Genomic DNA, 72,089 nt, shown 5'->3' with positions numbered 1-72,089 from the left:
TGATATTGCATTTTATAAGCAATTCAAGTTAAAGTTTCAAGATTAAAATAATATATTAAATAAAAAACACCCTTTGGATATATATATATATATATATATATATATATATATATATATATATATATATATATATATATATATATATATATATATATATATATATATATATTTCCACATATATTGTTGCGGATCCGGGGTGGCGGGATTCTCACCCGACTCTTGGCGCCACCCTCACCACCGCCGTCTCCGGGGTTTATAATGCCAGCTGGCTCAGCACAGGCTTCAGGTCACGCGTCTTCAATCGTGACACCAACGTAATCCTGAACCTTACCAGTTGGGGAAATAGAACTCCGGTTACAGACTGGTTTTGTCAGATGCCGAGCGTTTTCTGCCAGTCTGTAACCATTTTGGTTTTTTCTGCCAATCGAATGGATCGTTCCTCGATGCGACATGCATTAATCCATAGCGGCAACTTCATAAGAATTAACCAGATTTATTGGGGAACATCAGGGATCACAACACAAGCAACTAGAACGGGCACTCATAGAGCGCATACCTTCGCCGCCACTACTTTTTTTGTTCTTGGTATGAGTGTGGGGAACTGGTTTCATATGAATGGTCTTATGACACAAACCACATATCTATAATGTCATGACCCCCCCCCGACTTTCGGGGGCTACGGACTAAACAACAATCAACTCGCGTCGTTTTGGCGAGTCTTCACTCGCAAGCTCGGTGAATACAACGTTTCAACAAGAGAAGGTAATCTCGTTTTCAAGGTCGTCACCCCCTGACCTTTGACCCCTAACCGGTAACAAGAGTATGGGCGTCATTGTGTCATTTTGCATATCACAAGATGAGGCATTGAATTCTGAACATTTTGGCGTTAGTTGCATGCAAATTGAATAAAAATTGACCGTGTTATCGTAAAAAGATGATTTTGACCTTTTCGTGACCTTCACCTTTGACCCGAACGATCCCAAAATCTAATCGAATGCTTCCTGGCAAATAACCAATCATCCCACCAAATTTCATGCAATTCGATTTAATACTTTTTGAGTTGTACGAATCACAAGATTACAAATAAATAAATAAATAAATAAATAATACACGCCGACCAAAACATAACCTTTCGCAGAATGCGAAGGTAATCATCCCACCAAATTTCATGCAATTCGGTTCAATACTTTTTGAGTAAAACGAATCACAAGATTACAAATACATAAATAAATAAATAAACAAGAGTATGGGCGTCATTGTGTCATATTGCATATCACAAGATGAGGCGTTGAATTCTGAACATTTTGGCGTTAGTCGCATGCAAATTGAATAAAAATTGACCGTGTTATCGTAAAAAGACGATTGTGAACTTTTTGTGACCTTGACCTTTGACCCGAACGATCCCAAAATCTAATCGAATGCTTCCTGGCTAATAACCAATCATCCCACGAAATTTCATGCAATTTGGTTTAATACTTTTTGAGTTATACGAATCACAAGATTACAAATAAATAAATAAATAAATAAATACACGCCGACCAAAATATAACCTTTCGCAGAATGCGAAGGTAACAAGAGAAGGTAATCTTGTTTGATGCTGGTTTCATGCAAATCGAATCAGAATTGACTGAGTTATGCCGAAAACCGCATATTTTTCAAGGGCGTGACCCCCCCCCCCTCCGACATTTTACCCCAACCGGTGACGTGTTATGACGTCATTGTGTCACAAGATTGGGCATTAAATTCTGAACATTTTGGTGCTGGGTTCATGTACAGCAGACAAGAATTGACCGCGTTATGACAAAAACCGCATATTTTTCAAGGTCGTCACCCCCTGACCTTTGACCCCTAACGGGTAACAAGAGTATGGGCGTCATTGTGTCATATTGCATATCACAAGATGAGGCGTTGAATTCTGAACATTTTGGCGTTAGTTGTATGCAAATTGAATACAAATTGACCGTGTTGTCGTAAAAAGACGATTTTGACCTTTTCGTGACCTTGACCTTGATCTTTGACCCGAACGATCCCAAAATCTAATCGAATGCTTCCTGGCTAATAACCAATCATCCCACCAAATTTCATGCAATTCGGTTTAATACCTTTTGAGTTATACGAATCACAAGATTACAAATAAACAAATAAATAAATAAACGAGAACGGGCACTCAGAGCGCATACCTTCGCCGCCACTACTTTTTTTGTTCTTGGTATGAGTGTGGGGAACTGGTTTCATATGAATGGTCTTATGACACAAACCACATATCTATAATGTCATGACCCCACCCCCCGACTTTCGGGTGCTACGGACTAAACAACAATCAACTCACGTCGTTTTGGCGAGTCTTCACTTGCAAGCTCGGTGAATACAACGTTTCAACAAGAGAAGGTAATCTCGTTTGATGCTGGTTTCATGCAAATCGAATTAGAATTGACCGAGTTATGCCAAAAACCGCATATTTTTCAAGGGCGTGACCCCCCCGACATTTTACCCCAACCGGTGACATGTTTTATGACGTCATTGTGTCACAAGATTGGGCATTAAATTCTGAACATTTTGGTGCTGGGTTCATGTAAAGCGGACAAGAATTGACCGCGTTATGACAAAAACCGCATATTTTTCAAGGTCGTGACCCCCCTGACCTTTGACCCCTAACCGGGAACAAGAGTATGGGCGTCATTGTGTCATATTGCATATCACAAGATGAGGCGTTGAATTCTGAACATTTTGGCGTAAGTTGCATGCAAATTGAATAAAAATTTACCGTGTTATCATAAAAAGACGATTTTGACCTTTTCGTGACCTTGACCTTGACCTTTGACCCGAACGATCCCAAAATCTAATCGAATGCTTCCTGGCTAATAACCAATCATCCCACCAAATTTCATGCAATTCGGTTTAATACTTTAGGCGAGGGAAATAATTTTGATTAGTCGTGGTATTCACACATATCGAAAGAGAGAAATAAAAGAGCACATATAACTCGGTGAACACCGTCACACCTTGATAGCAATCTTCATCTCAGGGTAAAGGAATAATTCTTGCATTGTTTTTCTTACAATGCCAACTCTTGTTGAAATAACCAGAGAGTGCAGACAAAGTGCTGAGACTTGAGGCCTTAATACCTGGAATCTGTGTCGACATTGTTACAGAAATGGGGTTCACCACGAGGGGCCCTTCTCGGACTCTTCCTGACCTCAGGCCCTGCACGCCGCCGCACACCAAATAAGTCCACAGCCCGTCAGGTTGTCAAACAATACAACTACGGATGCCGATTGACACCGCCAAACCTGGCAGGGTTCATGCTCTTTAACAAATGCGTTACCTTTAACTAGTGGTTTGGAAATGCCAAATGAGGTATGTTCCCTCAGTGCGCACTGGTCTATATATTTTTGTATGGCCGAGCAGAACCATGAGTATGCCCTGGCTAACTGTGGAGCCAATCATTGGGACAGAACTTCCTGCCAATCTAATGGTGTATAAAGGGTCTTGAGGGTCTTTGGGGGTCAAAAGGGTCTTTGTGGTCATAAAGGGTTTTAGGGTTCAGGTCAGGTCAGGTATGGGAGCATGTGCCAGAACAGCGCGTCGCTGTGTCCACTTTGCGCCGGTACTCCAGGGGCCTCAGTCTGGCCATCCCCCAGGCAGATGCCAAGGCCCATCCCCACCTCCTTAAGGTGATGGTCAACCTGCTGCAACCACGAGGCATGTGGTCGGCCCACTGGCCTCCTCCACTCATGAGACTCCCTCGCTGAAAGAATTTGGCGAGCAGGATCAGCGTCAGGAAAACGAGCCACAAGTCCAAACAGCCGCAACTGACGCTCACGGACTATGCAAGTAACAAATCTCATCCGAGTCTCTCTCAGGAACCGCTCGTTGGACACAAAATCCGACCAGCGATAGCCGAGGATTTTCCGAAGAGACCTGGTACCAAAGGAATTAAGTCTCCGTCTCAGATCCTTGGTCAGAGTCCAAGTCTCACATCCAAAGAGCAAGACTGGATGTACCAAGGACCTGAAGACTCGGACTTTCGTCCTCCCGCACAGGTACCGGCAGCGCCACACCCCATGATCCAGTGAATACATCACTCCCAAGGCCCGACCCATACATCTATTGACCTCTGACTCACAGCCAGCAGAGACATGAATATCACTGCCAAGGTAAGTGAACCTCTCCACGACCTCAACATCCTCACCACAAACAGACACAGACATGACAGCAGCATCCAAGATGTCACTGAAAGCCTGGATCTTAGTTTTGACCGAAGATACCCGTAATCCCAGCGGCTCCGACTCCTCATTCAGCACCTTGAGGGCCCCCAAAAGGATATCTAAAGTCTCCGCAAAGATGACTGCATCATCTGCAAAATCAAGGTCCGAGATCTTGACATTCCCAAACGATGCACCGCAGCTTGATCTCTCTGACATCCTCCCTAAAATCCAGTCCATATAATACAAGTGCTGAAAAATGTGGGGGCCAGTACACAGCCCTGACTAACTCCAGTAACAACTGGAAATAAGTCAGAGATGGTACCACCACACTTCACAGCACTCTCAGTACCAGAGTTGAGTTCAGACATCAAATCTATCAGTTTTGGTGACACCCCACAAAGACCAAGAATCCTCCAGAGGACATCCCGATTCACTGAATTGAACACTTTACAGAGATCAACATAGGCTGCAAGCAGCCCCTGCCGAAACGCTCGTCTGCGTTCGGTGAGGACACGAAGAGCAAGGATACGGTCATTCGTTGACCTCTTTGGTGTAAAGCCTGACTGCTCTGGACGCTGGTGCTCAAGCAGATGGTGGCGAACCCGGTCAAGAATTATCCGAGCAAAGACCTTGCCCGGCACTGAGAGCAGCGTCACCCCTCGGTAGTTGTTGCAGTCTTGGCGATCACTCTTCCCTTTCCAGAGAGGAACAACAAGGCCCCTCTTCCAATCAGTTGGGATGATGCCTGTGTTCCAGGCAGAGCACAAAACTGCATGCAACGACACGAGTGCAGCATTTCCACCAGCCTTGAGAAGTTCAGCATGGATGCCACAGATCCCTGGAGCTTTGTCCCGTTTCAACTGGTTCACCACAGCCCGTGTTTCCACAAGCGAAGGTGGACCACGGTTGATTGGAGGGTCAGCAACAGGTATTGTTACACCCTTGACTTCCAACTCGACAGCTGGGGGATCAGCCTGGTACAACCGCTCAAAGTAACCGGCGCAGCGGGCCTTCACTTCAGACTCCTCTGTCAAGAGCCTACCAGTCTCTGCTCTAACTGCAGTGCTCCGAGGGATGGACTTGGATGAACGCAATGCTCAAATTCCCCTGTAAGTGGGACGAGAATCAACTGTCCACAGGTGATGCTCTACCCCCTCACAGATTCCTCGCACATAGGCCTCCTTGTCCACCCTCTGTGGACGTACAGTTTTACGCCTCAGCTCCCTGAACAGCTCAGCTCTGCCATTCAGCCTGGCCCTGCGACTCTGGTAAATGGTATCCAGTGTCCCTTGAGACAAAATTCTTCTTCGCCCTGCGGTGCGTTCCAAGACATCCACCGGCAGCATCAAGGACGGTGATCTTGAAGGCACTCCACAACTCTTCAGGACCCCCCAAAGCACCCAGACCCCCCAAGTGTCCACTCAGCCTGTTCGCAAACTCCTCAGCTACTCTCTCATCCCTGAGCTTGCCAACATCCAGCCTAGGCTGGGATGGTACCATTCTCCAGGATTTAAGGTGCAGCTTTAGAGTTGCGACAAGCCTGTGGTAAGTATTGAGGAACTGTGCACTTCGGTTGACCCTGCAGTTCTGGATCATCCTCCAACGACTGTCAATGAGGACATGGTCAATCTTTGCCACACCGCCAGCGTTGGAATACCAAGTCCAGCGATGAGCTTGTGGGTGCTGAAACCATGAACCATCCACCCTAAGTCCATGACTTCTTGCAAAGTCAAGGAACGTAGTGCTATTCTGGTTCATAGTTCCTGACCCATGGGGACCAACACACACCTCATAACCATCCCTATCAGTTCCAGTCGATGCATTGAAATCCCCCAAGACTAGAAGTGTATCTCGTCTGGGGCACTGATCAACCACAGACTCGAGTGTGGCGTAGAATGCATCCTTCATGGTGAGATCACTCCCCTCAGTCGGAGCATAAACAGAGACCAGGGAAATGACACCTAAGGAGTGACGAATCCTTAATCTCATAATACGCTCGTTGACCGGTGTTACCTCAATTATCATTGGGGTCAGCTTATTGGACACAGGTACAGCAACTCCTTGGGTATGGTGACGATCAGAGCGACCAGACCAATAGTAGGTGTAACCACCCACCATTATCTCGCCGCAATCCGGTCTCCGAACCTCAGCAAGAGCTGCAATCCCGATGTCCAAACGCTTGAGCTCAGATGATAACAGACAGGTGATCATCCTCTCTTAGGGATAGGACATTCCAGGCACCCACCCAAAGGGACTGCTTCAGGTTAACCCAAGGAGACCGCCGTCTGGTGGACGGCACCTCAGTACCACTCCGACACACTCTCCCACAATCTGACCCAGGGAGGTTACCCCGTGGTTTTCCTCCTATCATCAAAGATTGGGGGTCCCGAAGGCTTTGCTCCAATCCCGTCATCTGGTGAGCTGCCCTGCGAAGGGAAGCTGCACAGGAGGTACTCCCATGGAGTGGGTTTTCAGATTTATTGGGTTTAGGGTTCTCAGGGGCCTTAAAGGGCCTTCGGGTTTCACTTCTCGTCTTTCACACGAAGTCAAAACAAAAGATGGGATGAGATGAAATGGGCAGGATGGAAAACCATTTACCAAATAAAACGAGGCACGTATCTGCAAGGCACATTAACCAATCATGAAGTACAAATGTGCAGGCACATAAAACAATCAAGAAAGGCACACAAGAGCAGATTCTCACCCTGAGCACTTATGTCCCCTTCTCCTCTAACTTATGTAACTTAACACAAGACAACACACCAGACGAATCCATCCGAGCAAACATAGTGTTGTGGTTGAGGAAATTCGCAAACCACCATTCAGGTCCCATAGGTGAGATATCTCTGTAAGTATATGTGTAGTTAGCCCAAACCCGTTGTTTAGAGGGAATAAATGTCATTCATTCGGGCTGCGACCTTTAAGATAGCCGTTTTTCTGTTCTATCTTTATTTTGAACCAACCACGTCTCAACCGCCATCACACAACAACCACCAGCCGCAACGCCGCTTCACAACAACAACAACGCCAACAGCCACGACCTTTACCGTCACAACTCGCTCTCGCAATCATCGCATCACCACCATGCCAAGCGTCACCGTGGCCAGGGACCACCACAATAAACCCTCCACCACCTTCACCTCTCCTCCTTCTGCCGCCATTCCCGCACCGCTTGTGGGCACCGATCCTGGACTCGTACAGGGCGCGCGCCGAGCAGCGGGTGCAAGCGGCCTTTCCGGGGAAGTCGGATCAGGAATGATTCACGCCCACTTCTGTTCCGTCCTATCAGCGAGCGCGGGGCGATTTGGGCCCGCCTCCAGGCGCGTCGGAGTATAATCGATATATGCAGATTCGAGGATCAGGAATGATTCACGCCCACTTTTCCTCCGTCCAATGGGCGAGCGTGGCTCCGCCCCCGAGCCGATCCTGATCCAAAAATCTGCATATGGTTTCTCCTGTCGCACTATAAAGCGCCGAGCGCGGAGCGAATTGGGTCGAGTTGAGAGTTTCTGTTTCGGGCTCGGGCGAGTTAGAGTGGTGTGGCAGCGGAAGCGGCAGCGAGAAGAGTTTCTGTTTCGGGCTCGGGCGCGTTGTGGCGGCGGCGAAGCGTGGCAGCAGCAGCAGTCAAGACGGGGTTCGGAGTCTGTCGGGGAGCTGCGGAGAGGGGAGGCCGGGAACGCGGTCGAGGTCGCAGTGGAGTCGCTCGTCGCGGGACCCAAGCAAGCCAGATATCCTCTTTCCCCAGAGCATCAACAATCCCCCCCTGTTTCCCCCCGCGCTGAGATAGTGCGAGAAGGGGGCCCCGTTCCCACCCCATTCCAGGCAGTGCCAGCGAGGCCCGCGGATGAGCGCGGAGTGTGCAAAAGCCACGTGTGCAAAATGGAGCCACGTGTGCAAAAGAGGAGGCACGCGTGAGTGAACGGCCGAATGCAAGGGAGACCGTGTGTGTGAGAGAGCGGTATGTGAGGGAGATGTCGGTTGGCATGCGGGAGCACGCAGCCGCGTCTCCCGGTGTGAATTTAATGGAATGGAGTGTGAGCGTCGTAACACGCAGGTGTGCGTGGGTGGAATGGAGAAGACGATGGCGACATGTGAGGGACAAAAGCCGAGTAGCGGCTGTAGCTGTTTCGGGAACCGTGCCGGGTTCACCCAACAGCGAGCGTGAGGTCCGTGCCGTGCAACGCACGAGGCCCCCACGTGCTCGTTTGCGGGAGTGAAGCCCGGTCCGGAAACGAGCGCGGTGAATGTTGCCGATCTCGCGACAGACAAAGTTTAGGCAGGATAACGGATTTGGATCGGATGGGTTCTCCACGCGGGCGTGTGTGTGAAGCTCCAACGGGCAGAGCACATGTGTTCGCGTGGGGAACCCCTCGAGACGTGGGGCTTGTGTTTTTTTTATGCACACGGTGACGTCATGGCTGCACGTGGGGTTGGAATCCCGCAGGAGGGGTATCCCTGCCGGATGGTACCGTCCAAGGAGGGACGAGGTACATGTGCAGCTGCATGACGTCACGGGCAGGTGCAAAGTGCGCGAGCTGTGAGTTACCGCGCTGGTGCTGCGCGAGGAAAAAAAAAAACAAAAAAACAGCAAGCCTCGCTTTCGGGTGAACAGGATTCCCGGGCAAGGGGTGGAAGACCCCCTTGGCCAGGGCACAGGATGACACTAGTTAGGGGGAAGAGTTAGCTTAGTTAGACCGGCTCCATGGGGCAGGGGTAAGTCCTCATGGGGCCCGTGGAATGGATGAGTTAGAGGGATTTTAGTTGAGATTTAGGGTGGGGAAATGGTAAATAAGGATTTGAGGACAGTGACAGACAGTGAATGTGTAGAGGGGACGTAGTTTAGCGACGTAGTGTTAAAAGGAACGTGCTGTATTTTAAGGGACGACGTGGGAGCACGAGGTCGTGAGGGGATTTAGTGAGCAGGATGGCAGGAATCAGCGATGTGTGTGTTGAAGAGTTGGTGAGTTGTGTTGTGCTTGGTGAGTGAGTGAGGCCAGCGGGTCTCTGTGTATGGAGCGAATGGGGACTGCATGGTGCGATGAGTGATTGGGGGGAGGAGTGACTCCCGCCCAAGGGACCCCGGGGTCAGTGTAGAGTGAGTTAGGGGGTTAGTTAAATTGAAAAATGGAGGTCGTTTTGCTGTTGGTGGGAGTGTAGGCTCGAAACCCGTTTGAAGGGGTGCAGGAGGCCTGTTGACGGGCTGGGAGCGTGGCTGCGAAAGGTGAGTATTGCTGAGTGGATACCCCGGGCACCAGGCTAGTCGGCCGTAGTAGGACAAGGGCCCATGGGGGGCCGGGATAGCATAGTGGGCACGGGTGCGCCCGCTTGGTGCGGGGGCCCGGGGCGCCGTTGGCCGCGTGGGCAGTGTTGTGGGCACAGGGTGACCCTTGGAAAGGGGCCCAGGAAGCCAGGCTGCCACGTGTGCGTTTCAGGGGAGGTGCCATGGGGGGCACTCCCCGGTGTTTAGGGAGCTGGTAGGCTCGGAGGCAGTGTAGTGCCCGGGGGTGCCATAGCGGGAGATTCGGCAGAGGGTCGTGCCTGCCAAAGGGAGCCACGCGTCCCAGCCATGAGACCGTGTGAGGGCACGGAAAGAAAATTGGGGGGCAAGGCCCGAAATTGTGAGGACACCAACACAGGCGACGGGAATCTGGGTTGTTAGAACCAATAGCTTAAGCGCGAGGCGCTTGTTGAAAGCCCCGGGGTAGTTTAACAGTTAAATGGATAGGGTAGATTAGGAAGTGTACCCCTCCGCACCATCCATCCCCTCGCTCTCGTTGTGGGCCGCTGGACCCACTTTGGTTATAGATCGCTGAAGTCTGGGGAGGCCATCCTGAGGCTTGAATTGGGCCTCGACACAGGACGCTAGCTCTCCCTTATTCCCCTCCGAGAAGGGAACGGAGATGTTGGGAGTAGGCTAGGTGACAGGATGGGTTAGCCGAACAAAGACGATAAAGGGGGTTAGGGGACGATTTATAGTGGGGAAGTAAAAAAGGAAATAAAACAACAAAAAAAAAAATAAGTGGGGGCTAAATTGGTTTTTCACAAATTAAGGGGGTGGGAATGGACGGTGACAGGCAAAGGCGATAGGTTGGGAGGGAGACCGTAGGGTAGGTCCGAGCCCGCCTTCCGAGTGGCCAGCACCACCGCACTCCCTCCACCAACCTCCACTGAACGGCAAAGGCTGGCCAACTTCATCGGCTGGCCGTGTTTTGCTTCAAGGCCTGTGCCGCCCACTTCATCGGCAGCTGTTGTTTTGCTGCAAGGCCTGTGCCGGCCAACTTCATCGGCTGGCCGTGTTTTGCTTCAAGGCCTGTGCCGCCCACTTCATCGGCAGCTGTTGTTTTGCTGCAAGGCCTGTGCCGGCCAACTTCAACGGCTGGCCGTGTTTTGCTTCAAGGCCTGTGCCGGCCACGTCATCTGCTGGCTGTGTTCCTTCAAGGCCTGTGCCGGCCAGATCGTCTGCCGGCTGTGTTTGCCTGCAACGGCCTTGTTCTGCAGGCTGTGGTTGCCTGCTCACCTTTGCCATGCCATGCCCACTGCCCCAGTTCACGAGGCCCGTTCAATTTTTGCTTTGCCCTCCCCCCCCTGTTCATTTCCATGTGCGCCAGGATCCGCAAGGCAACAGTTTGCAAGCTGCAAGAACTGCCCTGTTGGCAGCTACAACACGGGCCTGCAGTGACGGCCCGTGCACCGTGTTTGCGTGCATCCATTCATCCATCCATCCATCCATCCGTTGAGCTCATTGCGTGTGCCACTTGAGCTGGCACGGAGACTGCGTTTGTGCAGCCCATGCACCGTTGTGGTTCACTGGGTTCATTTTCAAAGGGAGAAGCCTTGGACTGCTTGTGAGCAGCCGGCCACGTTCCCCGTCACCTGCATTGTTTGAGCCAGAGACTGCATGCGAGCAGCCTGGCTCCCTGCTAACTGCTTTCTTTTTGCAGAGTTCATTGATCCTGGGCCATGGTTTAGTGTAAAATTAGTAAGTTAAGGTTAAGATGTACTGTAAATATGAGTGCGCCCCCGGCATGTATGTCTTAGCGCCGGCAATTTTATTTAAGTCGTCCGTGTGAGTGGGTTTGTTTAGGTAGTTACTCAGCCCTCAGGTTATTTATTTTGGGGACACGAATACCATGAATGTCACACTCAGGGATCCGTAGGTAAAACGTACTAGGGGAGAACGACACATGATGGCACACGAAAATTTGACGACTCGGGACGAGTCTGTAAAAATGGGAGGGGGTAGTGTTGTGGTTCGACTCTCTCGAGTTGAGAGTTTCTGTTTCGGGCTCGGGCGAGTTGGAGAGGTGTGGCAGCGGCAGAGAGAAGAGTTTCTGTTTCGGGCTCGGGTGCGTTGTGGCGGCGGCGAAGCGTGGCAGCAGCAGCAGTCAAGAAGGGGTTCGGAGTCTGTCGGGGAGCTGCGGAGAGGGGAGGCCGGGAACGCGGTCGAGGTCGCAGTGGAGTCGCTCGTCGCGGGACCCAAGCAAGCCAGATATCCTCTTTCCCCAGAGCATCAACAATCCCCCCCTGTTTCCCCCCGCGCTGAGATAGTGCGAGAAGGGGGCCCCGTTCCCACCCCATTCCAGGCAGTGCCAGCGAGGCCCGCGGAGGAGCGCGGAGTCGGGGCGCCGCCGCCATTTTGCGGCTCATCACCAGACGGGTAGGCTCGACGCGGTCTCCGCCCCAGGCCCGTCTGCCCCCTTGTAGTTGAGGGTGGCCCCTTTTTCATTTGCTTTGAGTATATGTGTTGTCGGTGCCGTCTGTAAAGTAAAACTGTGTAAATGTTGCCGTGTGCTCGCGTAGTCGGTAGTAGATCTGCATTGTTTCTTTTGTTACATTTGCTTTTGGTGCATAATTGTTGTTTCTTTTACATTTGCTTTTGGTGCATAATTGTTGTAATTGCAAATGTCTGCTTTCCGTTTGCCGCGGAATAAATGTGAATTATGTTGAACTGTTTTTCCCGTTTCGCTTCGTCTTTTCTTTAATTGAATCTCCATCTTACTTCACGTAAAGGGTTGGTCGTGGGCTAAATACGCCCAATAATTAATCGGAACCGTTGAGGTTGACGATAACACCGCTCGGTTATCCCGATAGTACGGAACGGGTCGTTTAAAGTGGCCCGTGTCCGAAGTCGACGTGCGGGGAGGTGCGATCGCCCGGTCTACCCTCCGTGTGGGTACTTAGGTAGGTCGAATTTGGCGAGCAGCCCTATCCCACGCGGGGGGCCGATTGGCACGATCGTGGTGAGGCCGAAAGGCCCACCCGTGACTAGTTCCCGGCGTTAGTCCGAGAGGGTCACGACGGAATTGTCCATCCGGTGGGCGACGTGCCGCGATTCGAGTTACGTGGCCGCTCGCACGCCGGCGGGCGCGAATTCGCAACAACAGATAGCAAGGGAAGAAGACAAAAAGGCAGAGCAAAACGTTTGATCAGCCTATTACTCACTCCGGCATGCATCATTGGATGTGTGCCAATCCCATTTTGGGAATAAAATGAGGAAGAAGGAGGGGTAAGTAAAACAGAAGGGTGTGAGTGAGACTGTGTGCTATATTAGCTTTTGAGGAAACATGTGAGGTGCAAATGTAAAACCTCACCCAGAAGGGTCAAGAGGCAAAACATTGACAGCACTTTGGAATCATGATGCTCTTTTTGAGAGGAGGGAGACATATTTAGGAATTATTTAAGGGAAAGCAAGAGACAGAAGTGCAGTTCAGTAGTGGAGCTACCTCCCCATGCCAGGGACATTGCTACTCATTCATTCTCGCCCTCTGTCTCGTACTGGACCCATCGCTGTGCCGTTCACCCAGCACTGTCTGGCACAGCTTGTCCTGGCTCCAGCACAAATGGAAATGGTGGTCACTCCTTCTCGGCACAAAATCGGCAGGCAGGTTGTCTCCAGGTCCGCAGCGCATTGCAACAAACACGAATGGTCTGGTGTTCTGCCTTTTAAGCCATTCAACAGGGACGGAAACTTCAGGCAGCAAAGTTTGTAGGGGGTGGAGTTTCCAGAAGCGCAGGTCTTGGCGTGCCCTTTGACTTGGCACAGTGCAATTTCATTGGTGCACTCACCACCCAATGCCCCCTTTTCTGTCAATCATTTCAGAGTTGGCCATTTCCTCTTCGTTGTTAACGCTTCCTCACGGTTTTTCCTGCCCAGCACTTTTAAAAAGTAAGGTGGGGAGTCCTTTGTCAAGAATGTGGTTGTGTGCAATGATGTGTGAGAGTTAATGAAGAAAGATAGGGAATTTGTAAAGAAAAACAGGTTTGTACCCGATGCAGACTCGATTTCATGTTTCATGGTAATTTGGGGGAACAGAAGAAACCAAATTGAACTGTGGTACGAGTGACATGGCAACCACCGAAAATGAGCCATGGCCATGAATAAGAGGAGGATAATTGAAGAGAAGGAAGAATACCTCTCAAAAACCCCACACAATGCATCTGCCCCATTTCCCTTTAGACACCAGTTGGGGGTTTATCTGTGCACACATATTCACAGTATAACCGACTCCAGGGAGCTCTACGTGTCATGGATGTAGCTATTCAAATTGCTTCGGACTTCAACAGACTGCGCAAGCCTGAGGTTAAACAGCCATTCCCACAATGCTGCTGCAAAGAGAGACAACAAACAGGCTCCACCACATCCAGCCAAACCTCATTTATTTCTGTTAGCACCTCCTGTGATGAGGACATAATGAAACAGAAGCGAACCACAGGAATTGAGTTGGGTTCACATCATAACCGGAAGTGGACGTGAGAAAAAGGTGACATCCACACAAAATCACATTTCTTCTAATTTACTTTTTCATTTTAACATTTTCATGGAAGATCTCCGGACAAAAGAAACATTCATCATTAAAAAACACCCAATCTCTGTTAAGGTATATATATATATATATATATATATATATATATATATATATATATATATATATATATATATATATATATATATATATATATATATATATATATATATATATATATATATATATATATATATATATACACATATACATATATATATATATATATATATATATATATATATATATATATATATATATATATATATATATATATATATATATATATATATATATATATATATATATATATATATATATATATATATATATATATATATATATATATATATATAGCCACTTCTACATTTCCTTGTACTTCATGATTTTACTTTCATTTTGTACTTCCCAAAGTGCAAAAATGGAATTGCTCAACTTGTGATGTGTAAAACAAAGGTCATGATTGAATGCCATGTTTTCTGAAAGATGTGAACCTTTGACACAGAGAACAAAGTCTTTCAAACTTTATATCTAAAAAAAGATATTTTCATCATTAACAACAATGTTCCAGAATTTGGAGATATCGAATGTTTTCGCTGCTCAAGTGTGACGAGACTCGATGGGCACAAACATCAGCAGAGTTTTAAAAAACAAAGGAAGAAAACTTCCACCCGTCCACAAACTCCACACACAGGACAGCATTTCCTTTCATTTCGGCTGGATAAAGCATCTTCACTGTTGGGGAAACAAAGTGTAATTCCAGTGAAAATATATAATAAACTCATCCAAAGACAAGATAACTGGGAATAACAATCAGGGATCGACTGAGCAGTCAGGCATTCCTGCACCGACAGAGAGGCCTGTGCTCAAAGAAATAAAAAAATGTTCACATTTTCAGAAATAGGAAAGGAAGGTGATTTTAGAATGTATATTTAAACATAGTATATTAAATGCAGAGGGTTGAAAGTCGATTTTAATCAATTCCCAAAAAAATATGCAGCAAAGTCACAGGGCTGTTAAATATTTTACCTGTTCAAAAACAACATTCACCACTGTTAAATCTACAGTTTCAAACTTTCCAGAAAATGGTTAACTATATGAACAAATGTTAGTGTGTGTCCGTCAGTCAGTCTGTCCGTTCGTCCGTCTCCTCCATAACTCCAAAACCATGAAACCTCGTGGACCCAAACTTTGCCTGCATTCAAAAGGAACTCCAAAGATGGTGCATGAGTGAAAATTGGGTGTTTGGGTTCATTTAAACACCCCTTGAGAAGATAATTAACATCCTTATTTAATGAACCTTTGTCAAGGTTGATCCTTCTCACCTCCCTGTCTCTTGCTGGGGTCTTAATTCACCATTTTTTTGGCCTGCTCAACAATGCGATGACTTGGAAGAGGCCGCAATGGTTTCTCAATAACAAAGTTTTGTTTATCACTTTCCTCATTCATATCATCGAATGTCTGATCATCATACTTATGAATTGCTGGGTACATTACAATGTTTTTAACGCCCGGAGACACCAGTGCCTCAGGTGGTGACTGTACTGGTGAAAATGGACAATATTATTTCACACAATTTTTCAAATTTTTTCTACGATCTTCTTTCATTTTATGACCTTCACTTCAACATGAATAGATACATATAAAACTACAAGGGCACCCAGTGGCGCGCATACCACCGCAACGTCATGCCTGATATACGAGAACACATCAGGCCCAAGACATTTTTGAAATATGCCAAACAGTACCACATCGTTTTTCGCACTTTCTCGAAAATGATGAAGAAACACTTTAAGAATTAAATAAAAAAGACCCGTGTCTTGCCAAAAGGTGACCACGTGTGACTTCTTTAAGGTCACACTGAGGTGAACAGAGCTGCTATCCATGAGGAGCGACTCCTTGAGGACTATCTGCCGACATGAGATTCCGATGATAATCGTTCTACAGAGTAACCATGAAAAATATGCGTTTGCCTCATAATGTCACCAAATAACGTCATAATGTCTCAAGCTTGACATATCTAGAAAGCACTCATCGAGGTGTTCAATTTGAGGTACGACACGATATGGTTCCTAAAACTTGAAAATTTGACCTTGGGGTCAAATATGTTTGACCTTTGGTGCTAACCATGAAGGTCAAGGCCAATCGCCACCAAAAATTAATCAGCTGAGCGCCAGACCATGAACTATATTCCCATGAAGTTTGAAGACGATCCGATCAAAATTACTCAAAAAAATAAGGGTTTCGTCGACTCCCATGATTTGCACCAAAGTGACCTTGACCTTTGACCTTGACCTTCAAAATTTTGTGCACTGAAAGGGACCTCTATAGGCCTCTGATATGCGAAGTTACAAAAATTTCCGATGATAACTGTGCTCTGCAGAATTTTTTATACGTGATTACAGACGAAAAAAAAAAAAAAAAATACAAGCTGACTGTGTAACACCCAGTCACACCTTGACGTTTTAGCCAGCGATGGCAATGTATTAAAATTTATATAAAACGCTGGCTTACGTTGAACCTTTGATGTTTTTTTTAAAGATTCGGACGTATTCATAGCGACTTGGTCTTATGTATAACGCATCAGTAACGGACACAGAACGTTTCGTTGTGTTATAGATAACTTATACCAACGAATGCTGAACCTGTTGTCGGCCTCCACAACCTATGCCCAACGATAGTCTAACTTAGGCATAGCACGTTGCACGCATTGCCGACGATGTCGTGACGTAGCCTATTAAAAGGCTGACGCACAACGATTTGAATCATAACTGCTGTAGAAATGGAAGTGTCAACATCGCGGTCACACCTTGGCGATCTTGCCAGCGTATGCCGACCAAAGAAAAATGTGTCTAAAACGTTGGGGCACGTCAAATACGGTTTGAGTAAGTTTGGTATACGCGAGTAGAACGCTAAAGTACGCTATCATACGTCGTAGTAAGTAGAGTACGTCAAGAAATTTTAAACATGTTCAAAATTTTACGACGTACTTGGCATATGACACACGTTCCGCATGCGATGGGGATAAGTTGTACACACGATATGCGGACGCTTACACACGTACACAAAGGCTACTTATAAGCTACTCATAAGTCGAAACACGTCGCGGTAATGTCTTTTTTACGCGAAACTTATTTCTAACTTATGTTTGACGTGCTTTGAACCAATTCTTTATGTGGTCCCAACACACATTGACGTATGTAGACGTATTCCAATGATGTCTTCCGGTCGACAAAAAAAATAAATGAACGTGTTTCTAACGTACAACTGCCATATAAAGACGTGTTCCCAGCGATTTTGGGAATTGGTATATAAAAACGGTGTTCATAAAAGGGGAACCCAACAGTGTTTTCGAGTCCTTTTCGAGTCGATGTCCATGTCAGCAGTAACAGTATCAGTATCAGTATTAGTTTGTTCATGTTGGCAGTCGTAGGTGAGTGTGAGGTTGGAGGGTGTGGGTTATGATGGATCCTCCTTGCGTCCGCGTGTCCACAGGGAGAAGACATCTTTGCACCATTGTTCGAAGTTCTTCGCGGCTAATTTTTTATGGGGCTTTTTCAACAATGAGCTATGGCTTGTTTTTACGATTTAGGTCTATTCATAACGGGTTGGACAAATGCACAATGAGCTAATAATGTGCACAGAGCGCTTCGATAACTTATAGATACGGTATACCAACGAATAATTATCGTGTAGCCGGTGTTCACAAACTTTGCCCAACGATAGCCTAACTTATCCATATCATGCGGCAGTTTATCTTTGCCGGTGACGTGGGGTTTGCTATTCATAGGCTGCCACTCAACGATTTAAATGGCTGCATCTCCACTATTGTCACTTTTGTAAAGTTTCAGCAAAAAAAATCTGAAAACCCACTCCGTGGGAGTACCTCCTGTGCAGCTTCCCTTCGCAGGGCAGCTCACCGGATGATGGGATTGGGGCAAAGCCTTCGGGACCCCCAATCTTTGATAGGAGGGAAACCACGGGGAAACATCCCTGGGTCAGATTGCGGGAGAGTGTGTCGGAGTGGTGCTGAGGTGTCGTCCACCAGACGGCGGTCTCCTTGGGTTAACCTGAGGCGGTCCCTTCGGGTGGGTGCCTGGAATGTCCTATCCCTAAGAGAGGATGATCACCTGTCTCTGTTATCATCTGAGCTCAAGCGTTTGGACATCGGGATTGCAGCTCTCTCTGAGGTTCGGAGACCGGATTGCGGCGAGATAATGGTGGGTGGTTACACCTACTATTGGTCTGGTCGCTCTGATGGTTACCATACCCAAGGAGTTGCTGTAGCTGTGTCCAATAAGCTGACCCCAATGATAATTGAGGTAACACCGGTCAACGAGCGTATTATGAGATTAAGGATTCGTCACTCCTTAGGTGTCATTTCCCTGGTCTCTATTTATGCTCCGACTGAGGCGAGTGATCTTACCGTGAAGGATGCATTCTACGCCACACTCGAGTCTGTGGTTGATCAGTGCCCCAGACGAGATACACTTCTAGTCTTGGGGGATTTCAATGCATCGACTGGAACTGATAGGGATGGTTATGAGGTGTGTGTTGGTCCCCATGGGTCAGGAACTATGAACCAGAATAGCACTAAGTTCCTTGACTTTGCAAGAAGTCATGGACTTAGGGTGGCTGGTTCATGGTTTCAGCGCCCGCAAGCTCATCGCTGGACTTGGTATTCCAACACTGGCGGTGTGGCAAAGGAGATTGACCATGTCCTCATTGACGGTCGTTGGAGGATGATCCAGAACTGCAGGGTCTACCGGAGTGCTCAGTTCCTCAATACTGACCACAGGCTTGTTGTAGCAACTCTAAAGCTGCACCTTAAATCCTGGAGAATGGTACCATCCCAGCCTAGGCTGGATGTTGCCAAGCTCAGGGATGAGAGAGTAGCTGAGGAGTTTGCGAACAGGCTGAGTGGACACTTGGGGGGTCTGGGTGCTTTGGGGGTCCTGAAGAGTTGTGGAGCACCTTCAAGACCACCGTCCTTGATGTTGCCGGTGGATGCCTTGGAGCTCACCGCAGGGCAAAGAAGAATTTTGTCTCTCAAGGGACACTGGATACCATTGACCAGAGTCGCAGGGCCAGGCTGAATGGCAGAGCTGAGCTGTTCAGGGAGCTGAGGCGTAAAACTGTACGTGCACTGAGGGTGGACAAGGAGGCCTATGTGCGAGGAATCTGTGAGGAGGTAGAGCATCACCTGTGGACAGGTGATTCTCGTCCCGCTTACAGGGGAATTCGCGCATTACGTTCATCCAAGCCCATCCCTCGGAGCACTGCAGTTCGAGCAGAGAGTGGTAGGCTCTTGACAGAGGAGTCTGAAGTGAAGGCTCGCTGGGCCGGTTACTTTGAGCGGTTGTACCAGGCTGATCCCCCAGCTGTCGAGTTGGACGTCAAGGGTGTTACAATCCCTGTTGCTGACCCTCGAATCAACTGTGGTCCACCATCGCTTGTGGAAACACGGGCTGCGGTGAACCAGTTGAAACGGGGCAAAGCTCCAGGGATCTGTGGCATCCATGCTGAACTTCTCAAGGCTGGTGGAAATGCTGCACTCGCGTCGTTGCATGCAGTTTTGTGCTCTGCCTGGAACACAGGCATCATCCCAACTGACTGGAAGAGGGGCCTTGTTGTCCCTCTCTGGAAAGGGAAGGGTGATCGCCAAGACTGCAACAACTACCGAGGGGTGACGCTGCTCTCAGTGCCGGGCAAGGTCTTTGCTCGGATAATTCTTGATAGGGTTCGCCACCATCTGCTTGAGCACCAGCGTCCAGAGCAGTCAGGCTTTACACCAAAGAGGTCAACGATTGACCGTATCCTTGCTCTTCGTGTCCTCACTGAACGCAGACGAGAGTTTCGGCAGGGGCTGCTTGCAGCCTATGTTGATCTCTGTAAAGCGTTCGATTCAGTGAATAGGGATGTCCTCTGGAGGATTCTTGGTCTTCGTGGGGTGCCACCGAAACTGATCGATCTGATGTCTGAACTCTACTCTGGTACTGAGAGTGCTGTGAAGTGTGGTGGTACCGCCTCTGACTTATTTCCAGTTGTTACTGGAGTTCGTCAGGGATGTGTACTTGCCCCCACACTTTTCAGCACTTGTATGGACTGGATTTTTGGGAGGATGTCGGAGAGATCAAGTTGCGGTGCATCGTTTGGCAATGTCAAGATCTCGGACCTTGATTTTGCAGATGATGCAGTCATCTTTGCGGAGACTTTAGACATCCTCTTGGGGGCCCTCGAGGTGCTGAATGAGGAGTCGGAGCCGTTGGGATTACGGATTTCTTGGGTCAAAACAAAGATCCAGGCTTTCGGTGACATCTTGGATGCTGCTGTCCTGTCTGTGTCTGTTTGTGGTGAGGATGTTGAGGTCGTGGATAGATTCACTTACCTTGGCAGTGATATTCATGTCTCCGCAGGTTGTGAGCCGGAGGTCAATAGACGTCTGGGTCGGGCCTGGGGAGTCATGGATTCACTGGATCATGGGGTGTGGCGCTGCCGGTACCTGTGCGGGAGGACGAAAGTCCGAGTCTTCAGGTCCTTGGTACTTCCAGTCTTGCTCTATGGGTGCGAGACTTGGACTTTGACCAAGGATCTGAGACGGAGACTTAATTCCTTTGGTACCAGGTCTCTTCGGAGAATCCTTGGCTATCGCTGGTCGGATTTTGTGTCCAACGAGCGGTTGCTGAGAGAGACTCGGATGAGATTTGTTACCTGCATAGTCCGTGAGCGTCAGCTGCGGCTGTATGGACATGTGGCTCGCTTTCCTGACGCTGATCCTGCTCACCAGATTCTCTCAGCGAGGGAGTCTCATGAGTGGAGGAGGCCAGTGGGCCGACCACGTGCCTCATGGTTGCAGCAGGTTGACCATCATCTCAAGGAGATGGGGATGGGCCTGGCATCTGCCTGGGGGATGGCCAGACGGAGGCCCCTGGAGTACCGGCGGAAAGTGGACGCAGCGACGCGCTGTTCTGGCACATGCTCCCATACCTGACCTGACCACTATTGAAAGTAGACGCTTTTGCTCAACAATTGGATTTTTTTTTTTTTTTTACACTCAACGACTTTTAAACGGTACCACTCAGCTATTTTCATTGTTTACAATGAACGATTTAAATTGCTGTCACTCGCCTTTGTTTTTTGACGCTGGCGCTCGGAAATTTTAATCGTATCTATTGAACGTGCTAAATCGCTCAAACTCCACTATTGAAAGTAGACGCTTGCGCTCAACAATTGGATTTTTTTACACTCAACGACTTTTAAACGGTACCACTCAACTATTTATTGTTTACAATGAACGATTTAAGTTGCTGTCACTCGCCTTTGTTTTTTGACGCTGGGGTTTGGAAATTTGAAGCGTTTCTTCTGAACGTGTTAAAACGCTCAAACTCGACTATTTTAAATAGACGCTGCCGATGGACAATTGGAATCATAGCCAAGCTAGACATCGAAGTGTGAACATCCTCGTCATGCCGAAGAAAAGTTTGAAGAATGCTGCAAATAAGTGTCCTGGCCATGGCCGTGGACGCTGACGCAAGGACGATCCATTATACCAACGTCTTTCAGCCTATGAGTAACTTAAAAGAAATGTCTGTCGACGTGTGGCAACGATCGCGTAACGTGCCAACAACACGTTAATAATAGGTTAGAAATAAGTTTCGGGTACGCTAAACATTACCTCGGCGTGTCTCAACTTATGATTAACTTACAAGTAGCATGTGTTGACGTCTGTCAACGATCGGAGACCGTGCATACAACTTGTGGCCAGCGTAGCGAACGTGTGAGTCATACGCCGGCATACGTCGTGAAATTTCAAGCATGCAAAAATTTGAGGACAACCGAAAAGTACAACGTTTAAAGCCAGCGTACAACGACGTATGGCAGTGTTTTTCAGCGTGCTCTCAATGCTATCAAAACTTACCCATAACGTATTCAACGTGTGCCAGCGTTTTAGAAAAAATTTCAAAAATCGGCACATGTTGGCTAAAACGTCAAGTTGTGACGGGGCCTCAACATATCTTGCAAAAACTTCGTTTTGGCAAGATAATAATTCTCGCATCCAGATCCGCATTCAGATGTTCACCGAATCAAATTAATTCGTCCTTGTCACACACCCAACCTGTCCACCAAGTTTCATCCGGATTCGTCAACAACATTTTGAGTTCCTGCACACAAACATACAAACAAACAAACAGACCTGAGACAGAATGGTGTGAAATATAACCTCATTCACACATATATTATAGGTGGTGGAGGTAAAAATTAAATGTTTCGTTTTTAAAGGTTTCTTCAAACATTTTGTTGCTTCAGCACCTTGGCAAGCGCTCTTCAAGCTTTGAGCTCTACAAGTTATGATGGTGACTCTGCGGTGCGGTTCTCCATCAGGACATCTCCAGAGTTAGGAAGGCAAAATAAATGAGATGATCACAATGAGTAAAAAAAATTTCACCTGCCCCTCACCTTCTCCCCAAGCCCAACAAGGAAATGCAAGTCGAGAACCCCTCTCCCTCTTTCCCCCTCAAGTAATCCTGCAAATGCAAGTCCAGAACGCCCTCCTCCCCTCATACTTACCTCCTCCCAAACCAACTCCCCACTTCCACTCCCCCCCATCCTCCTCACTCCCACCCTCCTCCGAGAGTGCATAGTGACATTGGTGGGGCATCGCTCCCCCCCACCCCTCATCGCGGAACAAACGGCCGACACTCAAAACTGTAACACCATCTCCGCTCAACAACCAGTGCATGAACACGGACGATTTCAGTGAACGATCAAACACCTGTTACTATTGCCCAGCAGTTACCACGAGATCACCCGAAAATATTTATAAATTAATAATTATCTCTCATCTGGAATTATCTGTTCATAAATAAAAAATATCTTTCAACACAAATTTATGCAAATCAAATAAACCAGCGTCTACTGTATTTATAGTGGAGAGAAAGTATGTATGTGTGTATCATCTCCTCCTCAGAGAGGATTTGACCAAGGACGCAATAACTTTCAGGGTCTCCCCACCCCTCCACCCCCCACTACCCCCCCATAATCCCACATCAACCATCACACCAACAATACCCACCACCCATACCCCCTCTCCACAATAGCACCACTCCCCCTCGACTGGGGATGGACATCGACATCTCATGGACATGACGGTGGGACATGATACAGACACAAATGGCATCCAGGGATAGTATGCAACAGGATGATCCTGTAACATACAAGACACCTGGTCAGCTTGCGATGATGGAACAAAGCATTCGTTGCCATTTTGTATACTGTGTCTGAGTGTGGCCATTTTGTCCATCCTGTCAAGCCAGAATGCGTATTGCTGCTGGAGTAATATAGAAGCCGGTTTATCAATTAATACAAAATCCCTCCATTATAAAGTGCCAATTAAGTGAAAAGCAAAATCTACCGAGCTGTAGTTAACATGCAACCGGTGTTTTCATATTTTTAACACCTCCATCTTCACTTCCACCTTCTTCCTCAGAATCACTCTCATAAGGCTCAAAACGAAACTGCTCCACCATCCCTGCAAATACGTTTCCAAATGAAAATCCCGCTGCCAAATGCAAGACCAGAAACTCCCTCCCTTCATACTTACCTCCTCCCAAACCCCCTCCCACTTCCCCTTTCTCTTCCTTCCTCTCTCCTCCATCCTCCTTGCTCCCACCCCCTTCCCAGAGTACATAGTGACATTGGTGAGGTGTCTCTCTCCCCCCCCCCCCAACACCTCCTCAGTTCCCTACCACTCTCCGCTCCCTCCTCCTCACTCCCCAACCCCTCCTCACTCCCTCCTCCCCACACCTCACTCCCCAAACCCTCCTCACTCCCCAACCCCTCCTCACTCCCCCTGCCCTTACACCCCAAATGAACACTTACAAATGTTCGGATGATGTAGTCTTTCCATGATGCGTGCTGCTTTCTGCAACTGCAAAAGAAAAAGAAACAAATGCATCCAAGATTTGGGGATCATGTAAATACATTAAACGGTATTTTTTGTCAACACGTCCTATCATGGGCATCAATGGCTATTTAAAAGGTGTGGTGGGGGGAGGGGGGCATTGTAGAAGTTATATTTGATGGAAAAGCAGGGTTGTGATGGGGGGGGGGAGTGGAATTTAGTTCATGGTTTGTCTGATGATGCCTGCAGTCGGATGTGGACCGTGTTCTGCCTTTTGAGGACGCTTCACAGTCTCATTACACATTCATCTCCAATGCAAGGATGGCAGAATAACTTTTCTCTCCTGAAAATTCCACTCTGGGTGAACAAAGAGGCTCTTTCAGAAGAAAACTTGAAGTGACACAGCACTCCAGTGAAAATTTCTATCCATATGAATACTCATTGACAAGTGATACATTTTCTGTGCATGCACACCGTGCAGTACGTGGTACTCCAACTCATGAAATCCAGCATGCGCACAAGCCAATCGTGGAATCTTTTATTAAACACTGCCATCCAGCACAGTATGGATTTTAGAGGTAACCTCGCAGGGGTCTGAAGCCACCATGTTTTATGGCCTGCTCAACCATGCCTTGATTTGGAACAGGCTGCAACGATTTCGTGATAAAGATATTTTTTTCCACTTTCCTCACTCATGTTATCAAATGCCTGTTTTTCAAAACTATGAATCGCTGGGTACATTGCCATGCTTATAAACGCCCGGAGATATCAGTGTTTGTTGCTTTATTTCATTTTCACACATGTAATCATCACGAGCTCTTTCGCTAAGCAGAGATACAAAATTTAAGCTCCAGAGTCAAACTTAAAAGAGTTCCAACTCCGAGAAAAGTGTTCATTTCTCCAATTTGGACATATTTGACATTTCTTGCGTCAACAGGAGGTGTATGTTTGATATGACGGTTCGGTGATTGAAAATCACGTGCCAAGTGAGCAGTTTCTTATCAACCATGTCATTGGAATTGCTAAATCACTTGGCAATCACCCTACAATATTCACACTGTCCCTGAATACCGTACATCGAACGACTTGAACAAAGTTCAGGGGTCACTCACCTGCATTGGCCACGTGTTGTTCTGCAGTGCAACAGGCAGTGGCTGGCTCACTGAAAATACGAAAATATATTTTCCACAACGTTTCCCCTTTTTGTACTATCTTCCATTATTATGAGCTGTCACTTCGGCAAAGACAAATACTGGTAAAATTAAATATTTCACTTTTAAAAGTTTCTTCAACCATTTCCTGGAATGCTTGGTAAAGCCACTTGGTGTGAGTTCTTCAAGTTTCAATGGCAATTCCACGGTTTTATTCCGGAGATAGGAAGGCAAAATACATCATATGATGACAATGAGAGAAAAAATTTAAGTTCTGAAATCATGAATCGACACACCATGGCAGGAAAGCCAATAGGTACACATGCTAGCTCTGTGTAGCCTGGATTTGAATCCCAACCCAGCTATAAACTGTCATCCCAGTGTTTCACAGGCAGGGTGATTCATCAATGTGTGTGTCATCTCTCTGATGTGTTACGTCACCAAACAGACACGAAACAATGTGATTGCAAGGCTCAAGTCCATTTATTCCGCAGCATGGAACGTTCACACATCTCCGACTCCGTGAAGATGGCGTCTTGTTCACGTTCCACATGCCCCTCCCCCTTGCCTCATCATCTTCCGAACAACCTCTGAACATCTGGCAATTCAACAACAACAACAACATATTTGGAAGGAATACACTACTGGTCAAAAGTTTGAGAACACCCCCATTTTTCCAGTTTTTACTGAAATTTAAGCAGTTCAAGTCCAGTGAATGACCTGAAATGGTACAAAGCAAAGCGGTAAACTGCCAGAGGTTAAAAAAAAGTTTAGGTGACCAAAAACAGAAAAATAATGCAAATTTCAGAGTTGTTCAAAAGGCCCTTTTCAGGGAACAAGTAATGGGTTCGCAACTGCAGCTGTTCTGCAGCAATGGAAGTAAATTAAGCCTTGAAAGTTGATGTAAACAATACCTACAGGTGTCCCAACTTTTGTTGATTAGTTACAAACCCTTTGACTGCATAAAAGCAGTGTTGGAACAGACTGTTTTGCAACACCCTGCGAAGCATTATTTGGACAATATTACACTGCAGGACGTAGTATATTGCTCTCATAATGGCGAGAAAAAGACAATTCACAATTGAAAAATTGGAAAAAGACAAGAGAAAAAGACAACTGGAAATCACTTAAAACATGCAGAAATGCAAAAAAAGAAATCAAAATTTTGTTGAAAAAAAGGTTGCAAAAATATTTTTTCTCTAACAATTTTTTTTTTTTTTTGGGGGGGGTGGAAATCACTTAAAACATGGAGAAATGCAAAAAAAAATTCAAATATTTTTTCAAATTGGCCGCCATCGCGTCCAAATTGGATTTTGATCCTTGGACCAGACCGAACCCCCCCACCAAGCTTCGTCGAAATCCGTCGAGGAGTTTTTTCCGTAATACTGTTCACAAACAAACAGAAAGGGGTGAAAACAGGAACCTCCATCCATCTTCGATGGCAGAGATTAACAAGACGGTAGGCTTAAAATCATGGAATGGCCAGCACAATCTCGAGACTTAAACCCCATCGAGCTGGTTTGGGACGAACTGGACAGAAGGGTGAAAAGCAAAGCAACGTACAAGTGCAACACATTTGTGGGAACTTCGACAACAGTGTTGGGAAGAACTTTCCGAACCATATTTGATTTCCATTGTTGAAAGAATGCCACGAGTATTGAGTATTGTTAAAATGCAAATCTGGCTTCTTTGTGGGGTGCCATCTCGTACATATTCGTACGAGTGTGCACACTAATCGGAAATAACAAGGCTGTTATATCTGCAAAATGTGGCTATTTTGATGTGAAAAATTTAGATTAAATTTTGTTCAACAAAACGATTGCATGATTTCTTTTTTATCTGCAATTGTTTAGTTGTTCTATGATTTCATTTCAGAGTACATTGAAACATTAAATTGCTTAAATTTCAGTAAAAACTGGAAAAATGAGAGTGTTCTAAAACTTTCAACTTGTAGTGTATAAAACATACGAAAGAACACAACAGGACAGACGATAAACTGGGCATCACATATATGTGCAGGTGAGGTGTGCTTACACATTGTAAGCAATATATTTACATCTGTATTTCAATTGTAATGCGAATATTTCTGGCTGCCGTTAATCTTCCTCGCTAGTCCAGGAATCAAAGTCCAGGAACCGAAACCCCTCTTCCCGTTGGCCCTTGGTTTCTGCGATTGCGGTTTGAACTATCACAGCATTTTCCAGGAACTACACAACTTCCCCCGCGATATTGTCAGGTTTACTGTATTTCTTTATCGATTCCTTGTTCCCCCTTTCTTCCCCACCTCAACCCGTCATCGTATACCTCAGTTGGTTCAATCATCTCCTGTTTATTTATTCAGTCGGGATTTGGGAAATAAACCTGTCGGTTTTAATGGAGTGAAGAGCCTCGTGTGCTTCTTGTAATTCCCTTGTGCACAAAGCCATCATTGTGCGAATGCAGTCCAATGGAATAAAAAGCCAATTCGGTCAGTCCTTCCATCCAGCATTAGTCTAAATTGGCACGGAAGCGACAGTATTTTATGTACTCAAGAAAAAAATTGATGGTGGGGGGGATGGGTGGTGGGCATCGATATATTATCACCACTCATCAAAAAAGTGGGGCGGGGAAATGTCCCCCGATTCCCCACCCATCATCGCCCCTTTGGCCGATAACTACACCCACAGTCGAGGAATTCACACAGGTGAAGTAAGACAGAGCAGTCTAACGGACACATTCTCCATGATCGGCGTCGATATAAACGGGACCATTTCTGAGATTTTATGCACTGTTACCTCCCCATCCACACAAACTGACCTCTCGTTGATACTCTTTTTTGATCACAAACTTCAATGCAGCCTGGAAGAGGAAGACAAGAAATTAGGTCACATGACAACACCTTGGGTATGAAGTGCATAAAGGCATAAAATAAGTAAAAGTACAATTTTTATAAAAAGTGATGAATAAAATGGTCTTTGTGGATCAGGGTGAGTTGGCTCATGCTGTGTTGGTTCAGTCATTTCAAGAATCTTTTACAATCAAGCAAAACAAGTTTTCCTTTAAATGAGTTGCACATTTGATGCATTTACATGTTGGTCAAAAATGAACTTATTGTAAATAATGATACATTTACATCTCACAGAGCTTTGCTCTGTCACAATGATGAAAATATTACATCTACCACTAACTTTCAAGGCCCACATGAGTTTTTCCTCACCACACCCTTTTATCCTGAGTATCCTCTTCACCACCTCCTTCGATCATGAGCCACGATTGCGTCTCCAATCTTTTTGAAAATATGCAGTTAAAGCAATGCTCATCACAAGACTGTGAAATTTTTGATCTCTCTATTCATTTAATCTCCCTTACCTCCCCCCATTTCCTCTTCTCTGTCTCTCTTCCTCCCTTTTTTTTCTCCTATCCTCAAATTTTGACCCCATGCATGTGGAGGAAAAAGCGGGGTTAAGCTATTGATCCATATCCATCCATCAGGCTGTTTGTCTTCCAACAGTTTATGATCGATGAACAACTTATTTAAATTGAATGTTATTTTTTGAACACTAATCGGAACACAAACGTCCCCTTCAGCAGTACTTTGTCTCTAATTTTGTCTAAATCGTAGGACACAAACAACAGGATCGAAAAACTAATGCAACATGTTCGATAAGGTGGTGTAATAGTGACTGCAAAATGGCAGTAAATTCTGGAATTCTTTATTTTATTGAAAATTTAATTATATACTTGAACCCAGTGAACACAAATTGCATTCTTTGTACTTTCAAAACCCTTCTATTTGCAGTACTTGGAAATGTTGTATTGGGCGGTGCAGCACCATATATAAAGAGTGTCTGGCATTTATTTTGTTCTCTCCATGGTGTGCTGTGATTCGCAATTGCAGTCACGTGGTTTCAAGGTCTCATGTTGCCGCCCCTCTCCCCACCTCCAATTTGAACAGTTCAGTTGACATCAAGTCTCCAATGACATAAATTTTGATATTTTGAAGAATAATTTCAAGGAAGATGGTTTGTTGTGTGGCCGAAGGCCGTCACACTCACGATGGGCAATGTACAATGACACATCACTTCCTGAGGGATTCTGAGAAATGAAAACACAAATGGGCCACCGGAGAGAAGAGAGATCCCCGAAAGATGGATGGAATGAACCTCATGATAAATAGTACTTGTGTGCTGTAAGATTGTCATTGATATTTTTGGGAAATGGATATTCATCGTATGCCTGGTGTTGACTTACTGGTGAGGGTGGTGGATTTGGGAGCCAAAGTTCCTGAGTTCAAATCCCACTCCGCTGTTCAATTAATACCAGGTGGGGCTGACACTGCATGTCATCCTTCCAAGGCTGGCAAAATGAGTGCCAGCATTCTGGTACAATGTGTCGGAGTGTTGAGCTGTCTTGGATTGTGTCCAGTAGCCAAGGAGACTGCTGAGGCAGCACCAACGCAATGCAAAGAGTATGGTCCCAATAGATGGATGGATAGTCATCGTGCAAACAGGTTTTCTGTCAGGTAGCCACGTGTGCATCATTTCAGTTGTGATTCCCAAGGGATATTGGGCCAGGCCTGCTCTCCTCACAGCTGAAGAATGCTGAGCTGATGCGAGTTTTCTTCCAAAAAACATCATCATGGCCGATTTCATGCTTCTCCATCATCCGTCCACAATCCTTCATTATATGTGGTTTCATGCCTGTTTTCAATGTGAGGTTAATGTGCCAATTTTCTTCAGGGGTGCTTCAAAAACTACTTCAAACATGGATAATTTGGCAATGTATACGTGTTGTGTTAATTGTGTCCATCAATGTTATTCATTGTTCTCTCTCACTGTTAATACTTTTCATTGCTGCCACGAAAAGCAATTTCCTTCAGAAACTGTCCTGAATTATTCTGTCCATTCTGATGGTGGTGAAAGACTGCTGAGGCTTTTGGTGAGCTTGGATTTGTTACCAAAGTTCAATCGCAGATGCGGTTACGTGACATTGGTTTTGGTCGGCGGACTGACGAAGGTCTGTTCGGTAACCTCCGGCATGGTTCCATTTTTTCCTCGCTCAACCTCACCGACAAGGTAAATCGACTTTGGGCACGGAGATCCGGCACATATCATAACCACATATCAAAGTTGGCCTGGAAAGTCAGTCACCGACGAGTACTCTTCATCATACATAGTCCTTCCTCGAGCAGCTAAACTCCATTCTTCCTTCAAGACTTTCAAAAGCAGCTTTATGGAACACTGCTCTCACTTACAGACTGGCTCGCTTTCCTCACATCTTGCTCAGTTAATACTATGAAAACAAAGGCCTTCCTGATTAAAGGAAGCTGAGGATGTGGGCCTATCTCATCGCCTTCATGAAGTGTGGACATGTTTGGGTATCTGCTTTCGTGAGTGGTATGTCGTATATACGTCTGGTGTGTGGTTTCAGGAGAAAAGCAATGCACTGAAAACAAGGAGAAAAAACATAAAATGTGAGAGCTCCCGTGGTTTTCGTAATTGTGCTGTCTGCAGTTGAACGGCGAGTCCATATTCACAAGATTTATGAGTTTGTACAACTGACTTGTGTAGTCATGTGACAAAGAAGTCTCCATACGATTGGGTTATTCAGTCATGAATATTAATGGTGTGGGTCACGTGGTTACATTGTCCAAGATAGTTGTCATGTGACATGTATGATGTTTTTGATTGGGAATGCAAATTTCACACAGAAGGTATTCCACGTTCATATATTTTGGAGGAGACATCCTGAATTACACAAACAGTCAAACATTTAATTATACTTATTGATGTATAAAATAAAATATATAACTGCAGGTCAGGTCAGGTATGGGAGCACGTGCCAGTACAGCACGTCGCCGCGTCTACTTTCCGCCAGTACTCCAGGGGCTTCCGTCTGGCCATCCCCGAGGCAGATGCCAGGCCCATCCCCATCTCCTTGAGATGATGGTCAACCTGCTGCAACCACGAGGCACATGGTCGGCCACCTGGCCTCCTCCACTCATGAGACTCCCTCGCTGAGAGAATCTGGTGAGCAGGATCAGCGTCAGGAAAACGAGCCACATGTCCATACAGCCGCAACTGACGCTCACGGACAATGCAGGTAACAAATCTCATCCGAGTCTCTCTCAGCAACCGCTCGTTAGACAGAAAATCCGACCAGCGATAGCCAAGGATTCTCCGAAGAGACCTGGTTCCAAAGGAATTAAATCTCCGTCTCAGATCCTTGGTCAGAGTCCAAGTCTCGCATCCATAGAGCAAGACTGGAAGTACCAAGGACCTGAAGACTCGGACTTTCGTCCTCCAGCACAGGTACCGGCAGCGCCACACCCCATGATCCAGTGAATCCATGACTCCCCAGGCCCGACCCAGATGTCTATTGACCTCTGACTCACAGCCAGCAAAGACATGAATCTCTCCACGACCTCAACATCCTCACCACAAACAGACACAGACAGGACAGCAGCATCCAAGATGTCACCGAAAGCCTGGATCTTAGTTTTGACCCAAGAAACCCGTAATCCCAGCGGCTCCGACTCCTCATTCAGCACCTCGAGGGCTCCTCAAAAGATATCTAACGTCTCCGCAAAGATGACTGCATCGTCTGCAAAATCAATGTCCGAGATCTTGACATCCCCAAACGATGCACCGCAGCTTGATATCTCCGACATCCTCCCTAAAGTCCAGTCCATACAAGTGCTGAAAAGTGTGGGGGCCAGTACACACCCCTGATGAACTCCAGTAACAACTGGAAATAAGTCAGAGATGGTACCACCACACTTCACAGCACTCTCCATACCAGAGTAAAGTTCAGACATCAGATCGATCAGTTTTGGTGGCACCCCACGAAGACCAAGAATCCTCCAGAGGGTGTCCCGATTCACTGAATCAAATGCTTTAAAAGAGATCAACATATGTTGCAAGCAGCCCCTGCCGAAACTCTCGTCTGCGTTCGGTGAGGACACGAAGAGCAAGGATACGGTCAATCGTAAAGACCTCTTTGGTGTAAAGCCTGACTGCTCTGGACGCTGGTGCTCAAGCAGTGGTGGCGAACCCAATCAAGAATTATCCGAGCAAAGAGCTTGCCCAGCACTGAGAGCAGCGTCACCCCTCGGTAGTTGTTGCAGTCTTGGCGATCACCCTTCCCTTTCTAGAGAGGAACAACAAGGCCCCTCTTCCAATCAGTCGGGATGATGCCTGTGTTCCAGGCAGAGCACAAAACTGCATGCAACGACACGAGTGCAGCATTTCCACCAGCCTTGAGAAGTTCAGCATGGATGCCACAGATCCCTGGAGCTTTGCCCCGTTTCAACTGGTTCACCGCAGCCCATGTTTCTACAAGCGAAGGTGGACCACAGTTGATTCGAGGGTCAGCAACAGGGATTGTAACACCCTTGACGTCCAACTCGACAGCTGGGGGATCAGCCTGGAACAACTGCTCAAAGTAACCGGCCCAGCGGGCCTTCACTTCAGACTCTTCTGTCAAGAGCCTACCACTCTCTGCTCTCAATGCAGTGCTCCGACGGATGGGCTTGGATGAACGCAATGCGAGAATTCCCCTGAAAGCGGGACGAGAATCACCTGTCCACAGGTGATGCTCTACAGCCTCACAGATTCCTCGCACATAGGCCTCCTTGTCCACCCTCTGTGAACGTACAGTTTTACGCCTCAGCTCCCTGAACAGCTCAGCTCTGCCATTCAGCCTGGCCCTGCGACTCTGGTCAATGGTATCCAGTGTCCCTTGAGACAAAATTCTTCTTTGCCCTGCGGTGAGTTCCAAGACATCCACCGGCAACATCAAAGACGGTGGTCTTGAAGGCACTCCACAACTCTTCAGGACCCCCCCAAAGCACCCAGACCCCCCCAAGTGTCCACTCAGCCTGTTCGCAAACTCCTCAGCTACTCTCTCATCGCTGAGCTTGGCAACATCCAGCCTCGGCTGGGATGGTACCATTCTCCAGGATTTAAGGTGCAGCTTTGGAGTTGCTACAACAAGCCTGTAGTCAGTATTGAGGAACTGAGCACTCCGTTAGACCCTGCAGTTCTGGATCATCCTCCAGCGACCGTCAATGAGGACATGGTCAATCTCCTTAGCCGCACCGCCAGCGTTGGAATACCAAGTCCAGCGATAAGCTTGTGGGCGCTGAAACCATGAACCAGCCACCCTCAGTCCATGACTTCTTGCAAAGTCAAGGAACTTCGTGCTCTTCTGGTTCATAGTTCCTGACCCATGGGGACCAACACATACCATACCTCATAACCATCCCTATCAGTTCCAGTCGATGCATTTAAATCCCCCAAGACTAGAAGTGTATCTCGTCTGGGGCACTGATCAACCACAGACTCTAGTGTGGCGTAGAATGCATCCTTCACGGTGAGATCACTCGCCTCAGTCGGAGCATAAACAGAGACCAGGGAAATTACACCTAAGGAGTGACGAATCCTTAATCTCATAATACGCTCGTTGACCGGTGTTACCTCAATTATCATTGGGGTCAGCTTATTGGACACAGCTGCAGCAACTCCTTGGGTATGGTAACCATCAGAGCAACCAGACCAATAGTAGGTGTAACCACCCACCATTATCTCGCCGCAATCCAGTCTCCGAACCTCAGAGAGCTGCAATCCCGATGTCCAAACACTTGAGCTCAGATGATAACAGAGACAGGTGATCATCCTCTCTTTGGGATAGGACATTCCAGGCACCCACCCGAAGGGACCGCCTCAGGTTAACCCAAGGAGACCGCCGTCTGGTAGACGACATCTCAGCACCACTCCGACACACTCTCCCGCAATCTGACCCAGGGATGTTACCTCGTGGTTTCCCTCCATTTATCAAAGATCGGGGGTCCCGAAGGCTTTGCCCAAATCCCGTCATCCGGTGAGATGATATGGCTGCTCTGCGAAGGGACGCTGTACAGGAGGTACTCCCACGGAGTGGGTTTTCAGATTTTTGCGTTTTTGTGTTTTGCGGAATGAAGGGTTTTACGGTGGCCAGAGTGCAAATCCTGCCACCAACCTCCGAATAAAAAAGCAACCCAACTGCTTGAGGACGTCCGTAGACACAGTTGGGCACGAGATATGGATGGCCATTGGCTCACAAGGAGCTCCTCCGCTCTTTGACAGGTTTTGTTTTTAATCCTGCTGGGTGTCCATATCCAAACACCCTCCTCACCAGAAAACCTGGTGGGGGAGACGGTTTAGTCGCCGACAACCCGACCATGGAACAGGTTAGTACAGGTTTACATGGTACCTGTAGCAGGTCACAGATCTCGCCTGACCTGACATCAGGTCATATAACTGCAGACAATTGAAAATTATCATTCAGTTGAAAATGCTGTCTGATCAGTTTTTGTAAATTATTTGTAAAGGTGGTTGGGGTGAAATTGAATCGTGTCGTCTCATCGGAATTTATATTTTTCATTTTCATGAAAGATGCTTCACGGGACAGGTATGACAAAAAGTAGAACAATGGAGGTGAATGCATGTCTGAGAAATGGTTGAGGACGTGTTCAACACTGGGGGTTTTCCAACTAAAATGGCCACGAGTTTACCAGTCGGCCATCTTTTCATCATAAAGTGAGGAGCACGTGCAAACCATCCTGTACAGACTGTGTTTGTGCCATGTTTGAACAAAATCAGGCCAAACATGTCCGAGATATGGCGGCGGATGGAAAGACGAGACCCAACCTGTAAGCTACCGTTTTGGACCAAGTCCAACGGGGGGTCGAAAAAAACAGCAAGAGAACATGGTGGTAAAATGTTTGTTGTTGTTTCTGGAATGAAGCATGTGATCATACCTTCAGGAAAGACGTTTGAATCGTGTTGGCAATCCTTTCCCAGAAATAGCATGAAAATCCTTGTTGCTTCTCAAGGACGGGACTCTGTGTGAGAGACACAACACCATCAACAATCAAAAATTACTTATTTCAATGAAATGATAAAGATTACAGAGGTCAGAGGGGGAAGTGAGGGGACCACTGTAAATCTGAAATGATTTCTCCTGGATCACCGATCCATTCAAAGTCCGAGTAAACCCACAATGATTTCTCACGTACACTCGTCTTCCCGTGTTGAAAAACGTAAATACAAATGGAAAGTACAAGTTGATTAAGTGAGAGAACATGCTGCCTTGGGTAACACATGGTTTTCCTATTTTCTTACCATAGGAACATGAACACACTTACATTTCCCTGCAAACATGGGTTCTAATAGGGAGATATCTTGTTTGGTAAGTGAGGTCACATGGAGTGATGGAACACACGCTCACACAACGGATGAATGCAAACTCGGAGTCAAAGTACATCACTCAATCTGGATTTACTGGTTTGTCTGTGACCGCCCAGTGTGGAGTACCGCAAGGAAACATCCATGACAAAGTGGGTCACCTGATCAACATCGGGTTATGTGGAGTTTCTTCAACGATTTCCATCGATAACATATGACACAGTAATCATCTCAGCTCAAACCGTGTGAGTGAAATGTGTTTTCGATCTCACGAGAGAGAATCATGTTCTGTCCAGGTGATGTTCTTGTGTGTTGTGTGATCAAAGTGAGTGAAGGAGGAGTTATCTATCTCATGAGATAAAACATTATTTCCACATCTTCATCCTGAGTGGCCTGCTCGCCTCCATTCCCCACTTCTACCTGATTGTTAGGGAGGTGTTTTGTGCTTTATCTCTACTTTTTGTTGAGTTTTACATTCTCTTATAAAACACCTTCTCTGTTTGGTTTTTCTCAACTGTTGCTCATACAGTAAATATGGTAAATGCTATGGAGTGTTACATTACATTATATATGAAGAGGAAGAACTTTTCTGAGCCTCTCCAAGATGTTCTCTGAATATGCTTATAACTTGTGTTTGAGACGTGGACACAAAAAACAGATTGCATCAGACAAAATTATTCTGACACATGCACGCACGTGCACACACACACACACACACACAATTGCTGCAAGGCAATAATGAATGAATGACCACACAAACAGATTAATTTTCAATAAGACAAAATGCTCATGTCCACAATCAAAAGTTTTTTGAGATATTCAAGGAAGAAAGAAACCTTGTCATGTATAGTAATGGCTCTTGATGGTTGAATCAACAATCTCAGATAAAACTCGAAGGAGCAGTGCCACCTGGGCACCCGATGTTGACCAGGGCTCCTGAGGCTACTCTGGTGCCGAATAGACCCTCCTCACAGGCCTACCACAGGAATGGGACAGCAGTGAATGCCGTTGACTTCTGGACAGCAATGGCAATGACAGCTCCAAACTGGGTGCTGGAAAGAGGATTTAAACATGCAATAAAGACAAATTATGACTTGAGCACAATTCTTAATGGCAAAAGTATGAAACTTTAATGATGTGCACGGAGGAAAATATGTCATTGGTTTTGAAAGTTCCACACGAGGTGAAAATTAAATTCATAATTTTATCCAAAGTTTGCAGAATCGTATCTCTGAATCAAGTTAAGATGGAGTCAAATAATAATGAAGTCAATAATGCTGAAGAGTGAAGACAATAACAGTGGGCATGATCAAGACTTCACACATAAACCAATGAAAAGTATGAATGTTATGTAAACAATTATGTATGAAAAGGAAACCTGCAATGGGGCTTCACTGCAACACTTTTGTTCGAGGTGAGTGTTCTGACCCCTTGGTTGCGAGCCTCCTTGCAGTTAAAAATGCACATGACAAACACAGCCGGAGTGGGTCGAAGAGGAATCTACAGGCTGGCCTGAAAGTCACCTTACCCCTCCTCAGTAAAGCATTCATTCTCATTGACTTCACAAATGCTTCACAAGATATCTCATAGGACTTGATGATGAATTACAATGACATTCATTATCCCGCACTTGTGAAGTGAAAGTGGGGTTTAGCGGTCGGTCCCATACGTACATGACTGCATTTTGTTATTCTCTTTTTTCTGGAAACGCTTGCCAGATTGACACAAATTTTTCACCATTGGTGCGATTTCTTATGATGTGGAATGTTTTGATTATAATTGCAATGTCATCGGTCAATTGTGTGGCAGCCATATTGGAATGAAGTAAAATACTTTTAAAATGCTGAAGCTTCAAAATTATGATCTCATAGCGATGAGGAATATCTTCTTCCTCTTTCGGCTTGCTCCCGTTAGGGGTCACCACAGCGGACCAACCGTCTCCATTTTGCTCTATCCGTTCCACCTTCTGAAACCCGTATTTGAGTTAACAACCAACAACACACCAAATACTTCTGGAGTATTATACTTGATCGTCCATCATACCTGAAAGGGAAGAACATTTCTGAGTTTGTCCCACACAGAGATGTCGTGAGGAAATTCCAGCAACTTCTGTTTGAGAGACACGGACACGGACACGGACACGGACAAATCGGAGTCGTTTACACTGAACAATTAACTTCATTTACTTGTTCACTCTGGACGGAATCGAACCCTCACAGAGTGTCAAACATCTGTGGACAAACTACATTTAAATACTTTAAAACGGCCATGTAAATGTTCCTCACCGATTCACTCTCACGTGTTGAAGTTCCGGCAGGTAACTGAGACAACACTCGAAAAAGCACGACAGCACAAAGCCAAGAAAGAGCCGCGTTCTCTCCATCTTGTAAAAATGCTTCAAGTGCGAGAAACGTGTGGGTAACACGATCACAAAGTTCCCACCACTCTCTGACGTCACGCCGAATTGTGACGTCATGGTCAAGGAAGCCGTTCATTTTAAGTTCAAATTAAATCCCAAAATGATGTTTAATTTCAAGTTCGTTCATTAACTAATCGATAATGAGGAACACTCGGCCCGTACACACTCTTTTTGGTTTATATTTCATTATCTCTCCGTTTCCATGATCACATTTCCCATTTAATAATCCTGTTTTACATGATAACATATTCCAATGATGAAGAAATCTCATAATTACGAAGTGAAAACAGATCGTGTGTGAAAAAGGGAGAAATGTTTCTTCAGAGGAAAACGGTTCCGGTTTGATCCGATGGTTTTAAAATCACGTTACCATGGTTACCTGACATTGGAGACAATTTTGGAAATCCTCAACCTCGATAGAAAATTATCATTCAGTTGAAAATACTGTCTGATCAGTTTTTGTGAACTATATGGAAAGGTGGTTGTGGTGAAATTGAATCGAGTCGCTAATCAGAATTTTAGTATTTAGTTTTCATGAAAGATGCTTCATGGCACAGCTATGACAAAATATAGAACAAGAAAGGTGAATACGTTTGAGAAATTATTGAGGACGTGTTCAATGCTGGGATTTTTCCAACGTGCACGTGTACATAATCATGTACATTCTGTGCTTGTGTCAAGTTTGAACAAATCGGTCCATACATGTCCGACATATGGCTGCGGATGGACGGACAGATGCACAGAAAGAATGAGACCCAATCCACCAGCCCCCATTTCCAATGGGGGAAAAAAAGGAAAGAAGAGAAGATCGTCATAAAATGTTTGTTGTTGTTTCTGGAACGAAGCATGTGATAATACCTTCAGGAAAGCCGTGGGAAACATGTTGACAACCCCTCCTCACAAAGACAATAAAAATCCTTGTTCCTTCTCAAGGACGGGATTCGGTGTGAAAGAAACAACAACACCAACAATCAAAAATTACTGATTTCACTGAAATGATCAAGATTACAGAGGTCAGAGGGGGAAGTGAGGGGACCAGTGTAAATCTGTAATGATTCCTCCTGGATCACCGGTCCATTCAAAGACCGAGTAAACCCACAATGATTTCTCACGTACACTCGTCGTCCCATGTTGAAAAACGTAAATACGAATGGAAAGTACAAGTTGTTTAAGTGAGAGAATGTACTGCCTTGGTTAACACATGGTTTTCGGATTTTCTTAGCCTCGGAACACAAACACACTTGTATTTTCCTGTAAACATGGGTTCTAGTAGGCCAATAGGGGGAACTATCTTGTGTGGTCAGTGGGATCACATGGAGACATGAAACACACGCTCACACAACGGATGAATGCAGACTCGGAGAGGCTGGGGAGAGAAGTGGGAGTAGTGTTGTGGTTTTGAGGAGTCCCAAAGAGATCCTCATCATGTTAAATCAGTTATTTGATTGTTATATTAGTTTAACCTCCTTAAGTCCGTGATGATCATTCTAAAGGGGCTATCACACCTTGACGTTTTAGCCAGCGTATGCCAAGGTATCAAAATGTATGTAAAACGCTGGCATACGCTGAACTATTGATGTTTTTTTTAAGTTTTGGGCATATAATAATGTGTTGGACATATGCATAACGTATTAGTAACGTACACAGAACGTTTCAGTCACATATAGATAACTTATACCAACGAATGCTGAGCGTGTTGTCGGCGTTCACAACCTATGCCCAACGATAGTCTAACTTATGCATAGCGCGGCAGCGTATCGCCGACGATCACGTGGCGTAGGCTATTCATAGGCAGCGGCTCGACGATTCAAATCATAACCGCACAAGACATCGAAGTGTGAAGCTGCTGTCACACCTTGACGTTTTAGCCAGCGTATGCAGACGTATGAAAAATTTGCCGAACCAAGCTGGCACACGTCGAATACGTTATGGGTAAGTTTTGCATATGTTTAGAGCACGCTGGCATATGTCATAGTACGCTGGCATACATTGTAGTACGCTGGCATACGTCGTCATACGCCGATTACGTCGAGAAATTTTCAGCATGTTGAAAATTTCTCGACAAACTCGGCGTATGACACACGTTCCGCATACGCTGGCCATAAGTTGTAGGCACGTTACGCGATCGTTGACACACGTCGACACATGTTACTCATAAGTCGAAACACGTCGAGGTCATGGTGAGCGTCAGTGTTCCAGACTCCCTGGTTTGTTTGTTTTTTTCTTCAGTATGACGGTGATGTTGACACTTCGATATCTGGTGCAGTTATGATTTAAATCATTGAGCGGCAGCCTATTAATTTTATTATATTATAACCGCACTCGAAATCGAAGTGTCAACATCACCATCATACCGAAGAAGAAGAGAAAAAAAAAAATAATAAAAAAAAAAAAACAGGGAGTCTGGAACACTCACACTAACCATTACCTTGACGTGTTTCCACTTATTAGTAACTTACAAGTAACGTGTGTCGACATGTGTCAACGATCGCATAACGTGCCGACAACACGTAACTCGTAGGTTAGAAATAGGTTTCGGGTGCACTAAACATTACCTCGACGTGTTTCCACTTATGAGTAACTTTCAAGCAACGTGTGTCGACGTGTGTCAACGATCGCGTAACGTGCCTGCAACTTATGGCCAGCGTTATACAGAACGCGAGTCATATGCTGGCATACGTCGAAAAATTTCAAGCATGGAAAATTTGTCTAACAGCTCGGCGTACTCCGATGTATACTCGGCGTATACAGAATGGACATTACAGGGACTTTCATGAAGGAAAGCAGGGAATTTGAAGGAGGTGGGTTTGGAGTGGATTGAGGGGGGTAGAAAAGATAGAGGATTTGGATGGGGGACGATCGGAAGTGGTGGTAAACAGCCGTTGTGAAGGCCTGGAGGGAAGAATGGGTTTGAACAGAGTGAGGTAGTTTATTACAAAGGCAGGGAAAAAGAGGAATGAAAGAGTGAAGGTGAGCAGTCATTCGTGATTTTGGTAATATTTCCAGAAGGGGGTTGTTGGCGGACCTTGAGCGCCCTGCGTAAATATGGCAGGGACAAATCGCAGACACAGTGGGGGGGGGGGGGGGCGAGACCGGAGAGGTGGTGGTCGAAGACAGAGAGACCACTGACCTGCCGGTGTTGAGAGAGTGAGAGGCCCAAAGACTCAGTTTCATCACAGGAGATGCCAATGATCTGAAATGCCTTGGTTTCCACAGCGTGAAGCCGAGAAAGGAGGGAGGCAGGAGCACCAGCCCAGAGGGGAGAGCAGTACTCCATCAGGCTGCGGACGAAAGCTTTGTATGTGGTCAGGAGCTCAGGTGGGCCGAGGAAGGACTTTGCACGATGGAGGATTCCCAGTCGACGACTGGCTTTGGAGGCCAGGTTGTAAATGTGGCTTTCCCAGGAAAGATCATGGCAGATAGTGAGACCCATAAGATTGAAAGAAAGGACTTCTTCCAGAGGATTGCTGAGGAAGTGGATGGAGGGGGTTCCAAACGGTCCTTTCGGAGAGACATAGTGAGAGTGTGAGATTTGTCCGGATTGAAAGATATGTTCCACGTGTTGGACCAGTTTTAGATTTTACCCAGATCTGCAGAAGCGAAGAAGCTGCTGCTTGCCGGTCTGAGGGTTGACAGATGGTACAACAGAGGGTGGAGTCATCAGCAAAGAGATAAAGAGGATTTTCTGGAGTCGGCTAGATCGTTGATGAAAACCAGAAAAAGAACAGGGCCCAGAAAGCTGCCTTGGGGAACTTCAGAATTGACATGGAGAGGAGATGAAAGGATTCTATTGAGTGCCACATGTTGGTTATGAGAGTTGAGAAAGTGTAACAATGTCGCCACTTCTGGAGTTGACCTTGGATGCCAGATGTAGAGAGTTTGAAGAGTAAGACTGCATGCCAGACTGTATCAAAAGCATGTTATCTGTCCAGAGAGCTGACCTGATGTCATGTCTGACATTGAGAGCCTCGATTCATTGTTTGATGAGTAGTCGTACCACATCCAAGGTTGAGTGACGTGGTCTGAAACCATATTCGTGATTTGAGATGAAGTTTTTTGAGAAATGTAAGAATTGTCTCTAACCTGCGATGACGGATTCCCGGACTTTGTTGATAATTGGAAGTAAACTGATGTCTGTAATAAAGTTGATCAGTTTTTTCACCTTCTTTCCTGCACCACCGAGGGTGAAGGAGGTTATGTTTTCACCCCTTTCTGTGTGTTTGTCTGTTTGTCTGCAGGACATCTCAAAAAAGTTGTGGATGGATTCGGATGTAATTTTGTGGACAGGTTGAGTAATTTTGTGGACACAAGGACAAACTGATTCGACTTTGGTGAAAATCCAAATCTGATCTGTATACGAGAATTATTTAATTTTTTAAGTTTTTCTTCACCATTGAGAGATAGTGCCAAAAACAATATGTCGCAAGATATTTCAAAAAGCCATTGGGCCCAATATGTTCTCGTATATCAGGCATTGAGTGGCAGAGGTTTGCGCTGCACTGAGTGCAGTGCCGGATTAACCATGAAGCAGACAAAGCACGTGCCTTTGGGCCACCCAAAAATTATTTTCACATTAAATATTTGTCTTTTTTTGTATAAAATATTTTGTTCTTGAATCGGTTCATCTTTTGTGTGGGGTCGATTTCCATGAGCCCGAGATCTCATTTAAAATTTTCAGGCCATTCTCTAAAATTTCAAAATGTGCCTTCGGGCCAGCCGAGGCTTAATCCGGCACTGACTGAGTGCCCCTTCTTGTGATGTAATGCAGTGATTTCTTCACTTCAGATGGTGTTTAAAATGTCCTTTCCTTCGCATGACAGTAAAGTGAGGATTTTTTTTTTTTTACTTTAAAGGTGTTTAAAGCGCGTTTCCCTTCTATTTGGCAGCATGAAATGAAAATACTTTTTTTCTTCAAATTGTATGATAGAATAAACATGGGGGTGATAATTCCATTGCCAACCCGGATACCGATGTTGAAAGGAATCAAGGTCATGTCATGGTCCACCACCATGTTAAATTTGACGTCAATCGGATAAGGAGTTGGCGAGTTCGAACCCAGAAACCAAAATGTTGACTGATGGACGGATGGACGGACGCACAGAAGTAAAGATAGACTTGCACATCCATTTGATCAATGGTCTGGTTGGATGCACGCAATAATACTCGACATAACCCGATGTTCATCGGGCGACACAACTTGTCATTATATATTTCCATGTGGTACTCCACCCTCGGCGGTCACAGACAATTCAGGAAATCCAATTTCACTGATACATGATGTTTTTTTTATACTTGTCATGCAGAAGCTTCAAAGTTTTTTGGAGCGGCTCTTTCAAGGATTGCTCAACCTCATTCCCTCCTTAAAGGTATGATGTTATGGTTTCCACTCAGTACATTTTTTGATAATATTGGGGTAAAAGTTTACGACACAACATATGTTGTGGTGGACGTCACTTCTGGATAACTCCGAAAGGACAGCTTGTCTTTAAGAGACCACGGACGCTATTTACAACTCGCTACCGCTATATATATGTATATATATATATATATATATATATATATATATATATATATATATATATATCTATATATATATATATATATATATGTATATGTATATGTATATGTATATGTATATGTATATGTATATGTATATGTATATATATATATATATATATAGATATATATATATCTCTATATCTCTATATCTCTCTCTATCTCTATCTCTATCTCTCTCCACACTTTGGTGTCCGTCAGCGAAGCGAAGGGTATATTTGCGAGTTATATCATAAAAATTGTTCGGTGTGATGTTGCATTCACCAATTTATACACCACTTGAAATGTAAATCTCGAAACTATACTTTATATCAAATGGAAAATTATTAATACTAAATTTTTCGGGAATTTGAGGGAGGCGACTTTACCCCTTAATTTTCCACACAATGTATTGACTGCAGGCGGTTGGATTTCAGTTGTGTGGAAAATAATACAGTAAAAAACGTCACTGAACTGCAGAAAGACCGGAGAGATGAGGTGTGAATTATGTCGCCACCAAGCGCCATCTTGGTACGCTCTCTCGGGGTCGCAGATATATTTTAACTCGTGTCATAAATTCTCGGTGGATATTGAACGTTAATTTTATGTTGAAAATCAAAGTCGATATGAACACTTTCTCACATAAAAATAACGCAACGTGGGCCGCAGTGAATCATTCACTGGACCGAGCAACATGGCGGCATGAACGCAGACATGGGGATCAGCGAAGGCGACACAAAGGTGTTTGCAACGTGAACAGCAATAACACTTCCAGTCTGAAATGCAGTTCCAGGAACCATGAACACAGAAATCGCTGTGTTGAAAGTGAAGATTCCAATTTTTCAGAAAAGGCTTCTCAGCCACAAATATGCATGAAAACTACTCAGAATAATTTTTGTTCAGAAAATAATTTTTGATGAGGTGTACATGTATTTTTTGCTGATTTTAGATATAAATCCTGTTGCAAATCTCAGGGTGCGATATGTGAGGGGGGGTCCAAACGATCTGCCACACTCTTCATCTTCGGTCGTTTTGGGTCGTGGCAACATGCTTTATTCCCCCACACAGATCACCACCCCCCCCTAAAAAAAATGTATTGTGTTAGGAGGGGGTAGAGGATTTCAAAAAATTTCCGAAATTTTGGTACGTAATATGTGGATGTCCATAGACATTGTTGCGAGATGTGGCGACGGACTGAGCTGAACTGAGAAGAAGGGGTGCTCCAATGTCAGGTAACCATGGTAACGTGATTTTAAAACCATCCAATCAAACCGGAACCGTTTTATCCTGAACAAACATTTTTTCGTTTTCACGTCATAATTTCGAGATTTCTTTGTCATCAGGGTAATAAAAGAGGACTAAACGTGCGAGATTACTTTATCCCTCGACATTGACATCAGAAGACTCTTCATGCGCACATTCCGTTTGCTCATCTCAACTCTGGTGAGGTGAAAAAAATTCAAGCTGGATCCAGACAGTCTTTTTGTTTCTGTTTAAAGCCTCTTCATTTTGTCGCATTTGCAAGTTCCACTTTCGTGGTGCCGAATATATCCGTCGGCCATAGTCAAGAATAAAAAAACGACAAATAAGAGCAAAACGAAGAACTGCAAGCATCAGGATGCTCGATAACTCACAAGAAAGAAAGAGGGTGCCAGTATGTTCATACTCAGCACGAACGTTACTCCACCCATCAGCCAGACGATAGCGGCGACGCCTGTGATGTGATCACATGGTTGCCACGCTCGCTGTTGACGATCACTGTCCGGCAGCGTGCCAGTTGCCTTCGCTCACGATGTGTTCAGCCTTCCTGCACATGTCAAGTCACATAATTAAGACTGGAAGAAGAAAAAAAAAAGACCCGTATCTTGCCAAAAGGTGACCACGTGTGACTTCTTTAAGGTCACACTGAGGTGAACAGAGCTGCTATCCACCAGGAGCGACTCCTTGAGGAACATCTGCCTACGAGAGATTCCGATGAGAATCGTTCTGCAGAGTAACCATGAAAAATAAGCGTTTGCCTCATAACGTCACCAAATGACGTCATAATGTCTCAAGCTTGACATATCTAGAAAGCATGACATATCTCGAGGTGTTCAATTTGAGGTACAAAACGATATGGTTCTTAAAACTTGAAAATTTGACCTTGGGGTCAAATATGTTTGACCTCAAGCACCAACCATGAAGGTCAAGGCCGATCGCCACCAAAAATTAATCAGCTGAGCGCCAGACCATGAACTATATTCCCATGAAGTTTGAAGACTATCCGATCAAAATTACTCAAAAAAATAAGAGTTTCGTCGACTCCCCTGATTTGCGACAAAGTGACCTTGACCTTCAAAATTTTATGCGCTGAAAGGGACCTCTATAGGCCTCTGATATGCGAAGTTACAAAAATTTCCAATGATAACTGTGCTCTGCAGAGTGATTTATACGTGATTGCAGACAAAAAATAAAATAAAAACATATGAAGGTCAAGGCCAATCGCCACCAAAAATTAATCAGCTGAGCACCAGACCATGAACTATATTCCCATGAAGTTTGAAGACGATCCGATCAAAATTACTCAAAAAATAAGGGTTTCGTCGACTCCCCTGATTTGCAACAAAGTGACCTTGACCTTTGACCTTCAAAATTTTATGCACTGAAAGGGACCTCTATAGACCTCTGATATGCGAAGTTACAAAAATTTCCAATGATAATTGTGCTCTGCAGAATTTTTTATACATGATTACAGACAAATAAAAAACAAAAAAAAACAAACAAAAAAAACATACAAGCTGACTAACATATCTTGCAAAAACTTCGTTTTGGCAAGATAATAAATAAAAAACGGCGTCAGATATTTTCGTAGGCCAAGGCCTGGGCCTCACGGGCCAAGTGGTTAATCCGGCCCTGACCACGTGTATATGCCGAAGGGAGAATGATGAGGCGATCAATTAGGCAGGTAAAGGCAGACGTTGGGAGAGGGGGTATTACGAAACGATTTACAGCTCACCGCGGATTAACATAACGTAAAGGACGGACACGACGGCCCTTTCAAACTCGAAAGGAAGCCGGGAGGACGCGCGATGACGTCAACGCGCACATGCAAAAGCATTACGTAACTCAACGTGCGTCACGTGACGAGCCGTGACGCAGCGGACGAAATATTTTTATACAATCTTAAAATGTCTATTTTGTCCCGGAATTCTTACAGAAACCTGTAAAGCGTGTTCTAAAACCCTCAAAAATGTAAACATTAATCTCCCAGACCCCAACAGTAAGCATTTCCTCAAGGAGACAATTCTCGGCTTTCTCCCGTGTCTGCCAGAATCCGCGGCATCCCCGGCACCACAACCACCCCACGCACTCGATGCATTTTCCTCATTAAACGTGAATTTTACGTCGAATTCGCTTTATTTCAGTGTCGATCAACATTCTGCAGCATGAAAGATGGAAACATTATTGAATTTGAAGTGAAGACAGAATTGAAACGGACGCGCGGACGAGACACGGCACCCAACCAAAGTCTCATAAAACATCCGATTTTTACCAGAAATTCGACAACCGAGTGTTCGGCATACTGAGCCATTACCAAATGCAAACAGAATTGCGATCCAAGTTAAAACGGACTCGTAACGTCGACCGAAGCAAAAATTTCAATTCTCCACAGGAATTCACGCAATTATTTAATTTTTTTTAAAATCAAACTCATAAAATGCGATTTCAAAGCCATCCACCAACAATCTTTACATAACCCGACGGCTTAGCAAGTCAGGCATGTGATGATAACCTTTATTGGGATGAAAAATGACTTTTAAACACCCTCTTTATCGAAAACGCGCCGCGGCCTACAACTAGGCAAGGCGCCGTCGGCCATGCGCGTCGTGCGCCCTTCGCTTGAAACACTCATATTTGCACAAATCGAACGCAAATATCACATTTGACCAATTCTAACACCAAATCCCAGCAAACCTACCTTATCAGGGCCCGCCGTTTACCCGCGCGTCGATGAATCTCATCACTTCGACATTCAGAGCCCTGGGCAGAATTCACATCGCGTCCACACTCGATCGCCGGCCATCGCGATGCTCTGTTTTAATTTTCAACAGTCGGAATCCCCTTGTCCGCACCGGTTCTCAGGCGACTGTCGGTCGCCGGCCGAGGCGCGCGCGCCCACACGAGCCTCGCACCATCAAACCTTTGCCCGACGACCGAGCCTCGGGAGACTCGGAAGCGGGCGTGGGACGCGGCGGGTCCAGCAGACCGCGCGCGCCGCAGCGAGGCAACGGCTCACGTTAGCAACAGTCCCTCACGCTCCCGGACCACCGCCGGGCCGATCCGGCCCAGGATGCCCGACGCCGACGCCCCGCGAGCGGGTACGGGCCCGCCGGCGCAAAGGCGGGGATCGATGGCGCGCGCCGACACGCGACCGCGCCCGGGACAGCGACGAGACTGACCGAAGCGTCTCGCCCGCCCCCCGCCGAGACGCTCCCCCCTCCGCAGTCGCACGTTCGACCCCCGACGGGACGCGTAGACGACGGGCGTTGCGGCCAAGCTCCCGCCGCGAACCCCCCCCCCCCGCACCCCCAAGAAGGAGGGGGGGGAGAAAGCGACGGAAACGCGACAGCAGAACGCGGGTCGCCGCGCGCCACACGGAACCCTCGACAACGGTGGAGGAAAGACGCCCGAGCGGGGGGTGGGGCGGGACGGCCCCGTACGGCACCCCGCACACAACGCCCCGGACGGCAGGAGCGAACGGCGCGGCCGAACGCACCGTCCACGCCGGCGGTAGAACCCGACGCCACGCCGCGTGGAGCCGGCGGACCGGGCGACGGGCCGGGAGCCCCGGGAAACGGAGGCTCGCCCGACCGCGAGCGCGTTCCCGTCGACCGCTTCGCACCCCGGCTCGACCGACCCAGCCCTCAGAGCCAATCCTTGTCCCGGAGTCACCGATCCGGCTTGCGAACTTCACTTTCCCACATTGTTCCATCGCACCAGAGGCTGTTCACCTTGGAGACCTGCTGCGGATATGGGTACGGCCCAGAGCGAGATTCAGTCATCGCACCCGGATTTTCAAGGGGCGGCGAGGGCCCGCCAGACGCCGCAGGAGCCACGACGCTCTGCAGGGCGCGGTCCCCTATCTCGGGTAAAACCCATTCCAGGGCGCCTGTCCCTTCACGAAGAAAAGAAAATTCTTCCAGGCACCCCCCGCCGTCTCCAGGCGCGCTTTGCGTTACTGCAACGTTGGGCCGCCACGACGAGCACAAAGTGCAAGCACGCGAACCATCCCCTGACCTTTCTCCGCACTCTGGGTTCGGGGATCTGAGCCCGATTCCCTTTCGCTCGCACCGGGGCGGATGGGAGCCCATCGCCCAACATCGTCCGCAAGGTCTTCGCCCGTCACTTCGGACCGACTCACCCATGTCCAAGCGCTGTTCACATAGAACCCTTCTTCATCTCGGCCTTCAAAGTCTCTCGTTTGAATATTTGCTCCTACCACCAAGATCTGCACCCAGGGCGGCTCCACCCGGGCCCACGCCCAAGGCTTCAGCGCCACCGCGGTGGTCCTCCTCCTACTCGTCGCGGCGTAGCGCACGGACCGTGCTCCGCATGACGGCGACGAGCGAAGGAACGGTACATCGCCTCCGACGGCCGGGTATAGGTCCGACGCTCGAGCGCCATACATTTTCAGGGCCAGTTGATTCGGCAGGTGAGTCGTTACACACTCCTGAGCGGATTCCAACTTCCATGGCCACCGCCCTGCTGTCTCGACCAACCAACACCTTTTGCCAGGGCTCCGATGAGCGTTCGCGTTCGGCGCCTTAACCCGGCGTTCAGTTCATCCCGCAGCGCCAGTTCTGCTTACCAAAAGTGGCCCACTGGGCAGCTCGCATTCTTCGCCCACGCGCCGCGCGCGCTCAGCTCCGAAGCTGCGAGCCGGGCGTCTTACCCATTCAAACTTTAAGAATAGGTTGAAGCCGTTTCGGCCCCAATGCCTCTCGTCTGTCGCTTTTCCGGATAAAACTGTGCATCCAGCGAGAGCTCCAGCTATCCTGAAGGAAACTTCGGAGGGAACCAGCTACGACATCGTTCAATTGGTCTTTCGCCCCTCCGCCTGGGTTGTAGAATCGATTTGCACATCAGAACCGCTGCGGCCCTCCACCAGGGTTTCCCCTGGCTTCGCCCTACCTGAGCGTAGCTCACCGTCTTTCGGGGACCAACAAATACGCTGTGGCTCCGTCCGCCTCCGCCGCCTCGCGCCGGACGGAGAGCTCAGGCCGGCAGTGCGCCTCGCCCCTGCAATGGTGGCGAGGATCCCGCCCGACGGTGTCGCACGCGAGCACGAGGGGTGCCCTCACCGCTTGCCGACGGTTCGGGCCGAAACGGCGCGAGACGAGACGAGAGGGTGCCCACGGAGAGAGGAAGCACGAGGCCACTTGACCCCAGGAGCACCAAGCTCACACCCGCACCCGCACTGCCCGACCCGGCCGCCGAGCGGATGGGGCGCCTTGACCCGACCGCGCGCGCACCGCACACTTTCATTGCGCCTCCGGGGTTTCGTTCGAGCCCTTCGACTCGCGCACGTGTTTCAAGACGGGTCTGGTGGGATTCCGACCCTCGCCGCAGACCCCGAGCGCCGGGGACTGCACCAACGCGCGAAGAAGATGCGCGGCCGGGAAAACCGGACGGGCCCCAGAGGACCCGAGCCCCCCCGAAGGGCCCCGACCGATGCACGAAGCCTTCGGCGCGCCGGCCACACGGACGCGGAAACAGCCCCTGCCGGAGGCGCGCAGCACCGCGGCGCCGCACCGCGGTCGACGATGCACTGAGAACAGTTTTTTATTTATTTATTTTTGTATACCTTGTCGAGGCGAGTGTGAGAGCTAACCACTGATCTCTACTACTGGATCGGTCACGTCCACAGCGATTGTATACGGAGGAGTGAAATCACCGGAAGTTCACTTTCCGCCATCTTGTCTCCCCCAAAACATCACTGCAGCGAATACGAAAACAGCAGACTGGCAGTTAGAAATCTCCAAATGCAAGCAATAAACTTTGCATGTAACTCATGCAAAATTTTATTCGTTGGTGTCATGAACTTGTGAAAATCACAAACCTCATGTGACCGTGAGAGAATGTCACTTTGCGTGGTTTAATCACCTTTCACATCTGAGCGCTGAAAGGGAACGTTGACATTTCACATTTTTATGTGTTAAGTGTATTTTGTGATGTCATACACACGGTGATTAAACGCAGGTGGTGACCTTTCGGCTCATCATACCTGCACCACATCAACACAAGAAAATTCCGGACTTTTTTTTCCAGCTTCCAGAGGAGTGGGCATGGCTTGGGTTAGAAAAAAAAAAATCAACCACACAACACCCCTTGACAAGACCCACCCTCATCAACACTCTGCAGACATGCACATAATCATCCATCAATGTTCAAACTTGCAAAAAGACCTGCAAACATCCCGCTACCCCTCTCTCTCTCTGTCGAGTGCAACCTGTGGCTGCTGGTTGCATCATTGGTTGGGATGCGGCTGTGCCGCTGTTGCAGTGTCCCCCTTTCCAGTACACTGGTACTCATTTTGCCGACCTCGGAAGGATGACAGGCTGAGTCAACCTCCTGGTGTATATTAATTCAGCGGCAAATGGGGCTTGAACTCAGGACCCTAGGATCCCAAGCCGCCACCCGAACCACGAAGCCAACACCAGGCATTTTCCTCTACCCCTCAATCTCCATAACTTCCAGGTTCCTATCCAATTCCAATTTAAACCCATCTACTGTTTCTGTCACCAATTCCTTTCAAGGGAGACCGTTCCATGCATTTACGACTCTTTGAGTGAAAGACCCCTACCTCACTACCTTCTTAACTCAACTCTTCTTTACTCTCAATCAATGCCCCTGGTGCGATCACTGTGTCTACTCTGCTGAATAATTCTTCTGCACTTATTTTGTCGATGCCCTTCAATACCTTAAACATCTCAATCATATCGCCTCGTAACTTCTTTCTTTCTATGGCATAAAGCCCTGTCTCCATCAACTGCTCCTCAGCTGAGTCGAGTGAAGCCCGGAATCAATCTGTTCGCCCTGCGTTGAACCCTTCGACATGGCAGCGATGTCCTTCCTGAGTTGTGGTGACCAAAACTGCACACAATATTCTAGATTGGCCCTCACTAAATTCCTGGGCTATGTTAACAACTCTTTTGATATATAATTGATCCCCCTCCAAATACAACTGAAAACTAGTATAAATTTGCTTCACATTTTGCTGCCTGACACTGTGCTGCCTGCTTACCTCTCATATCTCTTCCCACCCCGAGATCCTTATCCCATGTGACACACTCCAACATTACCCCTTGTATCCTGTAATCTCAATTTATGTTGTTCTTCGGAAGAAATTCTTCCCCATCCCCAACACCTTATACTTGCTCAGGTTAAATTACATTCTCCAATCTTTTGCCCAATCTATGAGAGTATCAACACTTTCCTGAATCTGCTCACCACCCCCTCTGATATCCACCTTCCCTCCAAGCTTTGTGTCATCTGCCAATTTGGAAAACCTCTTCACCCCTATCTCCAAATCATTGATGTAAATAATTAATAGTGTTACGACTGTGGAAATTGGCAGAACACCATATAGGTTCTTAGTTAGTTATGCCGATAAGTTCGTGTTCAGTTAGGTTTCCCCACCGTTGTTTAATGGGTTTTATTCGTGTCACAGGGCTGCGATTCTTTGAGATAGTGTTTTTCTTTTCCTATCGTTATTTTGGACCAACCACATTTCAACCTCAAACAACAACGCCAACCACGCCACCATCACCACAGCCAAATCACCACAACCAACGTCGCTCTCGACCACCGCTTCGCGGCGGTCTCCACACGCCAAACCACAGCCCTCTCCGTTAAATGTAAACTGTCTTGACGAAGCAAAGGAAAGAACCAGAGGAGTTCCGATGGCGAGCGGATTATCCTGCCTGATTCTCCCTGGACCTGCACCAATTCTGATTCTCTCGGCTCCCGCGAGGCGCGCGGGGAGGGGGGCGAGAGGGCACGCCCCTTTTCTGGAAGGTTCCCGCAGGTTCTCGAAGGAGGGCGAGGCGAGAGCGGAGGGGCGTGGCGTGAGCAATATAAGGGTGTGCAGAACGCCAGGTCTGGCAGCTCGTGTGTTTTTCTCGTCGGCTTGGAGTTGTGAGTTCGTGAGCTCATGAGCTTGTGGGTGTTTTTCAAGAGCTCGTGGTTTTTTTTTTTTCTTCGTGGTGGCAGCTCGTGAGCTCGTGTGGTTTTTTTCGTGGTGGCTGCTCGACTTCTTTGTGGGACCAGGAACATGGACGGGAGGCGCCGCTTTGCCACCTCTGGCGTGCAAGCCTGCGCATCCGTTTGGAGAGCGTGGCTGTTCTTGCTGCCGTGGGGGGACGGACGCCACTACTCGCCCACAATCACACCGAGAGGGTGCAGGTAACCTGCAACGGTCTCGTGGGATTCGTTCAGTCTGCCAAGTCCCACGCCATAAAGGCCCACGGGCCCCGTCTGACCCCCCTGTCTCTGGGAGTGGTCTTTTTATTGGGGTTTTGCTTTCGAATGAATGTTGGTGGCGCCGTGTCTTGTGAAGTAAAACTGTTTAGTGGCTGTACATAAATTGCTTATAGTCGGTTGTCGTGCTTTCGCTTTATTTGCTTCCATACCTGCATGATTGACTGTATATGTGTATTGAAATAAATGTGTTTGTGTGAATGTAACCCGTTCGTCGCGTCCTCCTTTCTCCCCATTGAAATGCCATCTTGCATTGCGGAATAATAGTTGGGGTCGTTAAATACCCGTTAAATAGAATCGGATCCGGTGAGGTCGGGCGATAATACCCGCTCGGTTATCACTGCAGACTGGAAAGGACCGCTTGGGTGGTTCGTGTCCAAGCCGACCTGCGCCGAAGTACGGTCTCCCGGTAGGCTACCCGTGCGGGTACTTTGGTATATCGATATTCGGCGATTGACCCTATTCTGCGCGGGTAGAAAATTGGCTTGGCCGTGGTGGGGTTGAAGACCCACCCGTGACAGGGTTCCGGCGTTGTTCCGGAAGGTCACGACTGAATTGTCCGTCCGGTGGGCGAGCGACTACTTTAAGTGGGAAGCGGCCGTTCGCACGCTGGTTGACGCGAATTTGAAACAATAGTAATGGTCCGAGTCCCGATCCCTGAGTACATATAAAGTTGACAACATTAAGAGAAGAAAGAGGGGTGGGATGGAAGGGATCCATGGTGTAAGGGAGGGAAGTGACTGACGGGGCGAGTCTGATGGGGGTGGGGGGGTTCCTTCCCACACTCCTCCAAATGGTAGGGGAATGTTTATTTAACTTGAAGTTTGTACATTCTAAAACATTCTTGTGTGCAAAATGAAAGCAGTCTAATCATCTTCATTTATTGATGTGATTTTTCAGTTTTTAACACGTAACTCCTGAATACGTTTTGAACTTTACATTGTATAACACACAAGGAGTGTTGAGATGGGGGTACCCCACGCTGCCCGTGAGAAAAGTACACAGCCACATGATATTATTTACGAGGATATTATATTTATAAGGTTTCAGGATGTGTTGGACATTGAAAGGCTATGTATGAAGTTATTGGCCTAGTCATGGTTAACTTTTGCCTGTGAACTTTGGTCACAAAAGGGTCTTCAAGCCAACATCTCGCAGCTGACAACCTTGCTCCGAAAACATGAAGAAACGTAGAATAACAAAAAAATGCCTAAAATAACAAAACATATTTTAAACAACATAAAAAAAACATGACTAGTTTTGTTTTGTTATTCATGAAGTGACCTGGAGCCTAATGTAACTTGGATGTTTGGCCTATGTTTGTTTTCCGATCCAACCTTGTGTCGGGCCTCATGAAATGCATTGATCGCCTCCTTGCAATTGCCAAGGAGCTCCAAGGGAATTTTCCGGAATTCGATTGAGTAATAGAAACAGGAATTTACTTCAAAATCTATTAAAATATTAGAGAGAAGTTGAAATATCTTTGAAGAAATATATTTTGCAAAATCGACTGGGCCCGGTTCAACGTTACTTGTTACTGCAGTTCGCCTCTTTTGGGAGAGACAAGATGGCGGAAAGGGTACTTCCGGTAGCTGAACGCACGAGCCGTCGTGACCAATCCAGTAGGAGAGATCAGTGATTGCTCGTCGTCCAGGTGAGCGGCTTGACCCGTGGAACTATTTAAATTTCGTCTAACGGTCTTTCACAAAAGATTAACTTTCCCATTAAGTCACGACATCTGGGCAATGAATTGTATCAAAAAAAGAAATAATAATCGTTGTGTGTGGCACTCCTTTTACTCATTTATACATCGCTTAAAATGTAAATCTCGAAAATATACTTAATATCAAATGGAAAATTATTAATACGTCACATTTCCAGAAATATGAGGAAGGCGATTTTAGCCCTAATTTTCAACACAATATATTGATTGTAGGCGGTTGGAAGTCGATTTTTGTTGTGTTGTTAATCAGACAGAAAATCACGTCACTGAACTGCAGAAAGACTGGAAAGATTATGAGATGCGAATTTGTCGCCACCAAGCGCCATCTTGGTACGCCCACTCGTCGTAGATATATTTTAACTCGTGTAATAAATTATCGGTGTGAAATGAATGCGAGGGAAAAACCTTCGGAGTGTCGGCTTTATTTCACTTGATTGAAGCCGATTCTACAGACACATAAAGGAATACATGTGCAGCAAGGAATACACGTGCAGTCGATCACCGCAAAATAAATCAGCAATTAGCCAGCATAAGCACGGAGTCCGGTATACTCTCAATTCTCACCATTCAACGAGCACCAAGTGAACCACCGCCGGAAATGACAATGCCCCAGGGACAATCCCACCGACCGCGCGGCATCTCGGTTTTATCTGTCTCGTGTGCGAGCCGCGCGTCACGTGATCACGCGTCACATCCTTCAATTCATCACACGGTGGATATTGAATGTTAATTTTATGTTGAAAATCAAGGTCGATGTGAACACTTTCTCACATAAATAAAACACAACGCGGGACGCAGTGAATCATTCACTGGACCGAGCAACATGGAGGCGTGAACACAGACAAGGGGATCAGCGATGGCGACACAAAGGTGTTTGTAACGTGAACATCCATAACCCTTCCAGTTGAGATACAGTTCAAGGAACCACGAACACAGATCGCTGTGTTGAAAGTGACGATTCCAATTTTTCAGAAAAGGTTTCTCAGCCACAAATGTACATTAAAACGGACCGACTTGGAATCGTTTCTGTTCAAAAAATAATTTTTGACGATGTGGACTCGTATTATTTCCTAATTTTAGATATAAATCCTGTTGCAAAGCTCAGGGTGCGATATGTGAGGAGAGGTCCAAACGATCTGCCACACTCTTCATCTTCGGTCGGGTCGGGTCGTGATAACACATTTTATTCCCCGCACAGATCACTCACAAAAATAATTATGTGTCGTGTTCGGAGGGGAGAGCGGGTTGGGGTTGAGGGTTTCCAAAATGGTCTCCAATGTCGGGTAACCATGGTAACGTGATTTGAAAACCATCGAATCAAACCGGAACCGTTTTCCCTGAAGAAACATTTCTCCCTTTTCCACACACGATCTGCTTTCACCTCGAAATTACGAGATTTCTTCGTCATCGGAGTAAAAAAAAAAGAGGAGTAAACGTCATCGAAATATATTATCATATAAAACAGGATTATTAAATGGGAAATGTGATCATGGAAACGGAGACATAATGAAATATAAACCACAAAGAGTGTGTACGGGCCGAGTGTTCCTCATTATCGATTAGTTAGTGAACGAACTTGAAATTAAACATCATTTTGGGATTGAAATTGAACTGAAAATGAACGGCTCCCTTGACCATGACGTCACAATAGGGTGACGTCACAGAGTGGTGGGAACTTTATGATCGTGTTTCCCACACGTTGTTTCTCGCACTTGAAGTATTTTCCAAGATGGAGAGAACGCGGCTCTTTCTTCTCTTGGTGTTGTCGTGCTTTTTCCTGTGCTGTGTCCGTTACCTGCCAGAACTTCCACAGGTGAGTGAATCGGGTGGGAACATTTACGTGGACGTTTTAAAGTATTTAAATGTAGTTTGTCCACGGATGTTTGATGCTCTGTGAGGGTTCGATTCCGTCCAGAGTGAACAAGTAAATTAAAATAATTATTCAGTGAAAACGACTCCGATTTGTCCGTGTCCGTGTCTCTCAAACAGAAGTTGCTGGAATATTCTGAGGATACTCCAGGGACAAACTGGACATTCAGGGATATCCTGAGGGACAAACTCAGGAATGTTCTTCCCTTTCAGGTAAGATGGACGATCAAGTGTAATACTCCAGGAGTATTTGGTGTGTTGTTGGTTATTAACTCAAATACGGGTTTCAGAAGGTGGAACGGAGCCCTCTCAGGTCTTCAAGAAGGTGTGTGTCTGTGTGTGTGTGTGTGTTTGTGTGTGTGTGTGCGTGAGTGTGCGTGTGTGTGTGTGTGTGTGTGCGCGTCTGTGTCTGTGTGCGCGCGTGTGTGTGTGTGTGTGTGTGTGTGTGTGTGTGTGTGTGTGTGTGTGTGTGTGCGTCTGTGTGTGTGTGTGTGTGTGTGTGTCTGTGTGTGTGTGTGTGTGCGTGTGTGTGTATGTGCATGTGTGTGTGTGTGTGTGTGTGTGTGTGTGTGTGTGTGTGTGTGTGTGTGTGTGTGTGTGTGTGTGTTCCATAGCTCCCTGGGACCCCACTTACCAAACAAGATGTCTCCCCCTATTAGAACCCATGTTTACAGGGAAATGTAAGTGTGTTCGTGTTCCTCTGGTAAGAAAATAGGAAAACCATGTGTTAACCAAGGCGACACATTCTCTCACTTAATGAACTTGTACTTTCCATTCGTATTTACGTTTTTCAACACGGGAAGACGAGTGTACGTGAGAAATCATTGTGATTTACTCGGACTTTGAATGGATCGGTGATCCAGGAGAAATCATTGCAGATTTACACTGGTCCCCTCACTTCCCCCTTTGATCTCTGTTATCTTTATAATTTCAGTGAAATAAGTAATTGTTGATTGTTGTTGTTGTTGTTGTGTCTCTCACACAGAGTCCCGTCCTTGAGAAGCAACAAGGATTTTCATACTATTTCTGGGAAAGGATTGCCAACACGCTTCCCACATCTTTCCTGAAGGTATGATCACATGATTCATTCCAGAAACAACAACAAACATTTTACCACCATGTTCTCTTGCTGTTTTTTTCGACCCCTGTTGGACTTGGTCCAAAACGGGGGCTTACGGGTTGGGTCTCATCTTTCCGTGCGTCCGTCTTTCCATCCGCCACCATATCTCGGACATGTTTGGCCTGATTTTGTTCAAACATGGCACAAACACAATCTGTTCAGGATGGTTTACACGTGCTCCTAACTTTATGTTGTGGTCTCATGAAAGATGGCCGACCGGTAAACTCGTGGCCATTTTAGTTGGAAAACCCACAGTGTTGAACACGTCCTCAACAGTTTCTCAGACGGACATTCACGGTGATCAGTTTTGCACCTTTTTTGGTCATCTCTTCGAGCATGACCTCATAATATGGGTGGACATGTCCTTCCATCCGTCCGTCCGTCTGTCCATTGCGAAAATTACGATTTTCAAATTCTATCTCCTCCACGATTTCTCAAGCGATCTTGAATTTGATTGTTGCAAATGAATCTATGGGACAATATCTAAATTGGCTCGGACCGGATTTTCGATATTCACTTTCGTTTTCGTGTCACGTGAATTCAAAGTTGGCAAAAAATGCGAAAATGACGATTTTCAAAATCTATCTCCTCCTAGGTTTCTCAAGAAATCTTGAATTTGATTGTGGCATTTGAATGTATGGGACAATATCTAAATTTTGTCAGGCCGGATTTTCGATATTCACTTTCGTTTTCGCGTCACGTGACTTCAAAGTTTGCAAAAACTGCCCTACCTTCAGGAGGCGATATATTTTCTCGCAGAGATGACCGTCATTCCCACACAGGGTAATTTTTATGATGCAGTGATTTGTTCACTTCTGATGGTGTTTAAAATTTGCTTTCCTTTTCATATCAGTAAAGTGAGGATTTTTTTTTCACTTTGAAGGCGTTTTAAGTCTGTTTCCCTTCCATTTGGCAGCATTAAATCGTAATCCTTTTTTTCTCTTCCAATGGAATTGTCGAATAAACACAGGGGAGACAAATCCGTTGCCTAACCCGGATACTGATTTTTAAAGGAATCAAAGTCATGTCATGGTCGACCACCATGTTATATTTGAGGTCAATCGGAAAAGGAGTTGTGGAGTTACCAAGGGGAAACCAAAATGTTCATTGATGGACGGATGGACAGACGCACATAAGTGAAGGTGGACTTACACATCAATCTCATCAATGGTCTGTTTGAATGCATGCAATAAAACTCAACATAACCCGATGTATATCAGATGACCCAACTTGTAAAGATATATTTTCGTGTGGTACTCCATTCTCATCCATCACAGACAATTCATGAAATCCAATTTGATTGATACATGATTTTCTTCTTTTTATGTCTTTGTCAAACAGAAGCGTCAAAGTTTGTCTGAAAAACTCTTCCAAAGATTTCTCAACGTCCTCCCCTTCTCCAAGGTAGGTTGTTGAGGCTTACACTCGGTACATTTTTTGAAAATATAGAGGTAAAAGTTTTGTGCATCATATATATTGTGGTGGATATCGCCTCTGGATAACTCCTCGAGGACGGCTTGTCTTCAAGAGACCACAGACACCATTTTCAACTCTCAACTCTGGCTGCATCTTCATGCCCAAAGTCGATTTACCTCGTCGGTGAGGTAAAGCGAGGAAAAAATTGAACCATGCCAGAGGTTACCGAACAGGCCTCAGTCAGTCAGCCGAGCAAAACCAATGTCACATAACTGCATCTGAGATTGAACATGGATAACGAATTCAAGCTCGCCAAAAGCCTCAGCAGTCTTTGACCACCATCAGAATGGACAGAATAATTCAGGACAGTTTCTGAGGAAATTGCTGTTCGTATCAGCAATGAAAATGCAATTATTTGCAGTGGCAAACAAACGAGTATTAACAGTGAAGGAGAACAATGAAATGACAGATGCACACAATTAACACAACATGTATAAATTGCCAAATTATCCATGTTTGAAGTAGTTTTTGAGGCAACCCTGAGGAGGATCAGCTCATTCGCCTCTGGGTTTGATGGACTTTTGTTACATGCATTCATTAAGTGATTTTTAAATGGTTGTGGTGGCTTTGGGAATAATTTGTTCAGATGTGAGGAAAATATGCGCAGATGGTTGTGAAAAATAATGTCGAATGAGAATAATGATGTGTGGGATGTATATCTGCACAATCTCAACTGACATTGATCATCACGAAATGAAGGAGGTTAAACTAATATAACTATCAAATAACTGATTTAACATGATGAGGATCTCTTTGGGACTCCTCAAAACCACAACACTACTCCCACTTCTCTCCCCAGCCTCTCCGAGTCTGCATTCATCCGTTGTGTGAGCGTGTATTTCATGGCTCCATGTGATCCCACTGACCACACAAGATAGTTCCCCCTATTGGCCTACTAGAACCCATGATTACAGGTAAATACAAGTGTGTTTGTGTTCCGATGCTAAGAAAATACAAAAACCATGTGTTAACCAAGGCAGGAAATTGTCTCAAACAACTTGTACTTTCCATTCGTATTTACGGTTTTCAACACAGGAAGACGAGTGTACATGAGAAATCATTGTGGGTTTACTCGGTCTTTGAATGGACCGGTGATCCAGGAGAAATCATTGCAGATTTACACTGGTCCCCTCACTTCCCCCTCTGACCTCTGTAATCTTGATCATTTCAGTGAAATCAGTAATTTTTGATTGTTGGTGTTGTTGTTTCTTTCACACTGAATCCCATCCTTGAGAAGGAACAAGGATTTTTATTGTCTTTGTGAGGAGGGGTTGTCAACATGTTTCCCATGGCTTTCCTGAAGGTATTATCATATGCTTCATTCCAGAAACAACAACAAACTTTTTATGACAATCTTCTCTTCTTTTCTTTTTTGCCCCCATTGGAAATGGGGGCTTGTGGATTGGGTCTCATTCTTTCTGTGCATCTGTCCGTCCATCCGCAGCCATATGTCGGACATGTATGGACCGATTTTGTTCAAACTTGACACACGCACAGAATGTACATGATGACGTACACGTGCACCTCACTTTGTGTTGTGATGTGATGAAAAATGGCCGACCGGGAAACTCGTGGCCGTTTTAGTTGGAAAACCCCCAGTGTTGAACACGTCCTCAACCGTTTCTCAGACGTACATTCACCTACATTGTTCTACTTTTTGTCATACCAGAACCGTGAAGCATCTTTCATGAAAATGAAAAATATAAATTCTGATGAGATGACTCGATTCAATTTCACCCCAACCACCTTTATAAATAATTCACAAAAACTGATCAGACAGCATTTTCAACTGAATGATCATTTTCAATTTTCTGCAGTTATATATTTTATTTTACACATCAATAAGTATTATTAAATGTTCGACTGTTTGTGTAATTCAGGATGTCTCCTCCAAAATATATGAACATGGAATACCTTCTGTGTGAAATTTGCATTCCCAATCAAAAACAAAATACATGTCACATGACCAACTATCTTGGACAATATAACCACGTGACCCACATCATTAATATTCATGACCGAATCACCCAATCGTACGCTGACTTCTTTGTCACATGACTCCACAAGTCGGTTGTACAAACTCATAAATCTTGTGAATATGGACCCGCCCTTCAACTCCAGACAGTAAAATTACGAAAACCACGGGAGATGTCACATTTTATGTGTTTTTTACTCCTTGTTTTCAGTGCATTGCTTCACTCCTGAAACCGCACACCAGATATATATATATATATATATATATATATATATATATATATATATATATATATATATATATATATATATATATATATATATATATACGAACAATCCACTCACGAAAGCAGATACCCTAATATGTCCACACTTCAGGAAGGCGATGAGATTGGCCCACATCCTCAGCTTCAATGTGAGAGATTCCATTAATCTTGAAGGTCTTTGTTTCCATGTCATTAACTGAGCAAGATGTGAGGCAAGGGAGCCAGTCTGTAAGTGAGAGTTGTGTTCCAGAAAGCTGCTTTTGAAAGTCTTTAAGGAAGAATGGAGTTTAGCTGCTCGAGGAAGGACTATGTATGATGAAGAGTACTCGTCGGTGACTGACTTTCCAGGCCAACTTTGATATGTGGTTTGTCCAAGAAAGATCACGGCTGATAATGAGATGCAGGAGTTTGTTGGACTGATCTTTGTGTGGAGGATTGTGAAGAAAGTAGCCAGGAGGGTTTGCCATCTCGTCCTTTCAGAGAGAGAAACTGATATTATGAGATTTGTCAGGCTTGAAAGATGTATTCGAAGTGTTTCACCAGCTTGTGATTTTGTCAAAGTCTGGAGAGTGGGAAGAGGCTGCAGCCTACCAGTCTGAAGGAGGAGTGATGTCATGGTAGAGAGTGGAGTCAGCAGCAATTCGATAAAGTGGATTTTCCAAAGGGTCAGAGAGATCATTTATGGAGTTCAGGAAGAACACTGGGCCCAGATCACTGCGTTGTAGAACTCCAGCCTTGACAGGAAGAGGAGATGAAAGGATTCTGCTGAGTGCGTCACGTTGGTTATAAGAGTGGCGGAAGTACCATAATGAAGCCACGTGTGGAGTTGACCTTGGATGCCTGAAGGAGAGAGTTTGAAGAGTGAGACTACATTCCAGACTGTATCAAAATCACGTTATATGTCCAGAGAACTGACCATGATCTCATGTCTGACATTGAGAGCCTCCATTCATTGTTGGGTGAGAAGAAGTACCATGTCCAAGGTGTATTGACCTGGTCTGAATCCAAATTGGTGAAATGAGATGAAGTTGTTTGAGAAATGTCAGAATTTCTGATCAACTGCCATGATTGATTCCAAGATTTGTTGATGAATTGGAAGTTAGCTGAAAAGTCTATGGATAAGGTGATCAGTTTTTCCACCTTTTTATAATGTAGTGATTTGTTCACTTCAGATGGTGTTTAAAATGTGCTTTACTTCTCATATCAGTAAAGTGAGGATTTTTTCACTTTGAAGATGTTTCACGTCTGTTTCCCTTCCATTTAGCAGCATTATATAGAAATCCTTTTTTCTCTTCAAATTGTATTGTCGAATAAACACGGAGGAGACAAATCTGTTGCCTCACCCTGATACCGATTTTTAAAGGAATCAAAGTCATGTCATGGTCCACCACCATGTTATATTTGAGGTCAATCAGAAAAGGAGTTTTGGAGTTACCAAGCGGAAACCAAAATGTTCACTGATGGACGGATGGACAGACGCACATAAGTGACGGTGGACTTGCACATCAATCTCATCAATGGTCTGTTTGAATGCACAAGGGCATAGCCAGAGGTCCAAAAGTGATGAGGAAAAAAGAGGTGCACTTGGTTGATGTGACTGAGCGCGTCGTGCAGCGTTGCGAGTGCCAACGGCGCGAAGCCATTATGACGAGGGGTCTGGGGGCAGCTTTAGGCCCCCTGAAGCCAATGCATTTTTGATGCCAAGAAACCTGTTCTTGGCTAATTTCAATGCTCAAAATTTTAAAATGTTAATGTTCATTTCAACCACATTAATCATGAAAAAAAAGAAAAACATATATATATATATATATATATATATATATATATATATATATATATATATATATATGTCTTCTGCTTCTTCTTTCGGCTGCTCCCTTTCGGAGTCGCCACAGCGAATCATCCGTATGATCCGCATTGTGATTTGGCACATGTTTTACGCCGGATGCCCTTCCTGACGCAACCCTGGTCGCCTCTTACGACACAGGGATATGGTACACCTATTTTAACCGGGGTATACACCAGCCCAGTACGCTGGTACTCATTTTGCTGACCTCGGAAGGATGACAGGCTGAGTCAACCCCCTGGTGTATTAATTCAGTGGCCCAACAGGGCTTGAACTCAGGACCTTTTGGATCCCAAGCCACTGCCCTAAACACTGCGCCAACACCAGGATATATATATATATATACATATATATATATATATATATATATATATATATGTATGTATGTATGTATGTATGTATGTATGTATGTATGTATGTATGTATATATATATATATATATACATATATATATATATATATATATATATATATATATATATATATATATCCATACAGTCAACCTAAATTTTGTTTGTGTCAAAACATTTTAGCCCCCATGGTCAACCCACCCCACACCCTCAGCACGCCCGACCCCACATGTTCTGTCATCATTCAATCACAATCACAGAGCGAAGTACATGAGCTGGTGCCTCATGAGATCAGTGCACTGGGAGGAGGGTTGTTCAGTTTTTGTCAAAGCGGGGGCGGGGGGGGGGGGTATATTCACAATGTTGTCCTATTTATGTATTGTGATCGGAGTGGAGATAAGAGCATTCAGAGCACTGCCGGTAGTTTGACAGTTTACTCCCCAGGGAGCTCAGATGGCCAGAGGGCTCAGGCCAGATTATATTTCAGGAAATGAGCGACGAGGCAACTGCCTCATCTGCCTCAGCCTGGCTACGCCCGAGATGCACGCAATAAAACTCAACATAACCCGATGTTTATCGAATGACCCAACTTGTAAAGATATATTTTCGTGTGGTACTCTGTTCTCGGCCGTCACAGACAATTCATGAAATCCAATGTGATTGATACTTGATTTTCTTTTTTTATGTCTTTGTCATACAGAAGCGTCAAAGTTTTTCCGAAAAGCTCTTCCAAAGATTTCTCAACCTCCTCCCCTTCTCAAAGGTAGGATGTTATGGCTTACACTCGGTACATTTTTCGAAAATATAGAGGTAAAAGTTTTGTGCATCATATATATTGTTGTGGGCATCGCCTCTGGATAACTCCTCGAGGACGGCTTGTCTTCAAGAGACCACAGACACCATTTTGAACTCTCAACTCTGGCCGGATCATCGTGCCCAAAGTCGATTTACCTCGTCGGTGAGGTTAAGCAAGGCAAAAATGGAACCATGCCAGAGGTTACCGAACAGGCCTCAGTCATTCAGCCGAGCAAAACCAATGTCACGTAACCGCATCTGAGATTGAACTTGGATAACGAATTCAAGCTCACCAAAAGACTCAGCAGTCTTTGACCACCATCAGAATGGAAATAATAATTCAGGACAGTTTCTGAAGGAAATTGCTTTGAGTGTGAGCAATGAAAATGCAATTATTTGCAGTGGCAAACAAACGAGTATTAACAGTGAAGGAGAACAATGAAATGACAGAGGCACACAATTAACACAACATGTATAAATTGACAAATTATCCATGTTTGAAGTAGTTTTTGAGGCCAGCCTGAAGAGGATCAACTCGTTCGCCTCCGGGTTTGATGCAGTCTTTTGTTACATGCATTCATGAAGTGGTTTTTAAATGGTTGTGGTGGCTTTGGGAATAATTTGTTCAGATGTGAGGAAAATATGCACAGATGGTTGTGAAAAATAATGTCGAATGAGAATAATGATGTGTGGAATGAATATCTGCACAATCACAACTTAGATTGATCATTACGTTCTTAAGGAGGTTAATCTCATATAACTATCGAATAACTGATTTAACATGATGTGGATCTCTTTGGGACTCCTCAAAACCACAACATGACTCCCACTTCTCTCCCCAGCCTCTCCGAGTCTGCATTCATCCATTGTGTGAGCGTGCGTTTCATGGCTCCATGTGATACCACTGACCACACAAGATAGCTCCCCCTATTGGCCCACTAGAACCCATGTTTACAGGAAAATACAAGTGTGTTTGTGTTCAGATGCTAAGAAAATACAAAAACCATGTGTTAACCAAGGCAGTACATTCTCTCACTAAAACAACTTGGACTTTCCATTCGTATTTACGTTTTTAAACACGCGAACGCGAGTGTACACGAGAAATCATTGTGGGTTTACTCGGTGTTTGAATGGACCGGGGATCCAGGAGGAATCATTACAGATTTACACTGGTCCCCTCACTTCCACCTCTGACCTCTGTAATCTTGATCATTTCAGTGAAATCAGTAATTTTTGATTGTTGGTGTTTTTGTTGTTGTTTCTTTCAAACTGAATCCCGTCCTTGAGAAGGAACAAATATTTTTATTGTCTTTGTGAGGAGGGGTTGTCAACATGTTTCCCACGTCTTTCCTGAACGTATTATCACATGCTTCATTCCAGAAACAACAACAAACATTTTATGACAATCTTCTCTTCTTTTCTTTTTGCCCCCATTAAAAATCGTGGCTGGTGGATTGGGTCTCATTCTTTCTGTGCATCTGTCCGTCCATCCGCAGCCATATGTCGGACATGCATGGACCGATTTTGTTCAAACTTGACACAACCACAGAATGTACATGATGACGTACACGTGCACCTCATATTATGTTGTGATGTGATGAAAGATGGCCGACTTGTAGACTGGCGGACATTTTAGTTTAAAAATCCCAGCATTGAGTACGTCCTCAACCATTTCCCAGACGTACATTCACCGATCTTGTTCTATATTTTGTCATCGCTGTGCCATGAAGCATCTTTCATGAAAATTAAATCCTGGAAATCTGATTAGCGACTCGATTCAATTTCACCCCAACCACCTTGACATATAGTTTACAAAAACTGATCAGACAGCATTTTCAACTGAATGATAATTTTCTATTGTCGACAACTCTATAATTTATTTTATGCGTAAATAAATATTGTTAAATGTTGGACTGTTTGTGTAATTCAGGATGTCGCCCCTAAAATATGTGAACATGGAAATCTTGTGTGTGAAATTTACATTCCCAATCAAAACATCAAACATGTCACATGACCAAGTGTCTTACACAAAACAACGACGTGACCCACATTATAAATATTCATGCCTGAATCACCCAATCGGACGTGAACTTCCATGTCACATGACCACTCAAGTCAGGAGCACATTCTCATAAACCTTGTAAATATGGACTCGCCCTTTAACTCCTGACAGCAAAATTGCTAAAACCAAGGGTGCTATCACATTTTATGTGTTTTTCTCCTTGTTTTCAGTGCATTGCTTCACTCCTGAAACTGTACACCAGGACGTATGTACGAACATACCACCCACGAAGGCAGTCACCCAAACATGTCCACACTTCATGAAGGCCGACACCTGTTTGTGAACACGAGCGGATAGGCCGACATACTCAGCTTCATCATGAGAGATTCCATGAATCTTGAAGGCCTTTGTTTCCTTGTTGATAAGCTGAGTAATATGTGAAGTAAGGTCGCCAGTCCAGAGGGGAGAGCAGTATTCCATCAAGCTGCTTATGAAAGTCTTGAAGGAAGACAGTGGTTTAGCTGCACTGTAGAAGTACTCTGCATGACGAAGAGTATTCGTCGGTGACTGACTTTGGAGGCCAACTTTAAAATGTGGTTTGTCCAAGAAAGATCATGGCTAATCATGAGATGCAGGAGTTTGAAGGACTGATCTTCCTGCAGAGGATTGTGATGAAAGTGGAGAGGAGGGTTTGCCATCTGGTGCTTTCTCAGAGAGATACTGAGATTATGAGATTTGTCAGGATTGAAAGACGTATTCCAAGTGTTTCGCCAGCTTGTGATTTTGTCGAAGTCTGAAGAGAGGGAAGAGGCTGCAGCCTGCCTGTCTGAAGGAGGAGTGATGTCATGGCAGATTGTGGAGTCATCAGCAATTAGATAAAGTGGATTTTCCAAAGTGTCAGAGAGATCATCTATGAAGTTCAGGAACAACACTGGACCCAGATCACTGCCTTGTATAACTCCAGCCTTGACAGGAAGAGGAGATCAAAGGATTCTGCTGAGTGCCACAAGTTGGTTGTAAGAGTAGAGGAAGTACCATAATGAAGCCATGTGTGGAGTTGACCTTGGATGCCTGAAGGAGAGAGTTTGAAGGGTAAGACGACATTCCAGACTGTATCAAAATCACGTTGTATGGCCACAGAGCTGACCCTGATCTCATGTCTGACATTGAGAGCCTCCATTCATTATTTTGTTAGTCGAAGTACCATATCCATGGTTGAGTGACGTAGTCTGAAACCATATTGCTGATCTGAGATGAAGATGTTTGAGAAATGTAAGAATTTCCCATCAACTGCCATGATTCCAGGACTTTGTTGATAATTGGATGTGAGCTGATAAGTCTGTTGATAAGGTGATCAGTTTTTGCACCTTTTATGGAATGCAGTGGTTTGTTCACTTGAGATGGTGTTTGAAATGTACTTTCCTTCTCACATTAGTAAAGTGAGGATTTTTTTTCACTTTCATTGTGTTTAAAGTTTGTTTCCCTTCCATTTGGCAGTAATACATCAAAAATACTTTTTTTTCTTCAAATTGTATTGTAGAATATTCACGGGGGGAGATAATTCCATTGCCCAACCCTGATACCGATTTTGAAAGGAATTAAGGTCTTGTCATGGTGTACCACCATGTTAATGTTGAAGTCAATCGGACTCGGAGTTGTCAAGTTCCGTCCTGTAAACCAAAATGTTGACTGACAGATGGATGGACGGACGGACGAAAGTAAAGATCGACCAACACATCAATCTCATCAATGGTCTGGTTGGATGAATCCAATAAAACATCTATCACCTGATGTTTATCACGTGACCCACTTTGTCATAGATGTTTCCTTGTAGATATGTTTCCTCGGCCGTCACAGACATTTCGGGAAATCCAATTTGACTGATACATGATATTTTTATGTCTTTGTCATGCAGAAGCATCAAAGTTTTTCTCAAAGGGTGTGCCAAAGATTTCTCAACCTCCTCCCCTTCTCAAAGGTATGATGTTGTGGCTTAAACTCGGTACATTTTTTCAAAATATGGAGGTAAAAGTTGTGTGAATAATATATATTGTGGTGGACATCGCCTCTGGATAACTCCTCGAGGACGGTTTGTCTTAAAACGACCACAGACACCGTTTGCAACTCTCAACTCTGGCCGGATCTTTGTCCTCAATGTCGGTTTACCTTGTCGGTGAGGTGAAGCGCGGCATAAATGGAACTATGCCGGAGGTTACCGAACAGACCTTAGTCAGTCCGCCGAGCAAAACCAATGTCACATTACCGCATCTGCGATTGAACTTTGATAACAAATCCAAGCTCACCAAAAGCCTCAGCAGTCTTTCACCACCATCAGAATGGACAGAATAACTCAGGACAGTTTCTGAAGGAAATTGCTTTTCGTGGCAACAATGAAAAGTATTTACAGTAAGAGAGAACAATGAAATAACATTGATGGACACAATTAACACAACACGTATACATTACCAAATTATCCATGTTTGAAGTAGTTTTTGAAGCACCCCTGAAGAAAATTGGCTTATGAACCTCCGGGTTTGATGCAATCTTTAGTTACGTGCATTCATGAAGTGGTTGTTAAATGGTTGTGGTGGCTGTGAGGATAAATTGTTCAGATGTTAGGAAAATATGCGCAGATGGTTTCTCATAAAGAATGTCGAATGAGAAAAATGATGTTTGGGATTTCTATCTGCACAATCGCAACTCAGATCTATCAACACGGACTTTAGGAAGTTAAAATAACCAATATAACTATCAAGTGACTGCTTTATTAGAGTTGCGGTCCAGCCCAGGAAAATTAGGTCAACCACAACTGGAGGTAGAACCAGCTAAAACTGGAATAATTTTATTCCTCTGGATGTCTAGTTTTTAGAAAATGATGTTGTAGTTGCAGCAACTGTGTTCAACATGCCAAATTAACCCCTTCCTTGTGGACATCCATGAAAAATTGCCATTTTCAATTTTCACCACATACATTGAAGTGAGCCAAGTTAAATTCAACGAAAGTTCTTTATTTTAATTTATTTGGTGTAAAAGATTCTAGCCAACACATTCAACAGGTTTTCGAGCAAATCCACGGGTTGAGGGTGAAAAAAACCCCATCAAAACTGAAAAGTTCCTGACTTTTGGTCGCGTCGGACAGATCGTCCCAAATCCTACCCCTAACAGATATTGTATCAGTGTCAGACCAACTTCTATTCCTTTTCCTGCATACCCCAGTGATGCAAAACTGACATTGAGAGAGGCAAAATTGATACAGTGTGGCATGTTACCCCTGGTTTGCGAAAGTGCCCAAAATTGGCCCTTGTGTCGATGTCGAAAAATCTCATTTTATCCTGTCCTGCTGGTGTTATTTTGATTTTGATAATTTCTGCATAAACAGGCATCAATACAATGAAGTCCAGCAACCTGACAAGGACACTTTCTTCCATTGGAGCAGTCCTTATCTTTGCAGTACAAGTGAGTGTGGTCTCGCACCTCGACTGAAGCCGGTGGCTTTGAGAACATGGTCGGTGTGATGCCTCCATCATCACAAGCACTCCAACCATGACCAATTGGTTGAGTTTCCTCCTGGTTCACAATATGACTGTTCCACCAGATCCTAGTCTGGTACTTAGCACATAGGACGTGCTGTTTGAACGCGTCTTCCGTGGGCGTAAGCATTGAAGCTTCTTTGTCCATCGTTGTTGCCATGAGGTAGCGCATCTCATTTAGAGTTTGGACATCTTTTCCCTTCTTTCCATACAGCAACAATTCAAACACCTGTGCAACATTCCCATCATTCCCATGAAAGGTTGTCAAATCTGTGAGACTGTCAATGTTTTTGACAAGTTTGGAGTCGGCAGTCTTCTTGCCGATCCTGTTCATTGAACACATGGTATCACATCCTGTCAAGGCGTGGCGCAGCAAGGAGGCTGCCACAAACTGTCGGACGAAGTTGGTCCACAATTTCATGAACTGGGATGTACCGCTCCTTGCCAGAATGTCCAGCATACATGAATACTTGGTGAGTTAGCTGTCCTCTGCTTTGGTGGTGCACGAGAAGGACCAAGACATCAGTATCATCACAGCGGATAATTGAGCGACCATTACCCTGGGAGAGACTGCACGCAGGCAGAATCATCCTCGTGTCTGCTATCACATTTTATGTGATTTTCTCATTGATTTCAGTGCATTGCTTCACTCCTGAAACTGTACACCAGGACGTATATACGAACATACCACCCACGAAAGCAGATACCCCAGCATGTCCACACTTCAGAGCAGGCCGACACCTCTCTGCGATGGTGAGGAAATAGGCCCATACGAGGTGTGTTCAAAAAGTATCCAACCATAATTTTTCGTGCATAAACAAATGAAGCTTGGGAGCCGTGGTTTGGTGCACGTATGTCGGCGATCCTAATCCGTATGCGTGAATATTTTCCCACCTGCAGAAGCTGTCAGTCTCCGACAGACCGCCGATGAGTGAGGAAGTGTAAGTGAGCACCGTCGGATTTTCGTTTTGACAAAATGACGGATCACTGTGGTCTCATCGCCAGTGATCACTGTGTTGAAGAAGTTGGGATCGCTGTTCACAGTCTCCAGCATGTCCTGTGCGATCTCCAAACGGAGTTGCTTCTGCTCGATCGTTCGCAGCTTTGGCACGAACTTCACTGAGATTCTCCTTTAGCCCAAATCCTCAGTCACATTGGAATGAACGGATCCAATGCTGACGCCCGCCTCGTCTGCAAGTTCTCTGATCGTGATTCGACGATCCTGCATCAGCAGGGTCCTCACTTGGTCAATGATGATCTCATTTCGGGATGTTGAGGGCCTACCAGAACGTCCTTCACTTTGCACTGATGTGCGACCATGTTTGAAGCGGTTGTACCACTCTTTTATCTGTGTGGTGCCCATTGCTCCATTCCCGAAGGCCTGTTGAATCTTGCGGATCGTTTCCACTTGGGAATCGCCAAGCTTTACACAAAATTTGATGCAGTAGCGTTGTTCAAGTTTTTCCATCATTTTGTCAAAAACGAAAATCCGACGGCGCTCACTTACACTTCCTCACTCATCGGCAGTCTGTCGGCGACTGATAGCTTCTGCAGGCGGGAAAATATTCACACATACGGATGAGGATCGCCTACATACGTGCACCAAACCACGCCTCCTGGGCTTCATTTGTTTATGCACGAAAAATTAAGGTTGGATACTTTTTGAACACACCTCGAATACTCAGCTTCATCGAGAGAGATTCCATTCATCTTGAAGGCCTTTGTTTCCATGGCTTTAAGCTGAGCAAGATATTTCAAAAAGGCATTGGGCCCGATATGTTGTCGTAGATCAGGCATTGCATGGCGGAGGTTTGCGCTGCACTGAGTGCCCCGACTAGTGATGTAATGCAGTGATTTCTTCACTTCAGATGGTGTTCAAAATGTGCTTTCCTTCGCATGACAGTAAAGTGAGGATTTTTTTTCCTGTTGAAGGTGTTTAAAGTGTTGCCCTTCTATTTGGCGGCATGAAATAAAAATACTTTTTTTCTTCAAATTGTATGATAGAATAAACATGGGGGTGATAATTCCATTGCCCAACCCGGATACCGATGTTGAAAGGAATCAAGGTCATGTCATGGTCTACCACCATGTTAAATTTGACGTCAATCGGATAAGGAGTTGTCGAGTTACAACCCCGAAACCAAAATGTTGACTGATGGACGGATGGACGGACGCACAGAAGTATAAATAGACTTGCACATCCATTTCATCAATGGTCTGGTTGGATGCACGAAATAATACTCGACATAACCCGATGTTCATCGGGTGACCCAACTTGTCATTATATATTTCCATGTGGTACTCTACCCTCGGTGGTCACAGACAATTCAGGAAATCCAATTTCACTGATACATGATGTTTTTTTATTCTTGTCATGCAGAAGCCTCAAAGTTTTTC

General features: G+C 45.6%; 1 protein-coding gene and 1 pseudogene across 3 annotated transcripts; both read right to left on the bottom strand.

The window, feature by feature from the left end:
• Positions 1-14,343: 14,343 nt before the first annotated feature.
• On the bottom strand, positions 14,344-47,158 carry LOC147007539 (uncharacterized). 3 transcript variants are annotated; one of them, XM_085866970.1, is made up of 6 exons: positions 37,554-39,892; positions 37,312-37,377; positions 34,842-34,925; positions 27,860-27,901; positions 23,891-23,939; positions 14,344-14,746 (listed from the first exon to the last, which is right to left on the bottom strand). In XM_085866970.1, the coding sequence occupies exons 1-6, from the start codon at positions 37,761-37,763 to the stop codon at positions 14,655-14,657; spliced, it is 543 nt and encodes a 180-aa protein (XP_085723096.1). In that variant the 5' UTR covers positions 37,764-39,892; the 3' UTR covers positions 14,344-14,654. The 3 variants fall into 3 exon arrangements, with proteins under 3 accessions (XP_085723096.1, XP_085723097.1, XP_085723095.1); XM_085866971.1 differs by lacking the exons at positions 14,344-14,746; positions 23,891-23,939; positions 37,554-39,892 and adding exons at positions 25,253-25,661; positions 44,857-47,158; XM_085866969.1 differs by lacking the exons at positions 14,344-14,746; positions 23,891-23,939 and adding an exon at positions 25,253-25,661 and having other exon boundaries at positions 37,554-39,947.
• A 1,038-nt stretch (positions 47,159-48,196) lies between these two features.
• On the bottom strand, positions 48,197-49,458 carry LOC147007538 (28S ribosomal RNA; annotated as a pseudogene).
• Positions 49,459-72,089: the final 22,631 nt, after the last annotated feature.

This window comes from Eptatretus burgeri, unplaced genomic scaffold (genome assembly GCF_056783735.1).
Source record: "Eptatretus burgeri isolate ZD-2024b unplaced genomic scaffold, Ebu_testis_v1 Ebu_testis_scaffold_121, whole genome shotgun sequence".
NCBI classification, from domain to species: domain Eukaryota; kingdom Metazoa; phylum Chordata; class Myxini; order Myxiniformes; family Myxinidae; genus Eptatretus; species Eptatretus burgeri.
The sequence above is the reverse complement of the archived record's forward strand: the minus strand, read 5'-3'. Positions and strand labels throughout refer to the sequence as shown.

Bases quoted from the DNA above. Each gene is read 5' to 3' on its own strand.
- LOC147007539 (XM_085866969.1), bottom strand. From the start codon at position 37,763: ATGAACGGCTTCCTTGACCATGACGTCACAATTCGGCGTGACGTCAGA. The intron at 34,926-37,311 runs GTATGATGGACG...TCTCTCACACAG, and splicing joins GAAATGTTCTTCCCTTTCAG to AGTCCCGTCCTTGAGAAGCA. The intron at 25,662-27,859 runs GTCAGTTTGTGT...TTGAATTGCCAG, and splicing joins AAAAAGAGTATCAACGAGAG to ATGTTCAGAGGTTGTTCGGA.